Here is a 62,545-nt window from a genome sequence, read left to right on the forward strand (position 1 = left end):
TTCTTTTCACAGCTATTTGTAATGCCTCCTCAGACAACCATTTTGCCTTTTTGCATTTCTTTTTCTTGAGGATGGTCTTGATCACTGTCTCCTGTACAGTGTCACAAAACTCTGTCCATAGTTCTTCAGGCACTCTGTCTAATCCCTTGAATCTCTCTGTCACTTCCACTGTATGATTGTAAGGGATTTGATTTAGGTCATACCTGAATGGTCTAGTGGTTTTCCCTACTTTCTTCAATTTAAGTCTGAATTTGACAATAAGGAGTTCATGGTCTGAGCCACAGCCAGTTCCCGGTCTTGTATTTGTTGACTGTATAGAGCTTCTCCATCTTTGGCTGCAAAGAATATAATCAGTCTGATTTCGGTATTGACCATCTGGTGATGTCCATGTGTAGAGTCTTCTTTTGCGTTGTTGGAAGAGGGTATTTGCTATGACCAGTGCGTTCTCTTGGCAAAACTCTATTAAACTTTGACCTGCTTCTGTATTCCAAGGCCGAATTTGCCTGTTACTCCAGGTATTTCTTGACTTCCTACTTTTGCATTCCAGTCCTTTATAAGAAAAGGACATCTTTTTTTGGGTGTTAGTTCTATAAGGTTGTAGGTCTTCATAGAACCGTTCAACTTCAGCTTCTTCAGCATTACTGGTCGAGGCATAGACTTGGACTGCTGTAATATTGAATGGTTTGCCTTGGAAACAAACAGAGATCATTCTGTTGTTTTTGAGATTGCATCCAAGTACTGCATTTTGGACTCTTGTTGACTCTGATGGCTACTCCATTTCTTCTAAGGGATTCTTGCCCACAGTAGTAGATATAATGGTTATCTGAGTTAAATTCACCCATTCTGGTCCATTTTAGTTCGCTTATTCCTAAAATGTCAGTGTTCACTCTTGGCATCTCCTGTTTGACCACTTCCAACTTACCTTGATTCATGGACCTAACATGCCAGGTTCCTATGCAATATTGGTCTTTACAGCATCGGACTTCACTTCCATCACCAGTCACATCCACAGCTGGGTGTTGGTTTTGCTTTGGCTCCGTCTCTTCATTCTTTCTGGAGTTATTTCTCCACTGATCTTCAGTAGCATATTGGGGACCTACTAACCTGGGGAGTTCATCTTTCAGTGTCCTATCTTTTTGCCTTTTCATACTGTTCGTGGGGTTCTCAAGGCAAGAATACTGAAGTGGTTTGCCATTCCCTTCTCCAGTGGGCCCATTTTGTCAGAACTTTCCACCATGACCCATCCATCTTGGGTGGCCCTACACGGCATGGCTCACAGTTTTATTGAGTTAGACAAGGCTGTGGTCCATATGATGAGATTGGTTAGTTTTCTGTGATTGTGGTTTTCAGCCTATCTGCTATCTGATGGAGAAGGATAAGAGGCTTATGGAAGCTTCCTGATGGGAGAGACTGACTGAGGGGGAAACTGGTTCTTGTTCTGATGGGCGGGGCCATGCTGAGTAAATCTTTAATCCAATTTTTTGTTGATGGGGGGGTTATGTTCCCTCCCTGTTATTAGACCTGAGATCAAACTATGGTGGAAGTAATGAAGATAATGGCGACCTTCTTCAAAAGGTCCCATGCATGCACTGCTATACTCAGTGCCCCCAACCCTGCACCAGGCCACCACTGACCCACGCCTCCTCCAGAGACTCCTGGACACTCACAGGCAAGTCTGGGTCAGTCTCTTGTGGGGTCATTGCTCCTTTCTCCTGGGTCCTGGTGCACACAAGGTTCTGTTTGTGCCCTCCAAGAGTCTGTTTCCCCAGTCCTGTGTAAGTTCTGATGGCTCTCCTGTGGGGTTTGGTGACCTCCTCCAAGAGGGCATGCCATACCCAGGTCTACTGCACCCAGAGCCCCTGCCCCTCAGCAGTCCACTGCTGACTGGTACCTCCTCAGGAGACACTCAAACACAGTTCTGTCTCAATCTCTGTGGGGTCTCTGGGTCCTGGTGCACACAAAGTATGTTTGAGCTCTCAGAGCATGTCTGGCAGGTATGGGGTTTGATTCTAAATGTGATTTCACCCCTACTACTGTCTTGCACTCATCTCACAAGCTAACAATGTAATGGTCAAAATTCTCTAAGCTAGGCTTCAACAGTATGTGAACTGAGAACTTCCAGATGTTTAAGCTGGAATTATTAAAGGCAGAGGAACAAGAGATCAAATTGCCAACTCCATTGGATCATAGAAAAAGCAAGAGAGTTCCAGAAAAACATCTTACTTCTACTTCATTGACTATGATAAAGCCTTTGACTCTGTGGATCACAGCAAATTGTGGAAAATTCTTAAAGAGATGGGAATACCAGACCACCTTACTTGTCTCTTGAGAAATCTGTGTGCAGGTCAAGAAGCAACAGTTAGAACCAGACATGGAACAACAGACTGGTTCCAAATTGGGAAAGGAGTATATCAAGGCTGTATGTTGTCATCCTGCTTATTTAACTTATATGCAGAGTACATCATGAGAAACGCTGGACTGGCTGCAGCACAAGCTGAAATCAAGATTCCAGGGAGAAATATCAATAACCTCAGATATGCACATACCACCACCCTTATGGCAGAAAGCGAAGATGAACCAAAGAGCCTCTTGATGGAAGTGAAAGAGAAGAGTGAAAAAGCTGGCTTAAAACTCAACATTCAAAAAAGTAAAATCATGGCATATGGTCCCATCATTTCATGACAAATAGATGGGGAAATAATGGTAACAGTGACAGACTTTCTTTTCTTGGGCTCCAAAATCACTGCAGATGGTGACTGCAGCCATGAGATTAAAAGATGTTTGCTCCTTGGAAGAAAAGTTATGCCAAAACTAGACAGCATATTAAAAAACAGAGACATTTCTTTACAGACAAAGGTCCATCTAGTCAAAGCTATGGTTTTTCCAATAGTCATGTATGGATGTGAGAGTTAGACTGTAAAGAAAGCTGAGCGCTGAAGAATTGATGCTGCTGAGCTGTGGAGATGGAGAAGACTGTTGAGAGTCCTTTGAACAGCAAGGAGATTCAACTAGTCCATCCTAAAGGAAATCAGTCCTGAATATTCATTGGAAGGACTGATGCTGAAGCTGAATCTCCAATATTTTGGCCACCTGATGCAAAGAACTGACTCATTGGAAAAGACCCTGATGCTGGGAAAGATTGAAGGCAGGAGGAGAAGGGGACAACAGAAGATGAGAATGTTGGATGGCATCACCAACTTGATGGACATGAGTTTGAGCCAGCTCCGGCAGTTGATGATGGATAGGGATGCCTAGTGTGCTGCATTCCTTTGTGTTGCAAACAGTTGGACATGACTGAGAGACTGAACTGAACTGAACTGACCATGGAACTAGGGCCCCAGCAGTAGAATTGTGGAATCCTAACCACTGGCCTGCCAGGGAACTCCCCAGGTTTGTCATTTTACCAAGACTTTGATGAGGGAAAGAGGCAAGGGAGTTGAGGGTTGTAACGAGAGAATTTAGGATAAATTAAGAGGAAAGTGCAACCATCAGGGAGGAGGGATGAGGGCTGGTGAAAAGACTATAGGATGAATGAATTGATGATCTCATTGGGTTGAAGGACCGGCTGAATGCTGGGAGTTAGAGGGAGGGAGCTGGAAAGATCAGAGTTGGTGGTATAGACTGGTGTGTGGAAACTGAGATTACGAAAGAGGTGCATTTATTGTATGGCAAGGTCTGGGACATGATAGTGGGAGTGAGTGGCTGGTGTGGCATAGAGATCACTGAAAGGGAGGAGGTCGAGGAATTGATATGCTTGGGTATCAGAGGGTCATCTATATAAACCCTACATACTCATTGGGTCTGGTTGTCTGTGCTCAAGCTCTTCCAGCTCTGTACATCAATTTCTTATCAGAAAGATGTAGATGTTGGTAGTTTCTACATCCTAAGGCTGTTGTGAGGACTAAATGAATTAATACACACAGATCACCTAGAAGACTGCCTGGTGTATAATTTGTGCAAAACAAGCTTTTATTTTCATTTATGACTAACAAATCTGTAACTCTAGCTCAGATCTATCTTCATGAAGACTAGCGCAAGCTCTTTTGTAACAAAAATCCTAGAAATAGCTGTCTATACTTTTTTGCCCTTTCACCTCCCATTCCCTCCTCTGTTTTCCACAATGAGTTATTCCCCTACCTCTGTACTAAAAATACTTTTGAAAAGCCAACAATGATCTTGATCTTGCCAAGTTCATTGATTCTCAGTCTTCATCTTAAAGCATTTGACATGGTTTTGATTATGTCTTGCTTCTGAAATCCTTATAAAAATTTTGGTTTCCAGGGCATCTCATTCTCCAGGGCTTTAATCACTGTTAACCCTTCTTAATCTCCTTCGCTGTGCTCTCTTTCCATTCCTGACAGATTGGCACATTTTTGGCCTAAGCTTTTTTCTCTATTTATACTTACACTCTAGATGATCTGAACAGTCCTACAGTTTCAAATAGCATCTGAATACTAATGCATGCAAAATTTCTATCTGTGATTTCCTTGTTTGTCTGACTCCCCACTGAACAACTCTATTTGGATGTCTAATGGCCATCCCAGCCTTAACTGTCCCAAACAGAAGTCTTGATTTCCACTCCATCCAGATCCACTTCCCCAATTCAGCTAATGGTATCACCATTCACTTATTCTCTCAGGCCTTAGAGTTATCCTTCACTCAATTCTTTTCCTCATCCTTCATAATCAATCCATTTAGCAAGTCCTGTTGGCTCCAACTTCAGGGTATATCTGAATCTGGAGTATTTCTCACCACCACAACCCACCATCCTCATTCTTTATTGTCTCTTTGCTTTCATTCTTGCCCCTCTACTGTCTCCATGAGACATGCAGGATGCCTTTTAAAATGTAGATCAGTTTATGTCATTCCAGATAATATAAAATGCAGATTTTACCATGACTCTCTCTACTTAGATTCAGACTCTCCTATAGCCCTGAGGGCAGTGGGTTTCTTTTCTTTTTTTTGGTGTGTGTGTGTGTCTTTCCTGCTGGTCAATAAACTCTGTGTGGCTGAATAGTACCTGACATTTTTTGAATCAGAATGCACAGATATGGTGAAATGTTATGGAGACATTGAAAACTGAACATTTGGTGCGGTAACATGGGACAAATCTTGACCAAAGAAGACTGAATAGACTCTCCCACCTTTACTTTAATGCTACTATGACTGAATAAACTATTAACGTGTGCAGGATTACAGATTGTAAGTGGATAATGAAAAATGGAAAGGGTTGTCACAATTACGGAATTATAACTGAACGCTTGTTTCAAACATCTCGTTCAATCATGTTATTTAAATTAAAACAAAAAACACCATTTTCTTTTTCCTTTTTTAATTTTTTTACATTTTATTTTTTATTTTTTTCATTTATTTTTATTAGTTAGAGGCTAATTACTTTGGGGGATCGGGATGGGGAACACATGGAAATCCATGGCTGATTCATGTCAATGTATGGCAAAAACCACTACAATATTTTTCCTTTTTTTATAAGATAGCAGTCCTGTCATTCTCCTCCACTCACTCGTCTGCAGAACAAATTAGCACTGAGCCCACCCGGCCACCGTCCACGGGTAGGCGGTCCAACGCTCGCTTGCGTCTCGAAGAGCTACTCCCTCTGCTCCCTGCACTCCCTCCGCCCCACTTCCTCCCTCCAGGCCCCGCCCCGCTCCTGTGCGCCTGCGCACGAGCGAACACGTGGCTGCCGCGGAGCCAGAGCAGCAATGGCGGCCGGTGGCGGCGGTGTTGCCGACCCCCTGTCCCCCGCGGGGGTACCCTGCGCCTTCTCTCCGCAGAGCCAGACCTATTTCGCTTTAGCGTCTACCGATGGTCACCTGCGAGTGTGGGAGACAGCCAACAACCGGCTACACCAGGAGTACGTGCCTTCCGCGCACCTCAGCGGTACCTGCACCTGCCTGGCCTGGGCGCCAGCGAGGCTGCAGGCCAAGGTAAAGTGAGCGGAACGGCGCGGGGCGGGCACTCTCCCAGGCTCGGCCTTATTGCCCCCCGGCCCGGCGGCGCGCGGTCTGGCATCGCGCGTGGCCCTCGGAAGCCCGGGGCGAGGAGGCACCGAGCGCGGTGGCGGCGCGGCGTGGGCCCACGCCGCCACCCCCGTGCGCGGCCTGTCCCCAGGGCAGAGAGAACGGGCGCGGCCAGATCCGACGGGCAGTGGACTTGAGCCCTACCGGCGGGCTCTGTGCAGTCTGGGCCTCTCCGTCGCCGGGGCCGCCATATTCTCCGAGGCCCCAGGCCCCCCAGGGGCGGCTTCCTGCTGCCCGGCCGGCTCTCTTGCTTGCGCTCTTCAGAACTCTGGCTTTTGACAGAGCCCGTCTGTGGGGCAGTACTATTCTCCGACCCTTACCGAGCTCATCGACTTTGCTTTGGGCAGTTAAAATGAACAAGTCTGTTTCCTTGCTTCCGGACACCCCCATCCATTCCCCCCACCCCGCGCCGTGGGTGCCGGCTCACCACGTGTTCTCTCACACGTCTAGGATGTGAGACTCTTGAAAGTCCTACCTTTCCCAGCCTGGGTTCCTTTCTACACCATTTGAACCTTCTTGCTTTTAAAATTTTAACATCTGCACGGCTCGCCCTTAATACACCCCCTTTTCCCCAAGTCTGACGTCTACATTAGGACATGGAGGTAAAGTGAAATTGTAGCTTAACTTAACGAACATGAGTCCAAGTGAAGTTTCTCTTAGACGGGGCTACTGCTGAGTTAGGGAAAGCTTTTCACTCTTAGGGACCCATCTCAGTTAAGATGCCATTCACTTTTGAGTCACTCGACTACGTCTGCACTAACTCAGACGCACGTGGGTACTGCTCCTATAAGGTATCCAGCCTGAATCAATGCAGTGTGATTTGAAAATGTCAGTATTGAGCTGTGTGAGGTTTAGCTAACACTCTGTTTCAACCTTAAAAAGTCAGTGTTTAAACACAAATGCACTAAAAAGGAAAAAAAGCAGAACAAAACAACACAACTGTTTAGTACAGATCTTAACTCCCTCTGACTATTCCAGGAAACTTTCCTCTAACTTTTTAGGTTGAAAGTCGGGATACATCTAATTTGTTACACTTTGCATGAGTATGTTTAGATATTTTTCAGATATTAAGCTAGGTTTTTATACTTTCTAGATGAAGTAACTCCTATTGTCTATTAAAGAAGCCTTATCAGTGCACAAAACTAGGACTTAAAAAATCACAGTTGTCATCAAGATTACAGCACTCTGCATATTTCGCCTTTTCAGATTTCTGTGTTTGTGTTTTAACAGTCTTGTAAAATGATAGTAATTCTAATGGTGATAGGAAATGTGGAGCAGTGGTTAGATGCAAGGACCCAAACTAGACTCCTGGCTTTGAATCCAGGCTTGGCGTCATTGTATTTGTGCCTCTGGTTCCTCATTTGTAAAACAGGAGTAATAGTGCTCACCTCAAGAGTGGTTGTGAAGGTTAGTATTACTTAATGATGCCTAAAACGTCGAGAGTAGTTCTTGGTGTGTAAGTGCTGCAAGTATTAATTGTTGTTACCATCTCTTATTTGCATGGTTAGTCCTGCACAGTAGATTAAAAACTAACTTTTTGCTTTGTTCAGGAAGAAGAACCAGGTTTTGGAAAATCAAGCAACTTGAAAAACACCAAAAATAGAGCCAGGACTAGAATACAGGTGTCTAGAGCTCAGCTCTTCGTTATGAGCAACAAATCATTAACTATTAGGCTGGCAGACATTTGTCACCCACTTGATTTTCTCTTGCCTTGCAATCGTATGTCTGAGGAATAAAACTTTTACCTAGTCTTAAACGTCAGTTTGGGATTATTTATAGCACAGTGATATGGTAGAAAAATGGGTTTGGTTTCATACTCATGAACCAAACTTGTTTTGTCACATTGAGCAAGTCACTTTACTTTTGGAGGCCTCCTTGAAAAAGAGTTGGGCTACATTAAAAAAAAGTTCTTACAGGCTTCAGTATCCTTTTACTCGTATGCTCTCACTTTAGCCCGCTGACTCTGTGAAATGCCCTAAAGTCACATTTTTAAAAACTTGAGAGTCAGAAGTAAGAAAGTTTAACTGACTTCACCAAAGCCTTAATAACCAGTGAAGTAGTTGTGGGCATTAGAGTTGAGGGCGTTGACTCCTAGTCCAGTGCTCTTACTTGAACCTTACATCTTGAGTCATAGAATTGAGAACTGGGAACAATGTAGAGACATCCAGTGTTCATCATCTTGGGATTGTATTCTCTTGGTAGTATCAATTTCACTTGAAAATTAGGGAGAGAAGTGATTTTCCTGTATTAAACTTGCATGTGTACTTTGTAAAATTTTAAAGTCAGGTGATTTTTAAAGATAGCAGTTGCTGCAAATCTTCATTTTCTACCTTTGCTCCCAGGTCCTTGGGTTATGATCTTTGCCACTTAAGTTCTAACATGTTTTCATAAACTTTTATTTTACGTTTACATCAGTTTATAGGAGTGTTCTCTGTCTGGTTTAGTAATTGGCAGTTTGCCACCCAAGGACAAAGTTTGGTGACGTTACACTTATTAGTGGAGAAAAATGATTTGGTGCTGGGTTTCTTGGGTGACAGGAGTTAAGCAGTGGTTCATAAATTTTTAGAAAAATTAGACTGCTGCTGCTTGTTCTTGGTCACAAAATGGTTATAATTCTTTGCATCTATGTCACAGTAGTCTTTAGGACTTTTTTGCATGTATTATGTAGGTAAGCATTTTATTTCAGTGATGGAGCCTGGAGGAAGAGGACCACAAATGAAGATGAGAAGCGTGCAACGAGACAGATTGATGGACTGGGTGAATGCTGTTTTTAGAGTCTCAGGTTTATGTGTTTAAACTAAGGCTGAAAAAAAAAAAAATAAATAAATAAACTAAGGCTGAGATGTTAGATGATATGCCAGAGGCACACATTAAGAGGCTGAGCCACCTGCTATTTCATTGCTTCTTTAAGATCCAAACTCTTCAGTTTTTCCTTCCCTAACTGCTGAAAAGTCCTGAAGAAACAGATTAGTTACCACAGTAAATGCATTTACGTTGCTTTGCTGTCACTGAAGTTAAAATGACCCTTCATAGCTTAGTGCTTATTGAATGAAGCACATAGCATTTCAGGCTTTGGACAGGGCAGGCACGGTAGCATTAAGCATGTTTCTGGGAAAGACTTGAGCAGCCCCAGTCTTAACCCTTAGAGAAGAAGCACAATCCACTTGTGTTACGGTATGATGCTCTGTCTTAAGGTCTGTCCAGTGTTTAAACTTAAAAGGAGTAAGGTTTGCGTATTAGATCTTATTGGCAGAAATAAAAATTCCTCTGTATTAGTATTTATTTTTGATGTACATACTGTATGTAATTACATGTAAAATGCACACATTTTGTTCATTGTTACTTATGAAACTTTAGCATTTGCCAGAGTAAGGCACAGCTAAAATAGGCCAAAAAATGGTGGCATAGGAGACCAGTTGCAGAATGAAACTTGAAACTTGGCCATGATTTTCAGTGACTAGAGGTCAGTATTTCTCAAAAATAGGTTTCGAACCATTAATGGATTGTGAAACAGATCTAGTGGATTGTGATAGTATTACAGAAATGGTATAGATAATATAGAGTATATTTTGCATAGTAAGGTTTAAGTTTTTTGGTGAAGCTTGTTTCAGCTGTATACACCCATGTTTTTATGAGTGTGTATGTATGTAAACTCTTCTTACTCTGGGATCTCAGCCTAAAAAGTCAGTACTTAATTGATCAGAATCAGACTTCTCATCACCTGGTTGTACTTTTTCTCTCTGTCTTCACATCTGTACTGTGCCTTGCTTTTATGAATCACCCACGTGCAGATTCTCACTCAGCCTTCCGAGCCTTCTAGATCAAACACTGCTTTCTTGAGACTGCTGTTGGCATTTATTGCTTATCTCAGCCAGCCCTTCACATTGGCAAAGACTCTGAAGTCTAAGTAATAGACCCAATCCTTTTGGTTTCCATTCCTGGTACCTTCTGGAGCTCAGATTTTCTTCTCTCTCTCTCTCTTTTTTTTTTTTCTCCTTTGTGTGGCTTGTTGGATGGATGTTAGTTCCCGACCAGGGATTGAACTGGAGCCCAGCAGTGAAAGTGCCAGAGTCCTCCCCACTGAACCACCAGGAAATTCCCTGAAACTCAGATTCTCTGATCACACATAGATGAACTAAATTTTTAGCCTACCTTTTCCATTACTTTATATATTTACACATGTCATTAGCATGCGCATGACATGAAATAAAGCAAATGACTAAGACATTAAAGAAGAAATAAAGGCAATTCAGATATACTGTGTCTGTAATGCAAAGCAGAGTATGACTTGAGTCTTAAGAGAAAGAAGAGGTTTTTGTGGTGAGAACATATTTGAGGTCGACCCTGAAGCATGGGTCGATTTTTTCTTTTTAAACCAAATTGAAAATTGGGATGGGTAGAAAAAGTTCTCTCCAAAAGGAGGGACAAGCAGATGGGAAAGTGTATTCATGACTCTGGTGGCTCAGATGGTAAAGAATCTGCCTGCAGTGCAGCAGATCCGGGTTAGATCCCTGGGTCGAGAAGATCCCCTGGAGAAGGGAATGGCAACCCACTCCAGTATTTTTGCCTGGAGAATCCATGGACAGAGGAGCCTGACAGACTACAGTCCATGGGTTTGCAAAGAGTCGGACACAGCTGAGCAACTAACACACATTCTTGACTAGGGAGTGTAATGTAAAGATGGAATTGGAAATGAGACTAGAAAAGGTGGGCTGGAGGCAAATTGTGGATGCTTTTGAATGCCAAACAGTTGGTTTTTTGATTTACTCTTCTCTGGGGAGTCCTTGAAATTTTTGATCACAGAAATAACAGGTTCTAATAGAAAAACGTCAACAGAAGTCTGTCATAATCTGTAATCGTTAGTACCACTAAACTCTTGATTTCAGAAATATTTAGTAATGGGGTTAAAATATTAGGTTTCACTAAAATGCACATTGGTTATATAAACTTACCTGGTTGCATGTATTACTTCTTTGGACATATGCATCCTATTGAATGAGAAGTTTTAAAAAAGATCACCCAACTTGGAGAAAACCTATGTGAGTTGTTAGTTGTTTGAGGTTAACTGATTGGATTATTATTTAGGTTTAGACCAATGATGCTCAAAATTGGGCATAATTTCTGTAATATTCCTACCACTAGCCTCTGCTTGTTTCTCCCCAAAATAGAGATTTTGCTGATAGGGAAATGAGGGCTTTGAATATGTTAATATTTAATTTCTAAAATTTCTTTGTGCTTAAAAAAAATAATTTTATGTATTTATTTTTGGCTGTGCTGGGCCTTTGTTGCTGCTCAGGCTTTTCTCTGGTTGTGGTGCATGGGCTTCTCATTGTGGTGACTTCTCTTGTGGAGCACAGGCTCTAGGGCCTGCACGCTTCAGTAGTCGGGGCTCTGGGGCTCTGGAGCACAGGCTCAGTACTTGTGGCCCACAGGCTTTAGTTGCGCTGTGGCATGTGAGATCTTCCTGGGCCAGGGATTGAACCCGTGTCTCCTGCGTTGGTAGGTGGGTTCTTTAACACTGAGCCGCAAGGGAAGCCCTCTGTGTGTTTTTTAATGCAGATGCATATAGACAGAAAAACATACACATATTTGGATCAGCCCATGTTGCACACATTAGAAACCTCAGTGTAGGTAATTTTAATTTGATTTGGGGAAAACCAAGAATAGAAGAAGTACTTTCTAGACTCTTTCAGAGAAGAGTTTTCTGATGAGGTAGTATTAGGTTGGTACACTTTCCCCTGCTTCCCTTGCCTGAAATTGGTTTCTGTGTTCATAACCTTATGCAGAAGCCACATTTGCCCTCGGGAATCATTCAGAGGTGGCTTTAGAAATTCATGTAACTGAAGGTGGAACCTGATTGATTCTTGATTAAGTTCAGTGTAGAGTCAAATTAAATGTTACTGATGAGACCATCAGACTTAGACTTTGACTCTTAATTGTAACTTCTCTTTTGGGTTTATTAATGTAAATACATTTCTCAAGACTTGTAAAATGTGCATTATTTTTTCCATATTTAAAGATACCTTATTTTTTGTTAAATCTTTCAATTTTTTGTTGACTTAGTATGTCCAATGAATCAAATTCTTCAAATGTAACATCTCTATAGGATAACTAAGAGGAAAAAAAGAGGAAAATGCCTTATAAATCTACTCCTTGATAGTCTATGCACTGGTAACATCAGTTTTCATTGGTGGTTTTTTGGGTTGGGCAGATTATATGTATTGTGAACTGCTTTTTATGTGCTGTAGAGCAAAGATCTTGTAGTATTGAGGAAAAAAGTTCTCTTTTTTATATGGTATTGGTCTCTTTTACATGAAAAGAATGGATTTCTCAGAATTTCTTTATGTTAAAACATAGGCTACAAGCTTTAATTTAAAAAAATTAAAAATCTATGGAAGGAAAGTTCCAAAATTATAAATATTGTTCAGCATTATAAACTCTAAAGTAGTACTCTGAAGTTATACTCACTGATTGTCTTCTTGATGGACAGATAGGAGCTGTTAGTTTCATTTTTTGAAGTAAGTCGAAGGCTTGGCCCATTTGACACTAGTCAAGAACAGCATGGAACTTGCAGATTGACCCTTAGTCAAGGCACTGGAGCGACTTCTCTGGTGTGTGCTTTGCGCTCCTCTGAGAGTTCAACTATTTTTTACTCAAATTGAAGTAATTGTATGTTTGTAAATATAAAAACATTTGAATCCCATTTCCCGAAAATGAAGCCACAAGGCAAGGAAAGATTTTGTGGGTAAAGGGGAAAGTATTGGCTGCTTGTATATGGATCTGTAATCTCTTTGCTTCAGAGTGGAGACTTCACTTGGACTTGTTGGGAATGGTTGGTTTCTGAGAAGTGGAAAACAGGCTGCTTGGAACCCTTAGATCCCTACCAAGAGCGTTCTAAGTTATCCTGTTTGCCTTCCTTTCAGAGAGGTAGGAAACAGGGACAGGTATTAGAAGTTCTTCTGGTGGAGTGATTATTTTCTAACTAGTGAGAAAGAAATCATCTGGGAGCAAATCCCATCTCCACTTTAAAAAACATTTCTTAGAAGCAGGCACATTTCATTTGTGGGCTCGAGGGCATTTGCATTTATGCATAAATGATGGTTCAGTGTTTGAAATAATAAAATAAAAAATTGTCTTTTTTTTTCCCCCCCAGGAAGGTCCACAGAGGAAAAAAAGGAAATCAGAAGTTATAGGAACCAGTAACCAGGCCGACTTGCTGGCTCTTGGTACAGCAGTTGGTAGTATTTTATTATACAGTACAGTAAAAGGAGAATTACACAGTAAATTGATAGTAAGTACCTATCTGTGTGTGTATGTTTTATATAAAAGAGATGTTGGGAAACTGATTATGAAAAACAAAGCAGTTCAGGATATGCTATAGGATCTGTAGTATAGGGGCATTTTTCTGCCCCTTCCATATTTAAAATTTTGAACAGTAATATTTGTTAATTGCTGTGATAGGTAACCTCGTCATTGTTATAGGTCAGAATATGAAGAATGTGAAGAACTGTTTTGTAGGCTTAAAATAAGAAAGGATAGTAAGAATTCTGGGTATCACAGACAGTAGCTGAAGGAAGGAGCACACCACCTCCAGGGCTTGGGAACGAGGGAAGCTATGAGATTGTTGCTGAAACTCAGACCTTTGAGAAGCAGATGTTGCTCTCTGTGCTGCTGATGTCTGTCGAGGGAGATTGGCCCTATGGACTTGAGGTCCAGACTTCTGGGAGCGGGGGGTGGGCACTAGCTGGCTGCTGGTATCTTTGAAAGGAGCTGATGAGACTGGTTCTCCACGTGTTGAAAAAACTGCATCTTAAGTTCAGCTGCTGCTGAGAGGATTGCTCCTGCTGGGTTGATGAAACGCTGGGGTGATGCAAACTGGGAGACACAAAGGAAATAGGTCCCTTGGTCTGGAGCCCACTAATGATCCCACTGGCAAAGCAGAAATGGGGTTTGTAGAGCCTCAGCCCAGCATCCAGAGCAGAGACATGTGGGCTTGGTGCTGCAAGACAGTAATTTAATTGGCACGATTTGTTTCAGACAATTATCTATTATAGTATGTTTTTGATGTTCACTTAATTCCTATCTGTATATAGGAATGCTTTCTGTGTGTATAAATAAAAGACTGTTTTCTCTTAAGTAACATCTATCCATAGGTAATTTGGAATACCTGAAGTTAGAAAGGGAAAAAAATTATACTTAAATTTAAAAAAAGTTAGTTTATTTAAATTGGAGGCTAATTATTTACAGTATTGTAGTGGTTTTTCCATACATTGACATGAATCAGCCACGGGTGTTCATGTGTCCCCCATCCTGAACCCCCCCACCTATACCTGAGATCCTCTGTTGATAGTTTTAGTCAGTCAATTTTGTATCCTGACACTTCCCATTATATTACAGCTTGAGTAATTTTTATATTTGTTCAGACCTAGTTGCCTAAAGTCATATAAATTGGATAGTCCCTTGGTGGTATTACTGTTACTGACCATTGAGGTAGTTTCTGATTTTTTTGTTATAAAACTTTTTTTTCTTACATGGGTTCCCACAATTACTAGCCTGTAACTAATGAGTCCAAGGTGTGTGTTAGGTGTTTTTATACATAGTATAAATTTTTTCTGAAAGTTTTCCTAATTTGTTCTTATCTCAGCGGTGGCAGGGTACCTGTGTTTCAGCAGTGTTTTTGTCATCATTGATTATTCTATTAAAACAACAATGAGACTAACCAAAAACCCAAGCTTATTTAATAGGTGAAAATTTTTATTTGATTTTTAAATCTGCATTTAAAAATATATCACTTGTTTTTATATTAAATACTATAAAAATAATATACAACTGAAAAAAACCTTTGAGAAGTATATGTAGAGGGACACTCGCTTCATTCCTCCTTGCTCTGCAAGTTGAGTGTGGGCCTCATGTTTGCTTTTACCCCACTATAGTTTGGATCCCATCTTTTGATTTGGTCAGTCTTCTGTGGTCAGCAGGGACCTACCATCAGGTGCACGGTGATACTGTTTCAGTCAGTTACAGATGTGATCCTGATGGAGGCTTGAACTCCTTAGGTCATTTTGATACCTCGCAGGATTATATATAAATCTTTGACAAGGAGTGACTTTATTAGAAATAATTGGTATTGAGTCAATGTTTGTTGAATGAGTAAATGAATGAATAAGTGGACAGTTGCTAGCCCTCTAGCAACATGTGATAGTGTCATTCTCACTGTAGCCTTACCAGGATGGATGTTACAATGGTAAAAAATTGTTAGGTGAACAGACTGAAAATGTTGAAATTTGTTTTGCTTTGTATCTCTTGGATTACTTACTGAAATTTTAAGAAAATTTCTTACTGAGTTCTTTCTATGGAATTTATCCGTTCATATCCTTTGTTCAGTTTTTTTGTGTGTGGTTATAAAGTAGGGCTTTGAGTAGGGAACTGTAGGAAGGAAGGGAAGTAATTGAATTTAACATTTAAAATTATTTTTCTTTTTTGGTGGGAGCAATCTGTTTGATAGTAGTAGTGAGTTTACCTTTTTGCTTAGCTTAGATATGTGTACAGTCGTGACTCATTGTATGTATATTTAATTAATGTGAATTTAGGTGGAAAGAGTGAAGAAGCAGTAATTGCTCAGAGGGTAGGTTTTACGCTAAGATTTAACACCGTACTCTGCTGAATGAGCTTGTTCTGGAATATGTGTTAGTTGGGAGACTTGAATTTGTCTTTCCTCAGCTGATGTCTCCATTTCTATGCGGTGCCTCTAAGTAAGCAAGCATTTTGCTATGCTAAATATATTTAAAATTACATCCGTATGGTATGAGCTATGACACATGGAAACATTCAGTGTTTCCCTGAAGAAACAATGATTTTTAAAATTGAGAGAGTGTTTGGTACTTTTTTAGCAAAGGGATTTTCAAGGATAGTTTTAACTAGAAGTGAATTTTACCTTAAGTGTTGACTTTAACCCTTTAAGATTTGACTTTACTAGTACACTCAAGTGTCCCAGACTGCTGCCACTATACATGAAGTATTTTATCATGCTTAGTGCTGCCATTCCTATCAAAAGCAGCAGGCATTTAGGACTAATACTTTGACTTATGATGTATGTTTTTCCAGCAGAGGAGAAGAGAAAGTTAATATTTGATAGTTATAGCAGATTTAATCTCATTTTTAATGTTGGAAATGGATAGACTCATTTTAATTAGGTTAATGGGTAGGCTTTTTTATTAGGTTAAGGCCTAACATTTTAGTTAAGTGTTTAGTAATGAATCTAGCGTGCATATTATACATTATACCAGATGAGCTTTTTTTTTCTCTTTTAAATTTTTTTAAAAAAAATCTGCAGAGTGGTGGACATGACAACAGAGTCAATTGCATACAGTGGCATCAAGACAATGGCTGTTTGTATAGTTGTTCAGATGATAAACATATTGTGGAATGGAACACACAGACATGCAAAGTAAAGTGGTGAGTAACATTGATACTTTTGGGATAGCTCAATGACTATTTGGGAATGCGTTAGTGTTTTGACAAATCATGGCTGTGTTCTTGATATAAGTAGAGTTGGATATTGGATACAATGGGGAATGTAGACACTGGTAAGGTTATAGACTGTTCTCAAGGAATTTTTAATCAAATTGGACATAGAGGATTTTAATACATAAAAGTTTATTTTAATACATAAAAGGTTTTATATATTAAATACATAAAAAATACATAATACATAAAAGAGGATTTTAATACGTAAATAACAGTACAGGAGTGAAATAACTGCATAAGAGATGCCGTAAGGTAGCATGTAATTTGGAGAAGGCAGTGTCACTCCACCCCAGTCCTCTTGCCTGGAAAATCCCATGGAGGGAGGAGCCTGGTAGGCTGCAGTCTGTGGGGTCACTAAGAGATGGACATGACTGAGCGACTTCACTTTAATTTTTCACTTTTCATGCATTGGGGAAGGAAATGGCAACCCACTCCAGTGTTCTTGCCTGGAGAATCCCAGGGATGGGGGAGCCTGGTGGGCTGCCATCTATGGGGTCACACAGAGTCGGACACGACTGAAGCGACTTAGCAGCAGCAGCATGTAATTACTGGTTAGATGAGTTAGGGTGGTGTTGGGAAGGCCTGGTGGAAGAGAAGAATTTCAGCTGGTCTTCTTAAGAGAGGTAAGATGGATAGAAGAGGGCAGGAGAATCTTTTTGAGGGTGGGGAAAGGAATGTGGCATGGGGATGTGGCAGGAGCAAAGGCTAGGAGAAAGAGAAGTGAAAGATTTACTTGGAATGGAGTAGAGGAATTTAAGAGGAGGGCCATTCTGGGGAATAATGGCTGGTAGAGGACATGAGCCAAAGTATCTGTGTAAGAGTCTGGCCGTACGTTTTTGATAAAAATCTCAGACAATCTTCTAGTTTAAGCACCTAATCCTGTGAGTGACTGTATAGTAGATGCTTAGTGAATGTGGACTGTTGAATGTAGTTGAACTTAGGCAGATGAGGATCCTAAGGAGGATAATGATACTCATGGTCTTACAACTAATAAGTGGCAGGGGAGTTCTAATCCTGCTCTCTCGAATTCTGGCAGTGTTTTTCTGCTGTACTGAAACTACTTTTTTAGAGTTTTAGATTGTTTGGTAACCCAAACAATTGTTTAGAGTAACCCAAATAATGTTTTAGGAAGAAAATCTGCTAGGACGGTGTAAAATGTGTAGGAAGGAGCTAGTTCAGAAGCAGACAAGCTAGTTCAGAGGCGGAGAAGCTAGACCCAGCAGAAGGGGTGCTGAGAGAAGCTTAGAATTTTACAGAAGGTTTGGGGCTGGTGGTGCAGAGTGAGTCATCTGTCTAGAGGTTCAGTCAGTGCGTTCCATTAACCACACTCATGGTCGTAAAGACACACCTGTGGAGATTCTTGTCCACTAGGTCAGGGTGGGGCCCATGCAACTATACTTTTAAATGCCCTCTAGATGAGAGTTCACCAAGCCAGTCCTTCCAGGAGTGACTGATAATGTTCAAGGCACTGGTCAACATGTTACACACAGTGTTGTGTCTGTAACACTGCAAGGCGGTCTCTGTCCCTGTTTTGCACTTAAGAGAGAGGTCGAATCAGAGTCTGAACTTCCACCCAACTATGCGCTCTCGTACAATATTGTGTTTCCAGTTTCATTCTTGGCATTCTTATGCTATAGTTAATTGATTTTATTTTCCATTTTAGGAAGATGAGGATTTAACTGTTAGTCCCTACCTTTTTCCAGCCCCATTTCCCCAGTATTGTAATGTCACACTTTGATTAAACAGTATTCATTGTTCACATTAAACCTACCTAAATACTGTCATAGATGAGACTTGGACTGTACTGTTTATATTATCTTTGGGCACAAGATTTTGGGGTGTGTTAATTGCTTCATTTGCTTAATTTTGTATATACTTGTCATTAGTTCAGTCCCATTCCTGCAATAGTGTAAATCTCAGTTTTTTCAGATACATCAGTTGATGAATCAGTTATTTAATCTTTGTAGACTTTCCTCCAGTTTCATTTATTTCTTGGAGGACTTCCCTGCTTTATTCTAGTGATTATCCTGGGATTTCCTTTCATCATCTTGAAAAGTCTCGTCAGATGGAACCTCTGTTTCCTAGATCCCATTCTTCTCTTCGTTGGTTTATTTCTTCTTTTTGGTGACACAAATTGGTAGCTTCCTGGAAGACAAGCAGACTCTCAATACATTTACCATGCATGTCTTCCAGTGTCTTTATTCTGTCCTCATAGTTGATGATTAATTTGAAGATACAGACTTTGGGTTGGAAATAATTTCCCCTAGGTTTTGAAGCATTGGTTCATTTTTTTTTTTTTTTTTTGGCTTTCATTGTTAATTATTTTTATACACTGAAATATTCTGTGTTTTTTTTTTCAGTCAGTGCATTATGTTGGCCCTTGAGGGAACCATTTTTCCTGGGAATTCATGTTCTTCATTCTTCCTGTACTACAGATTTGATAATTTAATTCCCGCTTTCTCCTTTCTCTTATACTGCATACTGTTATTTAGATATTATATCTCCTGGACTAATCCTTTAAGTTTCTTACTGTATTCTCATTTTAACTGTTGTCTTTTCCTTCAGTTACCTGGGAAATTGTTTCAATTTCACCTTCTAAGTGTTGTATTGGATTTTTAAGTTCCTCAAACTAAATTATTAACTTCTGGGAGCTATTTTATGTTCTTTGAATATTTCTTTCTCATTCTGTCATGTTTCTTCTCGTGCCTATAATATTTTCTAATTCTCTGAAGTAGTGCAGGATTTAAGTTTTTTTTTACTTGTCATCTCCCCCTTGAGGATGTGTTTTGATTTTTGTTTGATTTTGGTTTCTTTCATGTTAAAGACATTCTTCACCTGACTGGAGATCCTTGACTGCCTGTTGTTTTTTGAAAATGAAACATTAAAAAGCTGATTGGAAAGCCTGTGTGGGTGTGTGGCTCAGTTGCTGGGCTCATTTGTAGAGTGGTTGGGAGGCCTTCAGAGTTAGTATTGTAGGTCACTCCTCTGGAACCAGTCACATTTCATATTGCTTTTCCATCTTTAAAATGCACATTATGCTACTTGTGTCTACAGGTCTGATTGAGTGGGTCTAGGTTGGAGCTTTGGAATTCACACAAGTTCCCAGGTACTGCTGATGGAGGGAGGTTAGTTAACACAGTAGGTTGCAAGGCTCTTAATGGGCTTTGGTGGTGTTAGCTTTATGCTGGCGTTTTCAGTGCTCAGTGGTGAAGTAGATTTAGAAAGCTTGTCAGGATGGTGATCATGTCTTTTTTTTCTTTAAAATCTCTCAATTCAGTGACCAGATAGTAGATAAGGAATATAGGTGAGTACTGAAGCTGTGGGATTTGGTGAAAAATTGTCAAGAATGTTTGGTACCAACGAGGGTAAAGGAAAAGTTCTTGCTCATTATTGCAGCATTCCCTTGATTATTGGTGAGGTTGAGTTTTTCACGTTTATTGATAAGTTGCTTTGCACAGACTTCTCGTTGTGGTGGCTTCTATTGTTGCGGAGCATGGGCTCTAGGGCTCTTGAACTCATTGCTTCAAGGCCTGTATCTTCCCAGACCAGAGATTGAACCCATGTTCTTGCATTGGGAGGTGTGTTCTTAACCACTGGACCACCAAGGAAGCCCTTGTTTGTCTATTTTTATTTTGAGTTTTTTTTTTTTTTTTTAAATCAAGAAGTTCTTTCTTTCTCTGTCTTTCTAAAAGTGTTTATTTGGCTACACTGGTCTTGGTTGCAGTATGTGGGATCTAGTTCCCTGATCAGGAATTGAACCCAGGCCCCCCACATTGGGAGCATGAAATCTTAGCTACTGGACTACCAGGGAAGTCCCTAGGAGTTCTTTCTTGAATATAAAGAAATATTTGTGTATTCTGAGTACTAATTCTTTTTAAAAATTTTAAATTTATTTTTTAATTGAAGGATAATTGCTTTATAGAATGGTGTTGGTTTCTGCCAGGCATCAACATGAATCAGCTGTAGGTATACATATGTCCTTTCCCTCTTGAACCTATCTCCCTCCCCATCCCACCCCGCCTAGGTTGTTGCAGAGCCCTGGTTGCCTATATATTTTTTGTATCTCTTCCCCCCAGGCTTTTGCTTTTAATTTTTATGACTTATTGTGTGGTAAGAAGTTCTATTTAATTAAGTTTTTTTTTTTCTTTGTGATTCCTTGTTTGTAATTGCTTTGGAAGGCCTTTTCTAACCCCAGAATTATAAAAACATTCTCATAAATACTTCTTTATTTTTCATCAGTTTCGATTTAATTTCTAAAGTTCATTGTGTGTGTATTTTAAGAATCTAATTTTGTTTTTTCTTTTTTTTTGAAAAGCACTTGTTATCATTTAATGAATTTCACAACATGTCACTTCAAGCTACCAGTACACAAGCAGCACCTATACCCTTAGTCTTCTCCTCAGCTCTTCTGCTAAAGAGTTTGGCCTTCACGAAGACAGGCTGCCTTGGGAGCTTTCCCTTTGCCAGAACTCTGTAGTAACCCAGTCACACCACATCAGTGATAGGAGCAGCTCCTGTCTTGGTCTTGGCAGCATTTACCCATGTCTGTGTACTAACCAAGGTCCATAATTTATCATGGTTGATAGTTGGGCAGAAATCCTGGTTCCTCTCTAAGTGGTATTGCCTCATACCAGCTTTCCCAAAGTATCTTGGGTGGTGTTTTTTGAAGTTGACTCTCTGGTGGGACATGCCACCAGCATTTCCTTGGCCTTCTGGGTGTTTCTGGTGTTTGCCGAGGCAACTGTGGCCGTGGCTCATGTGGCTCCTAAGTTTCGGGTCTTCCTTAGTCTGGATGGCATGTTGGCAGCCTAGACCATAGAGTAATTTTGTTTTTCTAAATGAGTTATTTGACAGTTCCAATGTGACTAGCAGAGCAATATGTTTTCCACTTTAGAATTAACCTTTTTTGGCAGGAAAATGGCTGCTGTTATTCCCTCTATCAGATGGGGGCATATCTGTGTGCATTTGGGATAGAAATAGCCTTTTTGTACCATAGGTTAAGAGATCATTTGTGCTGCTAAGTAAATTCTCAACCTTGCAGAGAATGCAGGAACTTTGGAGAGGATGGTGGCTTTGCAGAGGCCCAGCCAGCATGCTCAGTTTCCTGGGTATTAATAAAATCCACCTCACGGATCACAGGATACACAGCTACCCATTGTACACCCTCATCGCTCTTACTCACCCATTTCCTGGTACCTTTCCAGATTCTCTGTCCTGTTGGGGAGGCAAGACGTTGGAGCTCTGTCCAGGGTTGGTTACTTGGCTCAAGATTCAGGGGATTGCCATTTGGCCTAGAATCTTAAGTGGCATTTTTAAGGCCTGATTTGTTTTTTTATTTTTGCTCTGAGTAAAGTTTCTTCCCCATTTACTGAGGTGTTTTTATTTCTCTTCAATACAGCAAATGGAAAGGTGATAATAGCAGTGTCAGTTCCCTGTGTATCAGCCCAGATGGAAAGATGTTGCTTTCAGCTGGTCGAACAATCAAACTATGGGTTTTGGAGACCAAAGAAGTCTACAGAGTGAGTGAATCAAATTAGTCGTTAAGCATAACAGTGGTCTGGAGCAAGTATGGAGAAAGGCAGGAATCTGAACAAGACAATATTGTTTTATAAGATTTGTTACTTTGAAGCATATGAAATAGTAGATTTTTAATAGACAAAACTTAGCCTCCAAATCTGTTAAAATAAATTAGATATGTCTGTTTGACATGCATTGCAAAAATGAATATAAATGGAAGAAATGAGTAGAATTTGAATTAAGTCTCTGTTGATAATTATAATTGTGTAATAATGATAGTAATTTTTAATTTCTAGCTTGCATCCAGTATTTGGTACACTTAGTATTTAACTAAGGAAATTTAGCATTAACACAGTACTTAACTGTGGAGATGTAGACTTATGATTTAGTGTACTTGGGTTACTGAACTTTTGGTGCTGTGATGATGCCTTAAAATTGTGGTTTCGACTCACTGAGAGTAACATGAAGACCTACAATTCCTTGGCTGTGTCTGAGCACCCAAGCACCCCTTTAAAATGGGTAGAATGAAGTGAGTCTTTAGGGTAAAGATGGAGGAAAAAAAGATTATGGAGTAGGGTCATGGGAGTTGGAAGGGACATCTTTAATGTTTAACTTTTTTCAGATGAAATTTTTTAAAGTGCGAGGAATATAGCATAAATAGTAGTCTGGAGCTCTGATTTCAGATATATATTGTCTATATTGTTTTTGGTACATGTGAACTCTTAATTTTTGTTACTGCTTTATATGCATCCTCTCCTAAATGAGATTTAACTTTCTCTAGCACTTCACAGGACATGCGACCCCAGTTTCATCACTTACGTTCACTACTATCAGACCTCCTAATGAGAGCCAACCCTTTGATGGAATTACAGGTCTTTATTTCTTATCTGGAGCAGTCCATGACCGTTTACTTAATGTCTGGTATGTAGTCTTTTGGATTTGGGAGGTAACATCACCTTGAAAGGATTGGTCACATTTACATGGTTAATATAAATGATGAATATGAGATTGGCTTCATTGTATCTAATGTTAGATTTACATTGACTTGTAATGAGAAACTGAGCCTGCCTAAAAATCAGATCTTTATGAGAAAAATTGAAGAGCATTACATTATAGAACTTCCTCTGCTTGTTTAAAGGTACACTAGGCTGAATATTTTTCTGACTGGGCAATTTAAAAACCTTAAAAAAATTTTTTTTTAGGAAAATCTCTGATTTTATTGAAAGAAATGACTACTAGATTAGTTCAGTAATGTCTGTTTGCTAATGGTTTAATACACACATACATAGGTGATGAACTTATGTTAAATAATAGTTTATCGAACTCAAACACTTTCTCCATAAGAATATTTTAGCCTTTTTACTCTTAGGAATACTAGGCTGCACTTGGGCATTATTCTTGGGGGCCATTTTAAACAGAAATCACCAACTAAAAGCACAGGAGCAAAAAGCATGGCACTAAGCAGGCTGTGAAAAGAATCCTTAGTATGAAAGCTGCAGTAAAAAGTCAGAGCATCGTCTTGTTTAACCTCATGGGTGTTGGGCTGCTCATATTCTTCACTGCTCTGTGTGTACCTGTTAAAGACCATGAAATCACCGCGAATACTGATTCTGGGGTCTGCAAATAAATTTTAGCAAGTAGGCATATTCTCAAATAAGGAATCAACAAACAATGAGGTCATTTATCTGTTTATTTCTGGACTCTGTTTTCTCAATATTACTATGATGTTAATTCTCCTCACCTTTATCTATAAATTCTGAGTGAACCTAGTCAAAATACCAGCAATGTGATTTTAAAATTCAAGTGGAACTGCTGAGCACTTAGAGTAGCCAAAATGAAACTTCTCTTTGAAAGAGAAGTTGGGAGGACTCACTTCAAGACTTGCAAAGCTGTAGTGATCAAGACAGTTGGCATTGCCATCAAGATAGACAAATAGGTTAATGGAAAAGAAGGTTGCTCATTGTTTAAGTCTGCCACAAGCACATTAATGCTTTCTCTTTTCCCATGCAACCATGTTACATGGTAGTGACACAAATATTTTGCTTATTTTTATCTTTAATTACCTTATTTAGCTTTCAAAAGATGAAAATGCTGTTTGGCCCCCTTTTTTCCCTTCCCAGTGTCTTGCTGTCTAAACCTTGGTTTTATTATCTAGGCAGGTCCGGTCAGAAAACAAAGAGAAGAATGCAGTGATGTCTTTTACAGTTACAGATGAACCTGTCTTTATTGACTTGACTTTGTCAGAAAACAAAGAGGAGGTGAGTGGCTTTTTTTTTTTTTGAGAATTTGTTTTTGGACTTTACAAATACTGTTTTTAAAATCAGGATTTTGATGATGTGATGGTTCAGGAAAGAGAGAGGATGAAGTAAAACAAAAATCTTAGACTGTTTGAAGTAACCATTGGATTCTGTGTTGAGTGCTCGTAAGGGGAAAGGCCAGGCCGTGGTGGCGCCTTCAGTAATCCAGATACGCGGAGCTGAATTACGCAGGCCAGATACAACGGTTCCCTATTGTCAGCCAGTGCCCTTGGTAGGAACTTTTAGTGCCTCTAAACCTCCAGGCTGCTGGGCATTGACTACACTGTCTTCGTAGTCTAAACTTCTGTTTATAAGCTTGACAACTTCTACTTGAATTGTTCTTTTGATGGCAGCTATTATTTTTAAATTCAAAAGTTGTCCATCCTTACTGTTCTGATTTATCTCTGGTTATTATTTGAAGGGTGGAGAGGGTAGTCAGATTTTCATAAGTAATCATTAGAGTAGACTGAAGTATATTTCCTATTAGAGTAATGTTACATTTTTGTTTTAGCCTGTCAAGTTAGCTGTTGTTTGCAGAGATGGTCAAGTTCATCTTTTTGAACACATATTAAATGGGTAAGTAAGAAAGTTCTCAAGTCAGAAATTTATTTTCTTTCCCTGACTTGCTACTGTTTATTTATACTCCCACCTCAGCATTCTTTGCTTTGTTACTTTTCAGTTAGGTCATTCTGGAAGCTTTAATTCTTTGTCTGTATGAATACATACATTCCCATGAAAACTTGAGTTTTGGAGTTGTGGCCTATTTCTTCATATTTGTGGTTAAAGAGGGTGGCTTTTTATGCTGCGTACTTAGTAAATTTTGTTAGTTCTAACATAAATTTTAAAAGACATTGGCTTAGTAGGAAAATTTCGTTGTGAGCTTTGGTGAAGCTTTAATTTCTGACTTTGATAGTGTTGCCCTTGTCACACAGTGGTGGGTCAGTGAATGCTTGTGTTCTGGTGGGCAGAGAGGAATGTTGTTGATGTTATGTATAGTAGTCATAGAACAGGGATCAGTAAATTATGGCCTGCAGGCTGCATCCAATAGAGACCATCTGTGGCCCCACCAAAGCAAAAACATTTACTATCTGGCTCTTTATAGAAAGTTTACCAGCTCTTGCCACATGCTGTGAACATGTTCTGAGACTCAAGTCATGTGCATAATGATGTTAAACTTTAAAATGGTTTCAACTTTTTATTGTCAGTTGGTGGCTTGCCTCATAGCTCAGTCAGTAAGGAATCTGCCTGCAGTGCAGGAGACCCAGGTTTGATTCCTGGGTCAGGAAGATCCCCTGGCGAAGGTACTCCAGTACTCTTGCCTAGAGAATCCCATGGACAGAGAAGTCCGGCAGGCTGTACTCCATGGTGTTGCAGGTCAGACACGACTTAGTGACTAAACCAGCACCACCACCACCTTCCTTTTATAATAGGAAGTGTGAAAGCAGTATACATTGGTTTTAAGACACTCAGGACACAGAGGCGATTATAAAACCCAAGTCTCTGGAGCTCCGTCGAGTTCCACTCCCTAGAGGTAGCTGTTCACCTTTTGGTGTGTAGCCCTGGAGGCCTTTGTTTACATAGTCACATGTGTACATGGAACGTATAACTGAAGGCCCAGAAGAGGGCCATTTCTTCTTGGGCAGTAGCCTACCATTAAAGGATTTTAAACTGATAATTGATGGAGTTTGACCCAAATTTTAAGACATTGAGAAGAGAATAGGCCATAGAAGGGTAAAGGCCAAAGCAGAGGCCAAAAATCCTGGCTGTAGATGGTTGTGGAGTTGGGAAACTAGGAAGAGAGAGTTGGAAAGCTAGTGGGGTGCTTAGAATTGGAATTATTTATGGAGGATGTGTACTTACTGGTGATAAGATGTCTGTGGTGTGAGTGTGTGTGGCTGAGATACAGGGACGGATAAGGTTGTTGGAGGCAAAAGGCTTAGGACTGAGGGAGGGGAGGGAGGAAGGGGGTCAGAAGGATCATCTGTCTGCATGCTATGTGTGGAAGTCACCAAGAAAGGAATTCTTCAGCAGAATTGTTGAACAGAATGACAGTGAGTCACTCACGTCTTTTAAGAAGTGCTGAGTGATCCAGAGGCCATTGGATTAGAGTTAGCTGGTGACGACAATTTCAGTGGTTTTAGAGATGGTGAAAGGAGAGACTGCTTGTAGTGAATGTTAGTGAAGAACAAGGTGGACACTTAAGTCATGGCGAAGGGTCCCGGCACACGGGTGTGAAGAGGGCTGCCGAGGTGAGCAGCTTGGAGCAAGGTGAGGGGAGCTCTTAAGTTGAGGATCTAACTTCATTTATATTTTACTGATTATTTTGCTCCTAGATGTATGTTGCAGAGGTCATGATGAGTGTTCGGAAATTGGAAGCGTTTAGAGATGGGCCTGAGGGGAGTAGGGTGTGGACAGAGCCATTTGGGTCTGAAAGCTCATGGTGGTGAGAGAACACTTGGGAGCTTGGGGCCTTTTGTGGGGATAGAGCAGGTGTACCTCATGGCAGGTTTTGGTGGTGAGGTCCTGAATGTTGGCAGGGTGGGATAGATGACAGAAACACTGGTGCTCTGGGGACCCTCTCACTCCTGGTGGTGACATGGAGGCCAGTGGAGGATCCCATTTCTTTACTTGACACCAGCTTCAAAGAATTAGTGTGAAATGCTGTTTCACATTTTCTTTTTTTATATTTAATTAATTATGTTTTGGCTGCACTGGCTCCTTATGGCTTTGTGCAGGCTTTCTCTTGTTGTGGTAAACGGGGGCTACTCTTCTCGTGGTGTGTGGGCTTCTCATCGCAGGGGCTAGTCTTGTGGTGGTGTGTGGGCTTCTCATTGCGGTGGCTTCTCTTGTTGCAGAGCATGGGCTCTGTAGTGTCCAGGCTTCAATAGTTTTGGCTCCCGGGCTCTAGAGCAACGGGCTCAGTAGTTGTGGCTCATGGGCTTAGTTGCTGCTTGGCATGTGGGATCTTCCCAGATCAGGGCTTGGACCTGTTTCCCCTGTATTGGCAGACAGATTCTTATCCACTGCATCACCAGGGAAGTCCTATTTTCACATTTTCTTATCTAATTGTTTTTCCATTTCTAGGTACTGCAAAAAGCCTTTGACTTCGAACTGTACAATTCAGATAGCAACACCTGGGAAAGGCAAGAAATCAACACCAAAACCTATCCCTATTTTAGCAGCTGGTTTCTGCTCAGACAAAATGTCATTGTTGCTTGTGTATGGCAATTGGTTTCAGCCCATCATTGAGCGACTGGTACGTAGATGCTCCTGAAGTAAAGCAGTATAACATCAGTACATCTCTGGTAGATGATGATAATGAAAGGATACATTGCTCTGCTTATTGGAATACTTAAGAAGATGTCATATATTTCCCTTTAACTGAGGGACCTTTCAGTGGGTGGTTTATTTTAACTTGTGAGAACCCTGGTTCTACAGTTGATCCTTAAACAACACAGATTTGAACTGTGTGGGTCCACTTTTACAGGGGTTTTTCAATAGTACTGTACTACTACACCATCCAAGGTGGTTGAATCCACAGTTGCAGAACGATGGATTTATTGTAAGTTATAAGTGATGAATTTTCGATTGCATGGAAGGTCGGCGCCCCTAGGCTCTGCGTTGTTCAAGGGTTACCTATGTAGTTTTATTTAACTCGGTATATCTAAAATAAAATTTTAATGCCGAGTCAATATAAAACATTATTTGAGATGTTTTACTCTCCTTCTTTTATTTGGTATTATGTCTTTGAAGTCTGGCATGTATTATTCACTTGTAAGCACATCCCACTTTGGGCTAGTCACATTTTAAGTGCTCAGTAGCCACAGGTATGGGTGAATGTTGCCCAGTTACCCAAAAGATAAATAAGATTTTGTGGTAATATCACACATTGAATATTCCAAGTGGAAATGTGATAGGTGGGGCAATGATTTAAATTTTTTGATTACAAAAGTTTCTTGAGGACTTTTGGTGTGTAATTATGAGCATATCCAGTAGATGAGGCTGTGAGAGAATATTTCTTGCTCAGGCAATCTGTTGTTGATTCGATTTAAAACTATTTACTTACTTTTGAAAAACATGATACATGGATAGGATACGATGAAAGGGGAGAGAAGTGTTAAGCTGTGACCGTAAGTCTTCTTACCATATGTGGCTCCTTTAATAATCCCACTCTCCGGATGCAGCCTTACCTGTTTGCTTTGTGTCTTTCAGATATTGATTGATTATGTGGATATAGAAAATTACCTGTAACTTTAAAGCCTTATAGATACATAGGGGTTTTGCTGCATAAACCTCCTGTTTATCACTGTATCAGGACATAGCAATTCACGTTCGAGCCAGTACTTGTCTTTGAGTAGCCTGTGGAAGGATAGCAGTAGGAAATTTTAGTGTAGGACCAGTCTTTTTTTTACCATATTATTCTTTACAAGGGCAATGAGCTGATAATATTTTCTTTAAAACCTGTTGCATTTTAAATCTCAATCTTTTGAAGCTGCACATGTGAAAACTTTGAGCAGTTCGTAACTAAGGAAAGTAAACATTATGTCTGCTATCTTCAAAGTTTATCCATTTTCTTCAAATGCCCCCAGTCTGAATGGTGATCAGTTTGAGTGACTAGGAGTTTTTTCTGGAAGCCTTCTATACCTTTTTGTATTTTTATAAATATGCACAAGTAGGCATTTCTTTTTCACTTTATTCTTACTCCCAATTACTCTGTTTAACAGTTATTACTCTGTTTAACAGTGTTTCTCCCCCCTCTTCCACCTTCTGTCCCCCTTGAAAATCCTGTCTCCAGGCTTTGAATTCCAAAGAACCTCATATATGTTTAATAAGAGATATTTCAAACTGCTGGGCCCCAAAAGTAGAAACAGCTATAACAAAGGTGAGTGCATTGTATATTAGAAGTTAAAAAAAAAATGTTTGAATTGAATCATATTGAATCATTATGAATAATTAATTGCATTAATATTATGTTTAGATTTAATTTTGTTTGTGATCTTGTCTTAACTTTGTGGGATTAGGTTTTAGATATCAAGATTGTAAAACTTTTTTCATTTCTGTGTTCTTAATTTGTTGAATGAATGAGTGCATAGGTGACTAGAAGTTGAAAACCTTGGATTTATTTAATTCTTCTTCCTCTATCCCCCCATGCAGTATCACTGAGTAAATATCAGATTTGTCAATTATTTTTATCAGTTTCTGTACTTAAAAAGCAGCATAACTTTGTTGAGAGGATTGTTGTATTTCAGAGTGAAATAAAACCTGAATCCGTGATGGGGCTGGAATTAAATACCATACATAAGAGCATTATTGTGATGCTCTGTTTTGAATATAATGTGGCATCTACATGTAGACATGTGTTTGGCAGTTTAATGACCAAGATATGCTATGATGACATCCATATGGTTTCGCTTCTGGCTGAGTTTCAGAGATGACACCTTTCTCTTGGCTGTCTGAGCATTTCTGGCAAAGATCAATTATTGAAGGTAGTTGTAAAATGTGCAGCTTCATTATTAACGTTTTTAAGTCAATGTGTCATTAGGTAATCGGTAGATTTTGTTTTTCTTGATTCTTTCTCTTACCCAGTGTTGAAAGCTTTAAAACCATGAATGTTCAGATTGTACTTAAATGCCCATATTCAATTAAAATGTATCTTTAATTCATATCCTATTGAGTTAGTTTTATTAAGCTTTTCAGTAGAAAAACCTTTTAAAATCTGTTAGTTTTCTCACTGGGGATAAATCTTACAAGGACTAAAGACGTAATTTCCTTTGTCACATGCCTCCTATTCCTGTGTAACAGGTGAGGACACCAGTGATGAATTCTGAAGCAAAAGTTCTGGTGCCCGGGATACCTGGTCATCACGCAGCTATCAAGCCTGCTCCTCCACAGACCAAGGAAGTAGAGAGCAAGAGGAAATTGGGGGAAAAGGAGGTAATACAATCCTTCTGACCATTTTTGAGTTTGAAATTTAAGGTGACTTGGGAGAATCTAACAAATGTATTGGATGGAGCCAAAGCTGAAGACTTCAGAAAATGGAGAGGACAAAACTCTGTTAACTAAAGAGGGTGCTCTTCTGGCCATTTGTTAATTTTTAGCTGTATAAGGTAATTGTGGTTTAAACCAGGACTTGCTGTGATGATTTTCATTGGGTTTCGCATGTTGCTGAGTTCCAATGATGCCTTGTCTCTTGGCTGTCTGAGCATTCCTGGCTGGTTTAGTGCTAGTTAGTCTTTAAAAGTGATCATCGTTATAATCTTTTAAAGCACTTATAAATTTCATTTTTTTGCAACTTTTAAAACCCTCTTATGGTTTACTATTCTTGTCAATGAAAAGTCCTCTTTTTTTGGCTTCCATTCACTTGTCAGTCTTATCTAAGTAATCTAAAATTTTAACTGTTTTATCGTTAGAGAAAGAATGTTATGTTTCTTTACCTGATTGTAAATGTCTTGCTTTATTTATAAAAATTATTCCTCAATAACATGGTATATGTATGTAAAAATAATGGCCAACTCTCTCTAGCTTGGCCTGGATCCAACCCTTTAATTTCATTCTTCCTTTTAAAAATTGTTTCTCATAAAACATATCCCAGACAGGAGGCTTTACGAAAGCATATTTGTTTGTTTTGGTAATAATAGAACATTTGTATTTTGATTCATTTACCAAGGGGTTGGCAGAGCATAGTTGTTAAATTTGCTTTCAGAAGGGATTGGTTAAGTACAAGTGAGTTTTTGTAGCAAATAAAAAGAAAAATAGGAAGACTTCTTATAAATTTGGGGGGGAACCTGTTTTTGTGCTCCTTTGATAATATTTGTTAGCAAGAGACTTGAGGTTGATGGCAAGAGAAAGTTATAGAAGGGTAAGCTTTTATAGAAAATTATAGAAGGGAAAAATTATAGGTTTTTTCTTAGGCTCTAATAATCAGATGCCAGATCCTTATCTTATTGCAGTCTTATAGAGGAATTTTTATGAATTACATTCTCAAATTGTGATTTTTCAGGTTTTTTCTTTCCCCCCTTAAATCTGCGAACTTGGACTATAGATACTACACTTGTGTGCAACATTGGCTTTATGGTGATGAGATTCTATTGGAATGAGAAAGAGCATGTTTCTGTTTTTCAGTATTGAGGTGTGAATCAGTTAGCGCTTTTTGTCTCCTGAGACATAAACACAAAGTAATTTGATCAGACTGGTTTAGGTCTTGTCTGGTGCAACATTAACTGGTCATTGATGTTCTATAGGTTAGCATTGAAGAACGCCTGGGAGCCCTGGATATAGCTACAAAAAAAGAAAAGGACGACCTTCCACAGACAAATAGTTTTCCAGTTCTCCTCACACAGGGCTTAGAAAGTAATGATTTTGAAATTCTAAATGTAAGTATTATAGCAGTTTTTAAAGGAAATAAGATGGTTAATTTTCCTTAGAAGGCAATTGACAGCACATTTACAGAGTGAATAGTCATGTACTGTTTTGAATTTAATGTTTTGTGAGTTTAGTCAAATGTCTATCTCTTGGTGGCACTATACAGACAGTCACCAACCTACAAAGGGATTGAATTGAGTTATTTTGAACCTGGAATGCATTTTCTCATAGAAATATTGTTGTGACTTGTTACTGGGTTCTTAGGCTTTAGTTCACAAAAGCCTTTATAAACGTTGTGTAGCTGAATTATAATACTCAGCATTCTAGATCACAATTTATATTTTTTTCTGTAGGAAAATGCGTTCCTGAGTTTTTACTCTGGATTCCAGAAACTTATTTCCCCCTGGCCGTGAGAGGGGGCGGTGAGGTGGAACCTTGGCAATGGATAGGAGGTTTGAGGGAAAAATTCAAGAGGGTTGGGGGTATATAAAAGGGAGGCATTTGCTATTTTTCTGTTTGTAAGTTGGTGACTGCTTGTATGTTGCTTAATTTGGTCCTCTTAAATTCCAGAATTTGAAAGTGGTCTGTAGAGAAAATTTAAGTGTAAAAAAAATGGACTTAAGCACTACCTGATTAGATTAAAGCAGGTTTACCTTTGCTAAGTGCATTTGTTATTAGTGAGTCTTAGTGCCACTTAGTATAGATGTGACTTGAATAGGCAACCCATGAATAATGTTTCTCTGCTTTATATTTTGATCTAAATGGGAATATCTTACGTTTAAGGTGATTTTGTAAAATGAGGGGGGAAACCAGACATACGTGAAAACCTAAAATTACTTTCAAAATAGTTTGTGAGTGTATGTATCTGGGGAAGTCAATTTTAGTTTAACATGGTATAGAAACCTTGGTGAGGATTTGGTGAAAAATAAGCTACAGAAAACAATTGACAGTTTTTTTAAAAATATAGCTTATTTGCCATCATAGCTTACTTAATTGTGGTTTGAAAAATTCCTTAGTACAAGTGAATAAGTTATCTTTTTTTTTTTTTTTAAAGAAACATCTCATAATAGTACAGTGGGCCACAATGAACCCATCACTCAGTTTGAAAAATTATCAACACTAACCAACCTGTCTGTTCTTGTTTTATCTGTTTGCCACACCCCTCCCCAGGTTATAGTGAATCAAATTTCAGACCTATTATTTATTTCAACCACAAATATACCCCTGTTCAACTCTGACAATAGCAATTCCTTTTAAAAACATAACCACAATCTATTATCACACCTAAAAACGTAAATGGTGATTCCTTAAAATTATCAAATATCCAGTTAATATATATTTACCTCTCGCTGACTGCCTTGTAAAGTTTTACTTTTTTCTCTTTCTTAAAAACTATATTCCAACAAAATCCACACTTAGGGAAATATTGGTCCCTTGGATTTAATAAAAAATTAAAGTTTCTTTCTTGAAATGGCACTGTTTAGATAATGAAAAGGCAAGCCATAGGCTGGCAAAAAAAAAAGCGACCTATATATCGGACAGAGAACTTATATCCAGAATTTATAGAGCTCTTTTAACTCATTTGTGAGACTTAACTCAAGTAAAAACCAACTGGTAAAGGTGTGAACAGATATTTCACAGATATTCCAATGGCCAGTGAGTGCAGATAAAGGTATTAAACATCATTAATCATCATAAATGCAAATTAAAGCCATAATGAGATGATAACTGCATGCCTGTTACAGATTTATTAAAATTTAAAAAACAGTACCGTCTGTTGGGGAGTATGCAGGGTAACTGGAACTCTCATGTCTTGCTGGTGGGAAGTGAAATAGTACGCCTACTTTGGAAAACAGTTTGGCAGTTTCTTACGGACACATCTACCACAAGAATGTGCCATTCTGTCCTTAGGTGTTTACCACAAGAACCAACGTTCATACAAAGACTTGTACAGGAATGGCCAGGGCAACCTTATTTCTACCAGCCCCAAGCTGGAAAGAACCCTCAATATGTGAAGGGATAAACAAATTATTATCTAGCAGTGTAAGGAATGTGTATTGCTTCATCAACAACATGGATGAATCTCAAACTTATGCTATGAGAAAGAAGCCAGGCAAAAAAAGTACATATAGCTTGATCTCATTTATATAAAAATTCTAGAAAATGCAAACCAATATATAGTTCAGTAGTTGCCTGAGGGAGGGGGATTGAAGGGAACCTAGAAGGTAAAGAGTCCAAGGAGTAAATGTCCTGATAACTTGCCGACTATACTTGTCTGATAACCATAAGAAATAGTGCAACATTCTTCATTTAATCCCAACCTTTATTTGCTAAAATTCAGTTGGTTCTTCATCGTGTGGTTTTTAAGATCATTTTTACTGACAGTATTTCCTGTAGTGTCCTTAGTTTCTGAGTATGCTTATTTATATTTTTTTTCCCCCCTCACAGAAAGTACTTCAAACTAGGAATTTAAACTTAATAAAGAGAACTGTATTAAGGATGCCCCTGCATGCTGTTATTCCGTTGTTGCAAGAGGTAACTGAGAACACTTTTCATTCTAAGGTCCTAATGCTATGACTCGAAGGTGAAAATCCAGACATGGATTTGTAGTATGGAAGCGAGCAGGGTACTTAGAGTGGATGATAGATGACCACTAGATCTCCTCAGCCAAAAGTTTCCTAACCTAGATTTTTTTCTATATGTTTTAAAAATTGAGATATAATTTAGATATCTTTAAAGTGTACAGTGTTGTATAGTATATTATAGACTGTACAACTGCCGCACCAAAAAGAAAGCCTGTACCCATTAGTCACGCCCCATTTGTCCTTTCCCCCCAGTTTCTGGCAACCACTAATCTATTTTCTGTCTTTGTGTCTATTTTGAACATTTATTCATAAATCCTAGCCTAGATTTTTATCAGATAATTACTGTTATTTTAGGAATGTATTCCTAGATGATGTTAAATTAATTGGTCAAACATTTAGGAGTTAGGAAACAAGAATAATGATTTCCTAATACAGCTATTCTTTTCCTTTGGTTCTATGGATGTGTTTTTGTGTGAATTGATGGAGATTGGCTGGTTCTGAAGTACTGTGACTAATACTGTTTTTCTTTTCCTCAGCTTACAAAGAGATTACAAGGACATCCTAATAGGTAAAACGTTTAGGCAACCTAAATTGCTTTGATATTACAAATATTTAAATGTGATTGTTTAATAACAGCAATGTCTTACAGCATGTTACTACATAGTAGGTAGCCCCAAATTCTAATAAAACTCTTTTAATTGTGAAATATTGATCTCTGCACTTATTTTAAATTGAATGATTCTTATTTCCAAGATTGTATTACAGTTTTTCTCCTTTCTTTTAGAAAACAACTTTATTATCAGGTCATTTAGTGGATTAATATTTCATGATTTAGGCCTAATCATGATGTGTAAAACTGGTCATTTGTAGAACTTGCTCAACATCTGGTATTGGCTAAAAGACACTATAAGGAAAAGATTTTATATAACTAAATTTTATGAGTCATCTTTTGTTAATTTGATGATTAAATATTTAGATAGGGTGTTGATGGGCTTCCCCAGGTGGTGCCAGTGGTAGAGAACCCCCCTGCCAATGCAGGTAGATGTAAGAGATACAGGTTCGATCCCTGCGTCGGGAAGATCCCCTAGAGGAGGGCATGGCAACCCACTCCAGTGTTCTTGCCTGGAGAATCTCATGGACAAAGGAGCCTGGCGGGCTACAGTCCATAGGGTCGCAAAGAGTCAGACACGACTGAAACAGCTTAGCACACACGCAGGGGGTGTTGATTTCTCAAAGATCTTAAGCTTGAACTATGGCATCATCAGTGTCTATATTTTTTCTTTTCTAAGCTGTTTTTCTTGATAGACTCCATTAGACTTTGGAGCTCACAAAGGAAAGTTGAAGAGTTCATTAATTAGGGCCTGACTTACATTTTTGGCCTGTGTTTGTCTTAATGCTGGTTTGGAAATCTTTTGCTGTTTGTTCCTTATGATGAACAGATGGGCTCAGATACATGAGCATAAAATGCAGTGTCAACTGAGCACAGTTTACTGCCTTGGTATCAGCTAATTATGAAGTAAAACATTAGTTTTATATCTGGAATTGAATTATTTTTAGAGGAAGGGGTTTTTGTCCTGTCACCTACTACCCCCTCCCTTCCCCAAGATAACTCCTATATTACACAGATCTGAAATAGACCCAGTGAAAGAATGAAAGGACTGTCATATTCAATAGTGGTTTATTATTGGAGTCATTTTCTAGATCTTTATAACTCTGTTGTATTTACTTTTGGATTTGTGAATATTAGTTGATTTGTTGTGTGTGTGTTTTTTTTTTCAGTGCTATTTTAATGGTTCAGTGGCTAAAATGTGTGTTAACGGTCCATGCATCCTACTTATCCACAGTAAGTCTGTTCAGTTGGAGTTGTTGAATAGTTTGGATTTGATAAGGATTATAAACTGATGGCTTAACAAAAACCATCTACCCTTTAACTGTCAGCCGCTTCTTTCAAAGACTTGTTTTTTTCCCCAGGTGCAATATCATATTGTCATTGTTGTTACCTTTTATAAACCAGTCTTTTGTTGACCCAGATTTTAGAAGTAAATTATATTCTGTAGAGAAGCTTGAAAAATACAGAAAGGAGAAAAGTTACATAGGAGCCTTCAGATGTTTTTCTATATACACAACCTGTTTAGCAAAATTATCTTTACATTGTGTGTATCTCTCTACCTCCTGCTAAAAAGCTTAGTAACTTTTAAAAGTTTATATCCCTCGTGTTAATATGTCTGTTGTACATTGCCTCAGGAGGCTAAATGGGTAGTTTGTGATAAAAATTATATAAATATTTAATACCTGACGTTTTGCTGGGGCAACTATCAACTCCTTATTACCTATACAGATGTAAGGGAGGGAGTGTAAAGTCTTTTTTTTTTGGGGGGGGGGAGTGTAAAATCTTAAAGCAGCACCAGGAAAAAAAAATAGTTCTATATCTCATAATAGAAGTTGTGTTATTACCACATCATTAATTCAGTTATATTAAACTAGGAATAAAATCATGCAGTTGGCCTTTTCCTCTTTTTATTTGAGTATCTAGCATCTTTCAGTAGGTTTTCTTGAAAGATTTTAATGGAGAGTTGAAAATTCTTAATTGCCCTTTAAATTATAGCTCTTCCTTTCTTGACACAGTTTCACTCAATTCTTGCCTGATCACTGTCCCTTTTCCTTGCCTGATCAGGGTCCTTTTCCTTCAGTAGTTTGAGATAGGAAAGACTACTGGATAACCTGTTTTGAGTTTGGCAGTTCGTTTTCTGTATGTCTGTGGTGATTTCTGTCAGGGAGTTAAAATGGGGGAAGAGTCAGGAAACAGAGTGCATATTGGTTTTCCTAACTTACAGAAGCCTTGGGAGATTGAGAGGTGGTGGTTGAGTGGCATGGTGATGGGAATGGAGAGGTCACCACAAGCATAGTACAGCACTTACTTTGTGACCTCGTTGAATTGCTTAGAGGTGAAAAGAGCCTTAGGAGGACTTGAAGTGAATCCCTTCTGGATTCAGCCCTTAAGTTATAACTACCGGGATGGTAGTTGTATTATGTAGGTCAGGGCAAAATAGACTGTGGAAGTACAGTATAGGGTAGACTCTGCAGCTCAAAACAGTTCTCTTTCCTCAGAGAACAGTGCTTTTCTTCCACCTTTCCTTAATTTCTTCCTTATCAGGTATCTTTAAACACCTCTCTTAAGTCAAAGTCTGCTAGGCATGGGGGCTTTAGTAATGTACACACACTCATTTTTACTGTTTAAAATGAAATACTCTTGTTTACTTTAGTGTCAGAGATAGGAGGGCAAGTACAGGCTAGTTAAAGGGCAAAGAGTGGGGTCTGTACTTCTACAGCTCTGGAGGGATGAATAAAATAATTTCCTGCTTTAATTTCTGAAGTCAGGATTCACTAACAGGAAGTATGTTTGAAATACTCTAAGGTCAGCTTTGTAGTCTGTTGCTCTGTCCTGTGAATCTCTGGAAGGTCTGAAAAGCTTCCTCTAGCTACTGGGACCTAATGGTAGAGGTAGATCTTGTGATATCATCAGAGAGGAAGTTTCAGAGTGAAGTCCTTTTTAAGAAATACGTGGTTGAGGGTACTTTTTATTTAGTGTCTCCTTTATATTCGTGTTCTCAAAAATAATATGATCAACACAAAGAGGTCCCACCCTGCAGTTTGTCTTGCCTTGCAGTTTCTCCTGACCTTGTATCATTCTTTTTAAAAAATGTATTATTTTTTTTTGCTGTTAGTACAGTAAAGGCCTCTGAGAATTTGAGATTTTGCTAGGCTATGTGATAGGATGCCACTGCCGCTAGAAGTGCAGGCATTTGCTTGGGGCTGAATACACAGGCATATGTGAGCATTATACATTTGTTATCTATGTTTTGTTATGATAGTGTCAAAGTATCTTTTTTATTGTCATTTTTCTGTAGTTGCCTGACCTGGTACCCCAGCTGGGGACACTGTACCAGTTAATGGAAAGCAGAGTAAAAACTTTTCAGAAGCTCTCCCACCTTCACGGAAAGCTCATCCTTTTAATCACACAAGTGAGTAGATCAGATTGTTTTGTGCTAAACATTTGAATGTCATAGTAATGGAGAGAAGAATAAGGATTGTTTGCCTGAATGTTGAAAGTGCCCTATTTCAGTTAAAACAAAAATTGGTAGATGAAGATCTAATTTTTCAGATTATGAGACTGACGTGCTGCCTACTGCGCTAAGAGGGCAGATGAAGATCTAATTTTTAACTAGGCAGTGTTATGTATTTGACAGTAAGCTTTGTTGTACCTGTGTCAGCTTTAACTTGTCACCATCATTGTTTCAATTGTTAATATAGTTAGAATGGTTGTGGTGCTATGAACAAGAGTCACATGGTATTGCTATAGCTTTTGGTCACAGAAAGAAATCTTACCTTGGAAGCATTTTCAGCTTACACAGAGTAATTCTTTCTTTCTTGTATTTGATGCCCTTGTCTTTTGCCCTGTATTTGAACTACATCATTAAGGCCATCCATTACAGTGGCTGAGGGTTAGTTTACTGTTGGGGAAGGTTGTGTGATACTTGAGATAAATTTACATTCCACTTCACAATAGCACTTGATTATCTTTCAGGTTACAGCGTCAGAGAAAACAAAGGAAACGACTTGTCCTGCTCAGAAGGCAAAGTTGGTGTATGAAGAAGGTAAAGACTTAGGGTATATGCTAAACAATTCATTTTCATATTGACTCAGCTCCGTGACTTGTGAGTAAGATCGTGCTTTGGCACACCTTCGCTGATAAAATGGGCAAACCCTTGGCAAAACCGACAAAAATGTGATCAAATAAAAGAGAGGGCACAAATATAGTAACAAAAAAGAGCATTAGGTATGGAAGAGATTTAAATATAGAACACCACCATGAACAACCGTGCAGATACAGAAAACCTGGATGGTATAGGTAATTTCTTGGGAAGCTTCAGTGACCAAAATTGACTTAGAAAGAAATAGAAACCTTGAGCTAATAGTTTTAAATTTACTTAATCAAAATCTTTCCTCACAAGGTACCAGACACAGATTTTATAAATGACTTTTATCAGTCTTTTAAGGAGCAAGTCATTTTTGTCATATACGAACAATTCAGGCATTTTATGAAACAGAACCAGAAAAATGTTAGTCAAAATAGCATTTTAGGCCATCCTCAAATATCCTAAGTAGCAGATTAATTATAGAAGTAAAATCATGTTTCATTGCCAAGTAGAATGTATTTAAAGATTATAACATGATTTAGCATCAAGAAGTCTTACCATTGTAGTTATTACCACATTAACAAATTACCATGAGCATTATACATTAAGCAACCTAGGATTTTAAGTAAGGGAGTTTCCCTAATAAATCTACATCAGACATAAAGTTTAGAAGCATTCCCATAAAGTCAGGAACAAGACAATAGTGTACCTTTTATTACTTCTGGATATCCTGCCTGTACTTTATAAAAGAAATGAATTCTAGAACATTTTACCTTGCAGTTACTATTCTTCTCCACATACAAAATACAGCAGAATCTGCAGTTTTACTGTTACTAAGATATGCAAATAGGCAAGCTTACTTAAGGATACCAAGATCTAGCAAAAAAGGAGTTGGTAGCATTATGTCCCAGTAATGTATGTCCATAATGTCCCATTCAGAAAATGTATTAGGAAAATGATCCTTTTCACAGCAGCATCCAAAACTATCCAGAAATACCTCTAAAAAATGAAACAAAACGTTTATAGAGAAAGCTATAAAACATAACTGAAGAACATAAAAACATACCTGAATTAATTACACTTTTTTTGATCCCACCTTTCCTCCCCACTTTTGTTGAGATATAATTGGCATAACATTATGCTCCTTTTAGAAGTATGATATAATCTTTCTTAGATGGAGGACATTTCTAAAAGTTAATTCAGGAGTCTGATTCCATTTATTAGCTTTCAGTGCTATGCCCTTTGCTTTGATCACAGAATTAAAACTAGGTTTCCCTATCCTTACAGAATCTTCTGAAGAGGAATCTGATGATGAAATAGCAGATAAGGATTCTGATGTGAGTAATTTGTTTCCTGGTACATGAATATGCCTTATATCCCTGTACTCTGTAAGAATGAGGCCTTCAGTCATGCTTTCTGTGCTTACTATTTCCACCAGGATAATTGGGATGAAGATGAGGATGAGAAAGCAAGTGAAAAAGATGAAGATGTTGATGAAGAGAATGAAGAGGAAGAAGGGGATGATGAAGAAAAAGATGAAGAAAATGGTGAGGACAGAGATGTGGCAAGTGAAAAGGAATTAAATGGAGATTCTGATTTAGATCCTGAAAATGAAAGTGAAGAAGAATGAACAGAAAAGAACAAGCCAAACGAACTATGTAAACTGGCTCACCTTACCCACTGCTGCCGAGTTCTCCTGGGGAGGGTTGTCTCTGACAGATGCCAAGGACCGCTGCACATTTCCAAATTCTTAATGGTGGTTCCTATGCCACTTTGCTGTCCTGAGCACCCCAGACCTAACTGTGTAAATAAGAGAGTTTCATTCAAATGTTAATAAACTTTACACAGTAAATAGACACATTTTCTGCAATGTACTGACATGAGTGTCCAATACATCGTATATTTTTATAATATAATATCCTAGTATGATTGGTTATGCCAAGAATTGACATAAGTGAAAAGACATTTCCCATGTAGGGGTTCAAGAACTGGACTTGAATGAAGGAGTCAGCTCCTATCTCAGGTTGGTATCTTTCATCACATCCTGATACGAAGCAGCACTAGTGAAAACATTTTAATTTGGTACATTTTCATAAAACATGAAGGGATAAACTAAAAACTGGAGTAAAAATGATTGTGATTAAAAAAATAAAATCACCAGTTTTCCTAGCTTCTCAACTGTGGTAATCTGATTTGAATCAGATTGAATATTTGGAGTGCTTCCCCAAAACAACCACTTATTTTTCAAGCTGTCATGTGAAATATTTTTTTAAAATACACAAAAATCATGATGATTAAAAACTAAAGAATTAGCCATATTAAGGATTTTTCTTGACTGCAGGTTGCCTGTAAAGAATCATCAGTGTATAGATTTAGAAGTGCTCATTACCTGCAACTTTTTAAAAGATTCAGTTACAGCTGCTTTTGAAGAGGTTTTCATTTTTATTTAAACTACTAATGGATCAAAGAACAATTGTTTATTTTTTTCTCTTTGGTTTTAGATATTAATGATAACCTTGTTGGAATTTTTTTCCAAAGAAAATATTTTTATAATTCTGTAATTTAATGTGTTCCTTTTCATTACCCACTCTTGGCAGTGTTAGGGTATGTTTACCTTAAAATAAATCTGACTCAAGATTTTTTATGTATGTATAAAGAAGTATTTTGTGTGCTACAAAAGCCTTTTCAAATTATCAGTAACTTTTTTTTTTTTTAAGAATGAGCCAGTATTTGCTCAGTGCTCTCTAGGGAACATGCAGATGGACGCTCAACTCTTAAGAAAGGGCTGGGGAGATGGGTTTATTTTTCCCACCTGTGAATATGTAAAACATAAAACCATTATCTCTGAGGGACTTCTCACTTCGTTGGCAGATTTCCGTGCTCAACTAGTAGAGCTGGAGCCATACAAGCATCTTGGGAAAGTTAGAGTCAGCTACTGGTGTAATGTATAGTTATATTTGTCTATAAATGGAGCTGTTTATGGCAATTTAATACCATTCTCTTTGTAAAGTGAATAAATATTCATCTTTACCCAGTGCTTGTGTTGTGGTGTATGTAGGGGAACACAGCCACAGGTTTGGGCTTGTGGTGTGAAGGTTTTTTAAAAAAGGATCTTGTTCCACTAGCATTAATAGGCACATGCTTTCAAGGCTTTTTGGATAATCTAGAATTTGTATCAAAGTGAAGAAACCAAGAGCTTTAAGCCAGTGGTGGCTCCTTGATCCAGTCCCACTTGGCTGGGCCATGCTTCTGCAGACCAAGGCTGCAGTGATGGTCGCAAGGGTTCATGTGGTCATGCGTCAGGCCCTGTTCAGTGGTCTGAGTCAGATTTCCTCTCCGCCCGACTCTACCTAGAGAACTGTGGTGAATGCTCACTATTTCTTGTTTTAGACAAATCCAGAGTTGAGTCCCAAACTTGTTAGGAAGACTGTTCCCTAGTTTCAGAGTATTCCGCTCCTAATCCAGTCAAGAGTTTTGAGGATGTGGTGGTGTCCTTTTTTTTTTTTTTTTTTGACATTAATTTTTCTTAGCTTTTTTATTTTGAAAAATTAACCCTCTGCTCTTGATCAAATCAAGAGTCACATACTGTATTTGGTTGTTACTGCTTTGTTAATCCAGAATATTCTCCCTTGTGTGTTTCATGATTTTGATATTTAAGTCCACATAATTTAAGCTGTGTTATAGAATGTCCTACATGTCGTTCTAGAATGTCCTTATGATTAGATTGTTGTTTAAATGTTTTTGGTGAGAAAACTAATTAGGTGACAATATTTGAGATTAATTTGTAAAAATAAATTCTGGGTATGGATGAGTGTATTTGATGAAAGTAGATGTGAGGCTCTAGGTTTGGGATTTTTGAAGCCCTTAAGAGGGTCAGAAGTGGGATCTATGTAGTGAGATCATCTTGGGTACATTGATATATATGTGTGTGTGTGTATATATATATATATATATATATGTACAAACACATGAAGTAAAGAAGTGAAGTCACTCAGTCATGTCTGACTCTTGTGACCCCATTGACAGTAGTCTACCAGGCTTTTCCGTCCATGGGATTTTCCAGGCAAGAATACTGGAGTGGGCTGCCATTTCTTCCAGGGGGTATTCCCAACCCAGGGATCGAACCCAGGTCTCTTGCATTGTAGACAGACGCTTTACTATCTGAGCCACCAGGGAAGCCTGGCTGTTAAAATTTTTGTGGAAGTGAATTCTCAGCAGTGTACATTTAATCACATAATTATTGATCTCTTTCAAGGATTATTTAGTTGCTTGTTTATTGTCATTCAGTTGCATGATACAGAGCTGACATTCTATCAGAGAAGTGCAGGGACTTTCCTAGTGGTCCAGTGGTTAAGAATCCACCTGCCGATGCAGGGGACATGGGTCCAATCACTGCTCCTGGAAGATTCCATGTGTCAAGGGGCAACTAGACCCATGGGCCATAACTTCTGAAGTGTACATGCTCTAGAAAGAACTCCGTGCTGTGCCACAAGAGAAGCCACTACAATGAGAAGCCCATGCACTGCAACTAGAGAGCAGCCTTTGCTTGCTGCAACTAGAGAAAGCCCACGAGCAGCAACAAAGCGCAGCCAAAAATAAAATTTTTAAAAAAGCAGTAGACAATATACGATGTGTAAGGTATAAAGAGGAAGTAATTCTATTCAGTATGTTAGAAGATATGGTGACTGGGGAAAAGTGAAAGTGAAGTCGCTCAGTCATGTCTGACTCTGCGACCCCGTGGACTATGGAACCCCATGGAGCCATGAGGCTCCTCATTCCATGAAATTTTCCAGGTAAGAATAGAGTGGGTTGCCATTTCCTTCTCCAGGGGATCTTCCCAACCCAGGGGTTGAACTTGGGTCTCCGCATTGCAGGAAGATGCTTTTCTGTATGAGGCACCAGGGAAAGGAGTAAGGACATGGGGAGTTGGTATGGGGGAATACAGTTGCATAATTCAAACATGATCAGTGTAGGGCTTATTGCGAAGATGAGATTTGAGCATAGACTAGGAGGAGGTGAGGGAGTTAGCTAAGTGGGTATCAGTGGACAAGTGTTCAAGGCAGAGGAAATGGCAGGAACAGAGGCCAGCATGTGTCCTGATGTGTTGAAACCATGAGACCAGTGTGACTGGAAAAGAAGGAGAAAGGGAGAATGTGTAAGTGAGAGGTGATGGGGACTTAGGCTAGAGTGGTAGTAATGGACTTGGTGATAATTGGTTGTTTCGGGGATTAGTTTAGAACTAACAGGATTTTGGTGAGGTGTGAGGAAAAGGGAGGAGTCAGGTATGACTTGTTATGAGGAGACCAGGATGAAGCTGTGGGTGGAGCTGATTTGGGAAGGAAGATCAGGAATTGGATTTGGGACATGTTAAGTTACAGATACCTGTTGGGAATGTAAATCCATTCCCAGTTGATTTAGTGAGGGCAGGGATGAGTTTGGGTGGAGGGAGAGATTGATAAGTGTCAGTAAAGCCACAGGACCAGGTGAGCTCCTCCAGGGAGTGAATGCAAAGGAAGAGAACCTCCAAAGACACAAAGAGTGAGAGTGAGGTAGGTGAAATCGAGGTTTACTTACTCTTCCATTTTCTTTGAATCTGAATTCATGACATCCCTCAGCTGTAGTATCTTTCAGCAGTAATTGATATTCCTGGTGGGGCCTGCTGGGTTTTTGTGATTCCCTTCCTATGGCTGCTTGTTGATCCTTTTTTTGAAAGCAACTCAGTTGTAAAATTCGTTTTCCTCTTAATCCAGTACAGGGTTGTTCAGTGGCCCCTCAGCACTGTCCCTTGTGTCCAGGTTGTACACTGGATCACAAGACAGGCAGAATGAAAGACCACAGCATTGTAAACGGACTAGCAGGCATCATTCAAAAAGGAAAAGTGTAGAAGAAAGCGTAGGATAGGTGGCACCCCCTCTTCTATACGGTGCGGCTGACTTGGTGTGAGAAAGTGAAATTGTACTTGTCAGCAGTATAATGAATATTTATGTGTATGCGTGGGTCATTTTTAAATATGAAAATAGTTCTGAGAAGAACAGGATGATTATAAATCGCCCTTTATGGGGTGAGGAGTGTCAAATGAAAAATCCAAAAATTGAAAGTCATCACTTAGAAAGTTGCCTGGCATATTCTTTCTAGGTAATAATGGCTCAAAGGGCGAGGAGATACTATGCTTTTTGGATGCTGAAGTTTAAAAGGGATTTCCTAATGGAAACAAATATGAAAGAAAACATCTTGTTACAGCCTTGCCTTTGGTCTTGTATATTTTGTTCTAGTTTGAAAGAGGGGAAGGGTTGTATTTGCCTGGCAGTGCAGTCTCTGAGGTCAGATACAACTTGGCAGCTGCTTCAGCGGGCCCTGTGTGGATGTGATGGTCCAAAACTGGGCCGCAGCCTCACAGGTTCAAAAACTTAATTTTGTCCTCCATAGAGTTGTAATTTCATACAGTCAGAACATTGGCCAGACTTCCAAGAGAAATGGATATTTAAATGGTGTATTTATTAATAGAAATACACTACATCTCTCCAGTGGAGCAGTGTTCATATTGGATGGTGACCTGCACAGAAAAGTCACACAGTAAAAACCAGTTTTGTAATTGGAAGACTGTCTTTGCACCAGAGTGTGGAATTGGAATGGAAAAATGAACTGGATGGTCTTAATAGCTGAGGGTAGTGGACCGTGTATCGTCTGTACTGAAAGGGTCAGAATTCTTTCCTGCGTGTTGCTCTGGTCCTTCCTGTAATAAACAGGACTGTTACTGTGGGTGGAATGTTGGTGTTTGGGTCTCCTCAGGCACCTACTGAGGGCTGCCTGTTAGGGTGCATTCTAGTGGTTCAGGGGCTGTGAGTACACAAAACATGGTTACAACTAAGAAACAAGCTCACTATTTTTCGTCAGTTCAGTTCAGTCACTCAGTCGTGTCCGACTCTTTGTCACTTCATGGCCTGCAGCACACCAGGTTTCCCTGTCCATCACCAACTCCCAGAACTTGCTCAAACTCGTGTTCATTGAGTTGGTGATGCCATCCAACCATCTCATCCTCTGTCGTCCCCTTCTGCCTTCAGTCTTGCCCAGCATCAGTCTTTTCCAATGACACAGTTCTTCACATCAGCAAACTTTGATTTTGTTAATTATTCCCAACCTGTCAAAGTCTGTGCTCCCCCTCACTTTTTTTCTTTTGTTATGATAAAATATGCATACAATTTTAACCATTTTTAAGTGTGTAGTTCTGTATCATTAATACATTTACATGCTGGTTCAACTGGCAAAATCTCTTAATTGGTGATTTTTGTGGAAGGATCAAATCTAGGAAATGAAAGAGCAGACATTAGTACAATCCATCAGTCCGTTGTGGAGATACTGGATTTAGGGCCAGAAGCTCCGATGATGAGTCCACCCTGCAGTATGGTGATGATAAACCTTTTTTTTTTTTTGGTCTGTGACAGCAGAGTAAGGGCAATGTGGTTGGTCGCAAGGCTGCTATGAGCACATGCACCGGAGCACAGCACCTGGCAGAGGGCTGAGTTCTGGAACGATTAGTTGTTGGGCATTTTCCCTTATGGGCGAGGACGAGGGGCACAGGTTCTAAGGGAAACCCCTTTCTATCTCTGGCGTCTTTAAAAAATTCAGACAAAGTAAGAACAATTCCTCTTTTCCACAGGTAAGTAAGTGAACTTAAATCTTTTTAATGTATTTTTAAAACACACAAATGCATTTCATACTTTAAAATTTTTTAAATACATTGTAAAATACAAATGGAGGTCCAGTGGTTAAGACTCCATGCTTCTCAGTGCAGGGGGCACAGGTGTGATCCCTGGTCGGGAAACTAAAATCCTGTGTGGCATGCAGTGGCTTAAATTAAATAAGTAAAATGCTAAGAATATTCATTTTAAAAAAGAGAAAAATAGTAAAAGGAGATAGATACAACATAACATTACAAATGGTTATCTCTCTTAATGTTTTATTTTCATTCTTTATGCTTTTTGATATGTTCCAAAGTTTACTCAATGAATGTCATTTACTTGTAAAACAACAGATTTTAAAAATACATTAAAAGTATTTTAATACATTTAAAAAGTTTAATATATTTTAATGTTAAAGATACATTAAAATACATTAAAATGTATTAAACATTTTAAATGTATTAAAATACATTTAACATATTTTTACATTACATTAATGCAGGAGACTTTTTTTTTTTTTTAAATGAAGGAGACTTAAGAAATATATTTTTACGTTATATCCAATGCAGGAGATGTAAGAGATGTGGGCTCCATCTCTGGGTCGGGAAGATCCCCTGGAGGAGGAAATGGCAACCCACTCCAGTATTCTTGCCTGGAGAATCCCATGGACAGAGCCTGGCAGGCTATAGTCCAAAGGGTTACACAGAGTTAGGACTGAAGTGACTTAGCACACCACTCTCTCCTTAGAAGGCTGTCAATGTACAAAACAACCACTAGGTGTCAGCCTTGCTTTGTGCAAATTTCTTATCGCAGCCCAGGCATCTTGAGGAAAAGCTTCCCTTCCTCTGTAAACTCCCACCATGCCAGTGGGGCTTGTGTTTTCTGAACCCCACCTCTGGGCTTGGCCCAGAAAGGCTCTGAGGTGCTTCCAGCTCTCTTTTCTGGTGTCCTGGTCCCAAAACAGAACCTTGTCTATAGCCCAGCAGCATATATCATGAGAGGGACCAAAAGTGAATTCCAATTCAGAGGGGATAGAAAGTCTAGGCTGTGAACCAGGACCTCCAGATATATTGATCTTGGCAGCAGCCATGGAGCAGGCAACTGGTCTACCTCCATTCTGGGCTACCAAACACCTGTCTGACAATGGCCTCAGCTGACAGGGAAGCAGCAGCAGCTCTTAGTCTATAAGAGTCCCAGAACATGAGTAAAGAAAGTTAGTCGCTCAGTTGTGTCCGACATTTTGTGACCCCATGGATTGCTCTGTCCATAGGATTCTCAAGGCAAGCGTACTGGAGTGGGTTGCCATTTCCTTCTCCAGGGGATCTTCCCAACCCAGGGATCAAACCTGGGTCTCCTGCATTGTAGGTAGATTCTTTACCATCTGAGCCATCAGGAAAACCACCTTGAGAGTGAGTTCCAGAGCATAGGAAGCTTGAATTGATGTTTCCCTGCATTTCCTTCAAAAATGAAGTAATAAGATAAGGTAAAATCAGAGAAAAATCACAATGCTGTTCATCAACTACATTAATTTCCCTAGTAGACTTTGTCCATGAAAACCAGAACTTTACATTGTCAATGGCAGTGTGGAGACAAAGTTTTTTCCTCTTAACTTCTTTTCCCACATTATGAAAATTTCAATACACAGAAGTTAAAAAAGTAGTATCATTATCTCTATGCACACTGCTTACGTTGAACTGTTGTTAATATTTCACTTCATCTACATTTGTGTGTGTGTTTATTTTGGCTGATCTTTTAGAAAGTGAATTGGAGGTGTCATGACACTTTACTCCTAAATACTTCAGTGTAAATTTTCTAAAAATTTTGACCTCTAACATTATCACAATACCATATTACACCAAAAGAATCAAACAGTGATTTCTAATATCATTTAGTATCTAGTTCATATTCAATTTTTCCCAATTGTTGCCCAAATATCTTTTATAGTCGACTTTTCTCAAGCCAGGATAGTCAAAAGCACTCATTGGATTTGGTTGTTAAGTCTTTTCTTTTTGACCTTGCTGCTTAGCTTGTGGGAATCTTAGTTCCCTTACCAAGGATTGAACCTGTACTCTCAACAGTGAAACTGCAGAGTCTTAACCACTAGACGGTCAGGGGATCCTCTGTTAAGTCTTCTCTGGTTACTTGAGACTCTAAGACTGACTCCTCCCCGTCCCCCCTTTAGTTTTTTCTGTGACATGACACATTGAAGAGGCCAGGCTTATTGTCTTGTATTAATAGAATGAGACACATGCTGGATTTGTTTCACTGTTGTGGGTTTAATTCATTTCCCTCTCCCTGTATTTTCTATAATCTGGATGTTCTATCTCAGTATTACCCAACAGAACTTTCTGTGATGATGAAAATGTTCTTTGCAATGTTCAATATGGTAGTCACTAGCCACATGTCGTCACTGAGCACTTAAAATATAACCAGTGTGGCTGAGTAACTGGATTTTACATTTTATTTAATTTTTATTCATTAACTTATATTTAAGTAGCCACACGTAGCTGGTAGTTATGGTATGGAACAGCATGGATCTTAAGGCTTGATTAGATTTAACTTTAATAGTTTTGAAGACACCAAAGGTGATGCTGTGTATTTTATATTGCAACTGATCAGGAGGCAAGATAGTAACACACTGTCCCACTATGAGTCAGAGTAGTTTTTTAAAAAAAACTTTTATCAAGATATAATTTACAGTCAATAAAAGCATTTTATTTAAATAGGTTTCAGCAAATGTTTACTCCTGTATAACCATGACTTGATCCAGATATAGGAAACCTCTATCACTGCAAATGGTTCCCCTGTACCTATTTCTGGTTGACCCAAATGTCAACCAATGCCTCCTAACAAGTCTGGGGCAACCACTGATAATGCAAAAGATAGCTAGCTATTCCATAATGTCAGAAGGCATTATCAGCACTCTTCTTTTTTAAAAAATTAATTTATTTTTAATCAGAGGATAATTGCTTTATAATATTGTGTTGGTTTCTGCTGACCACTAACATGAATCAGTCATGGGTACACATATGTCCCCTCCCTCTTGAACCTCCCACCCCATCCCATCCCTCTAGGTTGTTGCAAGCCCCAGGATGAGCTCCCTGCATTATACAACAAATTCCCATTGGTTATCTATTTTACATACAGTAATGTATATGTTTCCATGCTTCTCTCTCAATTTATCCCACCCTCTCCTCCCCCTACCGTGTCCACAAGTCTGTTCTTTTTGTCTTTGTCTCCTTTGCTGAGCTTCCAATAAAATATACTCAACTGAATGTTTTGAGATTCATTGATGTTGTAGCATGTATCTATGGTTTGTTCTTTTTATTGGCAAGTGGTATTTCACTGTATGAATATGCCACAATTTGTTTATCCCTTCCATTGACGGAGATTTTGTTGTTTCCTGTTTAGCCCTGAGAGCTAAACTTTCCCTTTCAGTGCTGCTTTAGCTATATCTGACAAATTTTGATAGGCTCTGTTTTCATTTTCAATCAACACAAAACATTCTCTGATTTCTCTTTTCTCTTAAGAGTTCTTCTCTTTAAAAACTATAGCTGATTTACAATATTATATGTTTCATGTGTGTAACATAGTGATTCAATATTTTTATAGACTATACTCCATTTGAAGTTATTATAAAATATTGGCTCAATTTGTGAGTTCTCCTTTGACTTGGGGATTATTTAGAAGTGTGATCTTTAACTTCTAAATATTTGGGGACTTTCCAAAGGTCTTTTTGTTAATTTCTAAGCTAATTCTGTTGTGGTAAGAGACCTTCCTCTCTGTAAATTATTTTAAAATTCTTATTAAGACTTGTTTTAGGGCCCAGTTATATGATCTATCTTGGTGAATGTTTCTTATTCACTTGAAAAAGAATGTGTATCTGCTCTTGTTGGGTGGAGTGTTCTATGTTTGTGTTTGTTGTTTAGTTGCTGAGTCATGTCTGACTCTTTTGTGACCCTATGGACTGTAGCCCACCAGACTCTTCTGTCCATGGGATTTCCCAGACAGGAATATTGGAGTGAGTTGCCATTTTCTTCTCCAGGGGATCTTCCCGACCTTGAGTATGAATGTGTGTCTCCTGCATTGCAGGTGGATTCTTTACCACTGAGCCACCAGGGATGCCTGGATTGTTCTGTAAATATCAATCCAGTCAAATTGTTTGAGGGGCTTCCCTGGTGATCCAGTGGCTAAGACTTGGAGCTCCCAATGTAGGGTGTCTGGGTTTGATCCCTGGCCAGGGAACTAGACCCCACATGCCTCAGTGAAGATCCAGCATGCTATAACTAAGACCCAGTTCAGCCAAATAAATAAATATTTAAATAAGTATATACCCCTTAAAAATTGTTTGATAGTGTTGTTCAGGTTTTCTACTTTCTGTGTCTACTTATCTTATCGATTATCAAAAGAAGTCTATTGCAGTATTAACTATAAATGTGGACTTGTCTGCTTTTCTTCAGTTCTTTCATTTTTCTCTGTATGTATACTAGGCTTTGTTATTTCTTACATACACATTTAAGATTGCTGTATCTTCTTGATGAATTGACCTCTTTGTCATCATGAAATGTCCTTCTTCATACCTGGTAATATCTCTTATCCTAATGTCTACTTCATCTAATATTAATGTAACAACTTCAGTTTTCTTATGCTTACTCTTTGCACAAAAATCTTTTTCCATCCTTTTACTTTTAACTTGTGTTTTAAACTTTAAAGTGTATCTCTTGTAAGCAGCATGGGCTTCCCTAGTAGCTCAGTTGGTAAAGAATCTGCCTGCAATGCAGGAGACCCCTGTTTGATTCCTGGGTCGGGAAGATCCACTGGAGAAGGGATAGGCTACCTACTCCAATATTCTTGGGCTTCCCTGGTGGCTCAGCTGGTAAAGAATCCGCCTGCAATGCGGGAGACCTAGGTTCAACCCCTGGGTTGGGAAGATCCCCTGGAGAAGGGAAAAGCTACCCACTCTAGTATTCTGGTCTCGAGAACTCCATGGACTGTATAGTTTATGGAGTCGCAAAGAGTCAGACACAACTGAGCAACTTTCACTGTCATTTGGTCAGCAGCATATAATTACATCTGGCTTTTACCCAGTCTGCCTCTCTCCTCCTTTTTTTTTAATGTTTAGACTGTTTACATTTAATGTAGTCATTAGTATGATTGGGATTAAGTGTACCATTTTGCTAATTTTTTCTATTTGCCTCCTCTGTTCTTTGTTCCTCCTTTCCTCCTCTTTTTGTGACTTTTGGGTGAATATTTTAAAAATTCCACTTTATCTTCACTACTCACTAATTTGCTGTACTCCTCTGTTTTATTTCTTTAGTGATGGCTCTGGGGTTTGCCATATTCATCACATGGTCCTACTGAATTCCCTAGTGAATGCCCTGAGTTATCAACAAGGACTCTCTCCTTCCTGGTTAGTTGAAACTTAAGCGCTGTGTAATCTCTGGGAGCAGTTCAGCTCACTGTTTCTTGGTAGCTCTTTGACCTGGAGTTTCATTCTAGTGTGAGCATCTTGTATTCAGTAAAGACTCAAGGGCTCTCCTGGGAAGGTTTTTTTTTTTTTGGCTGTTTCTCTCCCTACCTCTGTCCATCAGAGCTCAGTCCTTCAACGTCCAGGTATCTCAGCTTCTCTGAACCCCTGTCTCTGTCTCCTCGACACACTGGCTTGGGGTTCTCTGTCCCTGCTGTGTGGTCTGGAGGGTGCCTCCAGGAAGAAAGCGAGGACTCCTACCAGCCTCACGTCATCTGTTTCCTTTCTTTTAGGACTCACTGTGCTACCTGTTGTCCATTGTCTGAAAACAAGTGCTTCATATGTTTTGTCTGGTTTTCTAATTGTTTATTGTGGGAGGGTAAATCTGGCCTATGTTATTCTCTTATGTCATAAAGAGAAGTCTCATTTAACTTTTGATTATTGATCTTTTTTATGTGGCTACATAATCTTTATTATAGTAATTTAAAAATGCATATAAATAATCTATGTTCATAGCAGAAAATCTTTGAAATGCCCATTGAACTAAAAATCATCCATAATCTCCTCTATCCTGAAGTAAGCAGAAATAATGTTTTAGCATATATCTTTCCAGATTTTTCTATGTGCATATGTATCTATAAGTATGAAACTAAGACTATACTATCCACTGCAATGATGGTTTATAATGGCTGCCTGGTCCCCAGGAACACAGGAGAAATGGCAACTATTTTTTTTCCATATTATGACAACTCATGAGTTTTATAGGAGAGCCTCCTACATTTCAGACACATTTGTAAGACTTTGGATTTGAGAAATTTCACATGTAAAAGAAAACTGTGTGTACATGTGTGTATGTATATAAAATTCTGCAAGTCTGCAAATGTAAAATTTTGAGAGAGACTTTTATATAACCCCCCCCCCAATAAAAAGGAAAAAAAAAAAGAGAGAAAGAATGAAAAAATGACAGATTTAGCATCATATTTTTAGGCCTCAAAAGGGCTTGTCATCAAATGCACTGTTTGAGTGGGCAAAGACCGAATTTTTTTTATGGATTGTCAGATTTCAAGAATTTTGTAAAAAAAAAAAAAAAAAGAATTTTGTTCAAGTCTGGACTATTTATTAATTTGGACCTTTTAAAGTTAATAAGAAATAAACCAAATACTCCACCCTGCTGAAAAAGAAGAAGGTACAAATTAAAGTTCTGTAGCTCTTTTCACAAAATGCCCTTCACTAGCCAGATCAGAAGTAGTCACTGGTCAGCACGGAGTGAGCATGGCAAAAGCTTTGGGGCTAGAGTCGTGAGGACCCGGGCTCTAGCTGCAACCTTTGGCAATTTCCTCATCCACAAAATGAAGATTAGTGTGACTCAGAGGCTGACTGTGAAGATGAAATGAAATAAAATTTGTAATGTTTCCAGTGACCAAAACCACACAGGTGTTCAGTAAAAAACCTCAGAGGTGTTACAAAACCAGCTCCGGATCATAGAGCCAGCAGAATGTCAAGTACAAAGTCACCTTCTCCAGCCCTCAGGTGTATTTATTCACTTTATCTTCATATATTTTCCAGCTAAAGTCTCTCCCTTTTTTTTTTTTTCTTTAAGTCTCTCCCTTTTAAAGACACTTTAGTTATGTTTTTCTGGAACACTGAAAACTCTATCCGTGACCCCTTGGTTTCCACAGTCAGACGTGCTCAGGTGTCCTGGATATTCTCTCTGTGTCTCTCCGTCTTTCCCTTCCCTCCCCTCGCTGAGTCTGTCGCTTTTCCTCTGTGTGTCTCTTTGGGGGAGGAGAGGCCATCTTAATTCTTCATACCTTTGTCCTTCTCCTCCAACCACATACCCTAAGAAAAGTGTGTGTGCTGGGTGTGCTTCTGGGGGATGCACTCCTCTGTCACCCACTTAGTCCTTAAAGAGCTATTGCTGGACATTCCTGGGGGTCCAATGGTTAGGGATCCACCTACATGTGGGATCCAGCAAGATCCCACGTACCGGGAGCAACCGAGTTCGTACAATGCGCACCTAGAGTCGGGCAGCAAGAGTCGCCATCACAAAGAGAAGCCTGTGCACCGCAACTAGAGAAAGCCTGAGCATAGCATTGAAGACCCAGTGCAGCCAAAAATAAATAAGTAAAATTTAAAGAGCCATTGATTCCATTACTGTGGTCCAATCAGCATTTCAGAGGCACTCTTTCCCCCTCCCCCCACCACCTCAACTCCCTTCAGGTTCACTCTGCCTCCGTCAGCCCCAAGAGCTCCAGGAAGATCAACATGAGAGGAATACAGGATATTTATTTGCTCCTTGATCTCACTGGAAGAACGTGCCATCACCATCGGAGGCAAGAATGACAAATGTCCGTCTATATTTTATGACAAAGCGTCAGGACATTCTCTGCACAGATGGTTTTAGGAGGGTTCTAGCTGGGCTTTGGGGACTTCTCAAAGTCTGCAGGCTGCCTCTGGGGGTTGAGACTGGCCATGAGGCCTTCAGTTCTGGTTTAGTGCCATTCACAGGTGATAGTATTGGGTCTGTCACTGCCTGTCAGGGGGTACCTCAGAGGACTCAGAGGCGGGATGTGTTGGCCCACAATGGCCACCTTCCCAGGTTGGAGGTCAGAGGCTTTGACCTCTCTGTGGCCAGTGAGGCAGGACATGCCCACACCTGTGAGACAGAGATTAGAGGATTGGAGTACCAAGGAGATCTGGGTTATTAGTGCTAATGGGTTCTTCTTATACCCATGGCATCTTGATGTACAAAAACAAGCAATAAAACATAAAAACCAAAGATTTTGGAACCAGATCGACCTCTGTTGGAATCCAGACTCTTGGGCTTCCCAACGGTGAGGTCCTTGGCAGTGACCCTCCCCTTAGGGTCCTTATCTTTCTTGCAGAACTAGAGATTAGCCATTGCAAGTAAAAAAACACAACTGCTCTGCACATAAGAGGTGACCACTGAATGTTAATATCTTTTCTTTGTCTCTTTCCTAAACTTGGATTACCTTTGACATTGTTCTTATAACAATCCTTGGACATAAACAGGGAGAATATTTGTATTCCCATTTTAGAAATGAGAAAACGGGATTTGCATAAGATCACAGGAACAGGGCTGGGTCTGGACCCCAGAAAATTGATGCTACAGTAGAACTGCTATGGAAGAAGACAAGCTGAGCTTTCATCCTGGCTCCATCCCTGTTTGCTGGGTGACCTCCCTGAGCCTCAGTTTCCTCATCTGTAAAGTGAGGATAATAAGAGAGTCTACCTCCAAATGTTATTGTGAGGATAAATGAGCTAATATTTATAAATTGCTTAGACTGGCCAATTATAAACAGTGCATGCTGAGTTGCTTCAGTCAAGTCTGACTCTTTGCCACCCCATGGACTTTAGCCCACTAGGCTCTTCTGTCCATGGGGATTCTCCAGGCAAGAATACTGGAGTGGGTTACCATTCGCTTCTCCAGGGGATCTTCCTGACCTAGGGACTGAACCCGCGTTTCTTATGTCTTCCGCATTGGCAGGCGAGTTCTTTACCACTAGTGCCACCTGGGAAGCACATAATAAACTGTAGCTCTGATGATTAAATGAGACTTACAAAGCCCTCTCTCGTGGGCTTATTTTTGGATATTTTCTTGGGCCATTCTGGCAAAGTGTCCTTTTGAGTTCTGTGTGTCCTGAATCTTAATGAGGGATGCTGCTGCGCTGTACTTAGTTGCTCAGTTGTGTCTGACTCTTTGCGACCCCCTGGACTGGACCCCACCAGGCTCCTCTGTTCATGGAATTCTTCAAGTAAGAATACTGGAGTGGTTTGCCATGCCCTCCTCCAGGGGATCTTCCCAACCCAGGGATTGAACCCAGGTCTCCCACATTGCAGGCAGATTCTTTACTGTCTGAGCCGCCAGGGAAGTCCAAGAGTACCGGAGTGGATGGCCTATCCCTTCTCCAGGGGATCTTCCCGACCCAGGAATTGAACTGGGGTCTCCTGCATTGCAGGCGGATTCTTTACCAGCTGAGCTACTAGGAAAGCCCTAATGAAGGGTAACGGGAGTTAATCAGTATCCATCTATGTCCAGTTATTTCCCCTGACAGGAGGGTATACTGTGTGGGCCTGTGCGTGCATGTGTGTTATGTTAGAAACCAGGTTGGGCTCCCTGGAGCAGGCATCACTCAGGCAGCAGAGTGAGCTCGCCGTCAGTCGCCATCTCCCATGTGTATGTATCTTTTTGTGACGGTGGCTCAGGGAGAGTCTGCTCTTACTATTCAGCTGGCAATGACAGGCACCAAAAATTGATTTATATCCATGGTAACTGTCACCCAGGGGAACAGTCAGAAAAAGAGTCTTTTCTTCCCATCCTCGTCAAACAGAGCCAGTACCCAGAGACCATCAGGCCTGGCTCTCCTTCTGCTGGCCCCAGCTTGCCTCTCCAGAGAAGATGTGCATGTCTCTTCTTCATCTCTCCCTCCCAGGGAGCCCCAGCTTATGGTTCAAGGCTGCAGATCAGCAGACCTGAAGGCAACAGAACAAGGACCCAGCCTTCCTGCCTTTGAAAACTTCCCTGAAGCCTGGCTCCTCAGGTGCTGCATGGGAGGCTTGGGGAATCAGTCATATTCCAGATAAGGCTGAATTGCTCAAAAAGCTTGCATTTGTGATAGCTGATAGTTTTGTCAGCAAAGATTGGTGGTGGTTGAGGGGGGCAGGGGAAATGCTTGACGGAACTTTCTGGTGGTGGGAAGGCATCCTCCCTATCTATCCTCACTCCTGAGGCTGCTGGCATGTCTTCTCTTAGGTATTTTTTTATGGGAAGGAGTTTTCATCCTCGTCTGCTTCTGAAGACTTCTCTGTAGAGAAGTAAGGATGTTCTGGTATCAGATGGAGGGGGAGAGCCACACCCTGACTGATCTGGACAACTTTGTTGAGATCTGATTTGTCTTGATGGTCCCAAGGGGTAAAATATGATTTGATTTATAAATTTGTTAGTCAGTTGGGCTTAAGTTGTGGGCTAAGTTTCCAAAGTTGCTTTTGAAACTCTGAGACAGATCAGAGCATTGTTTTGTAATTTACATTCCTTAAGACTCTGGTCTTGAGAAGTAGTTCATGAACAAACAGGTCTATGGTTATATACATTTGGAAATTGGTTCATACTCTACTCTGTTTTGTTTTTTGACCTCACTGCTCGGCTTGAGGGACCTTAGTTCCCTTACCTGGGATCGAACTTTGACTGCCATAGCAGTGAAAGTGCTGATTCTACCACTGGATCCTCAGGAATTTCCCAAGAGTCTGACTCTTGTGACTCCATGGACTGTAGCCCACCAGCCTCCATGGGATTTTCCAGGCAAGAGTACTGGAGTGGTTTGCCATTTCCTTCTCCAAGGGATCTTCCTGACCCAAATATCGAACCCGGGTCTCCTGTATTGCAGGTGGATTCTTTACTGTCTGAGCAACCAGGGAAGCCCATAAAGGGAATCCATACAGGGCTTTCCCATACTCTATCCCTTTATTGGAACATTACAACACATAGAACATGTGAAAATGCCCTGAGATGTGGTATAGTTAAACAAACTACTGCAGCATTATCTAAGTTAGTGTTTCCCAAACATTCTTTACCAGAATTTTTTTTTTTTTTTTTTGCATTCAGATTTGTTCCATAAAACAAACCTGGGGAATGGCTGGAATGGAGATTCCCACCGGTTCTAATGCAGGTCTTGCCAATAGCATGATTTCAGAGTACAGCTGGAAGGAAACATAGAATCTAGCTGAGATGAAGAGGACTGTGTGGCCCATTTCCCCCATATTCCAAAATCACTGAGCTGTAAGTCTTCTTAGTGAGGTTGTTTTTGGAGGTTGGAAAGAATGAAAAATGCCCATTGAACTGAGAAGGCATCCTGAGGGAAAATGAGGCAGGAAGCTCCATGTAATCAATGGATCAGTTTATTACAGGGTAATTTACTGACAGGGTAGATTTGGGCAGACAACTCTCTGGAAGCTGCACAATTTGATAGTTAACCTAAGGTAGGGGGTAGGTGCCTGGAAACTGGACATACATTTCTAAGTCAAGATTTCTGACAGGTAACTAGTCTCGTGGGTGCTGGGAAAATATCAGCAAAGTTCCTCATCATTGTTTAGGGACTAACAGAGCATAGAGTCCACCTGGTTCTAATAATGATTATTAAACAGTATCTATTAATGACAAAACCCCTGCCAACAGTGAAGTGATTTACTGCTCAGTGCAGTCCTGGGGAGGGTCAGTGGAAGGACAGGAGGAACTTAATGGACCCAAGATGGTGTCAGTTCAGTTATACTCACAGCTAATGGATTGGGGAATTGGAGACTGGGTGGGAGAGCCTGGAAGAGTGCTGTCTGCCTTCTCCCCACACATGCCTAAGGTTGGAGACTTCAATGCCTCCTGTGGGATCCATTTGTGAGCTTGTTAGGAAGCTCACCTTCCTGTACATCTGTAAAGTAGTGTCCCAGCCCCTGGAGTCATCGAGCTGAGCCCAATCCACTGTGGATTGTTATCCCTTCAGTCTGGAGAAGGGAATGTCTACCCACCCCAGTATTCTTGCCTGGAGAATTCCATGGACAGAGGAGGCTGGTGGACTACAGTCCATGGGGTCATAAAGAGTCGGACACGAGTGAGCAACTAACACATACACACACATCCCATCGGTGGCTCAATGGAGCCCTCACATTCCTCTCTGAGGTCTTTTTTTCTATGTCTTCCGTGTTGCTTTTGTAATGTGGTCTAGAGTTCCTCATGGTCATGTTTTCATTCCTCTAGATAGGCTGCTGCTGCTGCTGCTAAGTTACTTCAGTCGTGTCTGATTCTATGCGACCCCATTAGACAGCAGCCCACCAGGCTCCGCCGTCCCTGGGATTCTCCAGGCAAGAACACAGGAGTGGGTCTAGATAGGCTGTGCTTGGCTGATATCCTTCTACAGTGTGGTGAGGAGGAGTAGATCTGAACACAGACTGAGCATTTTCTTCAGAGCAGCACCTGCCCCCAAGTCTCTGGCCCAGAAGGGTCAAGTCTGTTCTTACCTACTTGCCTCTCTTGTCCGGTAGCAAATTTTATGTGTTGGGGAAAGGTTCTTTGATTAGCCTGTCCATGCCACACAGGTCCACAATAGGGATATGATATGTGTTCATGTGGGTTGAACTAGGTCTTGCCCCAGTGAGAAGCGTTGGCTGAGGTTTTCTGTTTAATCATTACATTCTCCTCAGCACGAGTGTCTTTGGATAGGAAGTTTCAGTAAGCTTCTGTCCATGTCAAATGATAGAAAGCTCTTCTCAAAACGTCTTAAACAATTAAGACCTTTACAAGCACACTCGCTAGCATTTAGCAGTAGTCTGTGTGTGCTAAGTCACTTCAATCATATCCAACTCTTTTGTGACCCTATGGACTGTAGTCCGCCAGGCTCCTCTGTCCATGGGATTCTCCAGGCAAGAATACTGGAGTGGGTTGCCATGCGTTTCTCCAGGGGAGTCTTCTCAACCCAAGGATCGAACCTGGGTCTCCCGTGTGGCAGGTAGAGGTAGACAATTACAGCTCGGTGTGCTGTGTGGAGCTACAACACGACTAAAGAAGCAGAGCAGGCCCTGGAGAGTCAGGGAGAGGTCCCCAAAGAGGGGTGACCAGGGGCGGTATGTGTATGTAGAAGTGTGGGAAGGGCCTTCTGGGTGGAGGGAACAGCATGAGCAGAGCCCAGGAGTAAGGAAGAGTGTGGGCAGTTGCACCCTCAGTGGGGTCCCTACTGAGAGCCCAGCTGTGTATTGAGAAGCCTCTTTGTATATTTAAACCAGGGCATCTGATACTTTACAATGGAACATATAGTTCTGGGCACTGCTGGACACCGAGGCAGTCTAATTTATTTTACAAATCAACAAGGGCCAGGAGGACCTCAGTGACATTTTTATTGAGGGAATACGGTCAACCTGTAATCGTCTTCCGTTGAGAAAATTCATCAGCACGGGAAACTACAGAGTATAAGTTTTTGAGAGCTTGAGCTGCTTTCTGGGGAGACAAGCGCTGTCCTCTGTGGATGCGGTGGGGACAACTTCGCTGGTATTTTCAAGAGCCCTTCTCCCGGCTCGTGATTCTGCATGGTCAGTTAGTCCATTTAATTCATTCATGTCAAGTGTTTATTAAGTGATTTCTGGGTAGTCTGGGCCTTGTGCCCTGAGCTGAGTGTTTGTAAATAATCACTCATAATCTTTGTTTTCAGGGAACTTGCAGAAGGTGGAGGGACACAGACATGGAGTCATCAAGCTCAGCAAAGAGTGCGATGATAGGAACATGGGGACTGGTTGGAGACAGAAGCATCCTTGAGTTGGGTGATTGCAGCAAAGTGTCGAGAGGGTTTATGCAGGTGTGGGCAGGATATGGAAAAACCGCAGGGTGGTGCAGCAGCTTGCTGGTCACACTGGGAACCTCCATCCCTCATGGACGTGAAAGGAGTAGTCATAGGTTCTCCAAGACAAAGAAGCTACCTGGCAGGAGCCAGGACTTTCATGTGAAGAGCTGGGACTTTCAGGTGAGAAGTTCAGCCAGCCCTGCAGGACTGTGTGGAGGAAGTGGGGGAAGCAAAACCTTGGCCCCTCTTCTCTCGCCTCCATTAGCTAAACCCAAGGGAACCAGAAGGCAAGAGGGCCTGTTGGTATAGCCCAGAGAGGTGGGCCTCCATCTGCTGATGGGCACAGAGCAGGGTGGGGGGAGGGAGCACAGAGCAGGGTGTGGGGGAGGGGAGCACAGAGCAGGGGGGAGGGGGAGGGAGCACAGAGCAGAGTTGGGGGGGAGGGAGCAGAGAGCAGGGTGTGGGGGAGGGGAGCACAGAGCAGAGTTGGGGGGAAGGGAGCACAGAGCAGGGGGAGGGGGAGGGAGCACAGAGCAGAGTTGGGGGGGAGGGAGCAGAGAGCAGGGTGTGGGGGAGGGGAGCACAGAGCAGAGTTGGGGGGAGGGGAGCACAGAGCAGGGGGAGGGGGAGGGAGCACAGAGCAGGGTGGGGGGGAGGGAGCACAGAGCAGGGTGAGGGGAGGGGAGCACAGAGCAGGGTGGGGGGAGGGAGCACAGAGCAGGGGGGGGGGGGGGGGGAGCCCAGAGTGGAGTTGGGGGGAGGGAGCAGAGAGCAGGGTGGGGGGGAGGGGACCACAGAGCAGGGTGGGGGGAGGGAGCACAGAGCAGAGTTGGGGGTAGGGAGCACAGAGCAGAGTTGGGGGGGAGGGAGCACAGAGCAGGGTGGAGGGAGGGGAGCACAGAGCAGGGTGGGGGGGAGGGGAGCACAGAGCAGAGTTGGGGGGAAGGGGAGCACAGAGCAGGGTGGAGGGAGGGGAGCACAGAGCAGGGTGGGGGGGAGGGGAGCACAGAGCAGAGTTGGTGGGGAGGGAGCACAGAGCAGGGTGCGGGGAGGGGAGCAGAGATGTGCTGCACTCAGACTCTTGCCGGGAGCACAGGGGAGGCTTCCCTTTGGAGAGGATGTTTGCGCTCCATGTTAGTCTCCTGGGCATGCCGTAACAAAGCACCACACACTGGGTGTTTCAGAATGGCAGTAACGTCCTGTCCCCAGTGCTGGAGGCCAGAAGTCCAAAATCAAGCTGTTGGCAGGGCCCGCTGCCACTGAAGGTGCGGGGGAAGGCAGCTCCAGGCCGCTCTCCTGGTTCGTGGTCATTGCTTGGTTGTGGCAGCGTCACTCTAGTCTTCACATGGCAGTCTCCTTGTGTGTGTGTCCAAAGTCCTCCTTTTTATAAGGACACCAGTCATGTTGATTCAGGGTCCACCTCTTAATTTAGCTAATTACATCTCAAATACAGTTTCATTCTAAGTTCCTGGAGGCCAGTACTTCAACATATGAAATTTTAGGAGATTCAGATCAACCTGTCACAACCTGTGTCTTGAAAGTTGGGTAGGGATTCACCAGGCAGACAAGTACGTGTGTATGTGTGTGTGTGTGTGTGTGTGTGTTTGTGGTGGGGCTGGGAGTAGAGCTATTACTTAGAGGCCTAAGAGCCACGTGTTTGGGGCCTGTGAGCACTCACACTTGAAGGTGGCTTTGGAGGCCCTGTGATCTGGTCTTTCCTCCCTCCACACCTTCCATGCAAGCTCCCACCCGCTTGGATTTCTCCAGACCCTCTGCCCTGGCTAGCAGGTCTCTCTAGAGCATCTGCCTGCATCTGTGGGGATTGATGCTTAAATAACTTGGGGGCTTCTTTAAGAAAGAAGATAAAATTAGATATGAAAGTCAGTGAGGAGCAGAAAGGAGAGAGCCGGGACCAGGTTGGAGGGGCTTGTTGGTGTGGAGGGTAGCCTTTACTCCAAGGACACTGGGAGCCACGAGAGGTGTCCAGCTGGGGAGCAACCATCAGATCTGTATTTCAGAAGCTCTGACTCTCATAGT

The 62,545-nt window shown here is 40.5% G+C and overlaps 1 protein-coding gene, 3 non-coding genes and 1 pseudogene across 4 annotated transcripts; 4 read left to right on the forward strand and 1 right to left on the reverse strand.

The window, feature by feature from the left end:
* The first annotated feature begins 5,684 nt into the window (after window positions 1-5,684).
* WDR43 (WD repeat domain 43) lies at window positions 5,685-42,053 on the forward strand. The gene is made up of 18 exons (XM_043917488.1): window positions 5,685-5,945; window positions 13,192-13,329; window positions 16,372-16,493; window positions 21,964-22,084; window positions 22,864-23,003; window positions 24,238-24,340; window positions 24,891-24,955; window positions 27,464-27,635; window positions 29,175-29,261; window positions 30,182-30,313; window positions 31,621-31,752; window positions 34,190-34,276; window positions 34,863-34,894; window positions 36,106-36,169; window positions 38,235-38,348; window positions 38,912-38,981; window positions 40,311-40,360; window positions 40,462-42,053. The coding sequence occupies exons 1-18, from the start codon at window positions 5,721-5,723 to the stop codon at window positions 40,651-40,653; spliced, it is 2,046 nt and encodes a 681-aa protein (XP_043773423.1). The 5' UTR covers window positions 5,685-5,720; the 3' UTR covers window positions 40,654-42,053.
* On the reverse strand, window positions 20,919-21,364 carry LOC122703305 (annotated as a pseudogene).
* Window positions 22,496-22,580, forward strand: LOC122704165. The gene has a single exon (XR_006343781.1). It is a non-coding gene; the product is annotated as a small nucleolar RNA SNORD53/SNORD92 (small nucleolar RNA).
* Window positions 29,763-29,840, forward strand: LOC122704163. The gene has a single exon (XR_006343779.1). It is a non-coding gene; the product is annotated as a small nucleolar RNA SNORD53/SNORD92 (small nucleolar RNA).
* LOC122704164 lies at window positions 30,510-30,585 on the forward strand. Its single transcript, XR_006343780.1, has one exon. It is a non-coding gene; the product is annotated as a small nucleolar RNA SNORD53/SNORD92 (small nucleolar RNA).
* Window positions 42,054-62,545: the final 20,492 nt, after the last annotated feature.

The sequence above is a fragment of the Cervus elaphus genome, chromosome 11, assembly GCF_910594005.1.
Source record: "Cervus elaphus chromosome 11, mCerEla1.1, whole genome shotgun sequence".
Classification (NCBI taxonomy): Eukaryota; Metazoa; Chordata; class Mammalia; order Artiodactyla; family Cervidae; genus Cervus; species Cervus elaphus.

Coding starts and splice junctions, on each gene's coding strand:
- WDR43 (XM_043917488.1), top strand. CDS start 5,721: ATGGCGGCCGGTGGCGGCGGTGTTGCCGACCCCCTGTCCCCCGCGGGG. Junction 27,636..29,174: donor AGCCCATCATTGAGCGACTG/GTACGTAGATGC, acceptor TCCTGTCTCCAG/GCTTTGAATTCCAAAGAACC. Junction 40,361..40,461: donor TAGCAGATAAGGATTCTGAT/GTGAGTAATTTG, acceptor TATTTCCACCAG/GATAATTGGGATGAAGATGA.